Consider the following 72,089-nt stretch of genomic DNA (forward strand, 5'->3'; position numbering starts at 1 on the left):
GTTGGGGTCATGCATCACGTAACACACAATAGCACATAATAACACATAAATCACATAGGGAAGGGGGAGACATATAATTAAGCTTACATGTGATCATTCACACACTAAGAATAGTTCCTAAGGGCTCATATAACTTCCACCTAGGTCCACAGGTTACCAGTTCAACTAGCATGCAATCCCTAAGACTCGTTTAACCTACGAATGGTGCCCGAAATTCCAAACTAGACTGAGGCACGACAAACGGGGTCCGTTGGGACACCATGGGTGACGGGGCACATCAAACGGGGAAACCGGGGACCCGGGGTGGGGTATGGACCAGCGGGTAGCCGGTGGGCGCTGTGGGGCCACGTTCCTAACCAGGAGGCCAAAATGCGGGATGTCTAGGGGTGAAAGAATGGATTAACACACCGGGCTTCGGGGACGAAGCCCCTCGTAAGGGGGGGAGAGTGTAACACCCCGTGTTATGATCCCTAACGCCAATTAATCATTTAACCAATTATCCAAAGAAAGAATTAAATTACAATAATTAATTTGGAAAAGGCCCACCATAGTCCGTGGGCCCTCTTCTCTAAACCCAACCCCTAGTCCTAAAATGAATAGAGTTAACAAGCCTACAATATTTGGACCCTAATTAGGACTCTTAGATATATAAATAGGGAACATAAGGAGGCACCTAGAATTCCCACCACAATAATCCCTCACCACACAAGAAGTTCCAAGAATTCCCCTAGGAGAAATCAAGAAAGAAGAAAGCTTCAAGAAAGACCCTTCATAGCCAAGGAATTAATTAAGGCTAAAAGGTAACCCATGTCTCAACAAAACCTATTTTCATAGCTATGATTCCCCTCTTAGGATTTCCCCATATTCTTGTGTATTGATGATTCGTTATATTGTTCTTGACGATTGGTATTATGATTCCATGGGCGATCTTGATAATCTTGTTGATGAAAAGGGATTCTTGATGATTGTGTGATTCTTGATGGAACCTAGTTTCTTGATGATTATGTTTCATTCTTGATTGTTCTTGATGTTTAAAAAGGAATCATGTTCTTGTTAAATTGGATGTGTCTAGAGCCCTAGGCCGTATCGTGGAATTCGTATGGTGTTATTCTTGATGTATTGGGTGGGAATTCGCATGTTCGGGTGTTAATTATTGTTAGGAATAAATTGTAATAGATTTTGATAAGCCATATTGTAATTCGTAGATCCCCAATTTTATTTTATTAGACTAGACGAGTCTTAGACCAAGAAAGGGAAAAATAAATTGATTAGTTGACGAAATGGATGAAGAAGATATGAAGCCAAAAATCAAGAATTTGTCAAGAGAAAATGGCAAACAGAAGAGGAAGATGTATGCGTATGAAATTTGAGAAAATCCCTCAAGAAATCCCGAAGAAGAAAGAACGTGACTAGAAGTTTGCATGAAGCTATCTTGAAGATCAAGCATCTATGGAAAGAAAGGAGTACACCAAGTGGAACAAGAAGATAACCAATAGGCTGTACGGACGAGATGGTAGAAGCTTGAAATATTATGTGCAAGGTCACAAGTTCAAATCTCACATCCCACATATTTTAAAGAAGCCAAGTTAAAATTCCATCTGATCAAGTAAGAGGCGATGGTTTGGCCGAAGGGATACAATTTGCAAGTCAATGGGATGAGATTTCCAATTTGACTATGGGATGAGATTTCAAGGGATGCAATTTGCAAAGTCAAAGGGAATGAGATTTCCAAATTGACTAAGGGATGAAGTTTACAAGTGAAGGGATGCAGTTTCTCAAATTAGTATTCCAAATTGACTAAGGGATGAAGTTTACAAGTGAAGGGATGCAGTTTCTCAAATTAGTATCCCAAACAAATTGGAACCCCGAAATTGAAATAGGGATGCAATTTGAAGTTTCTCAAATTCGTATCCCAAACAAATTGGAACCCCGAAATTGAAATAGGGATGCAATTTGAAGTTTACAAGTGAAGGGATGCAGTTTCTAAAATTGGTATCCCAAACAAATTGGAACCCCGAAATTGAAATAGGGATGCAATTTCATCAGAAGAATTGAAGTTCAAATTGGTACAGGGAAATCAATTTGAAGGGATGAGATTTACAAGGCCTCAATTCAATTGGAGATATAGATTGCAAGGGATTTCAATTGGAGATATAGATTGCAAGGGATGAGATTGCAATTCCAAATCAAGTAAGGGATGAGAATTCAATTGACAAATCTAGCAAGGGATAGAGATTTCATTTCCCAAAATAGAAAGGGATGAAGTTTCACAAGGGAAGAGATTTCCAAGTCAATTGAAGAGATGAAGTCTAGAAGCAGTATACAGACCCAGATACACGAAAAACAGAGGAAGATATTAGAAGAAGTTGCAGGAGCAAAAATACTAGTCTAACTAGTAAGGGATTATATTGGAGAATATATTTTGAAGATAAAAATCCCAAGAGGCGTGATCTACACCAGATGGAGATTCATGGGACGCCATTTTTGCTGAAACCTCAAGCTCAATTTGAAATATCTGACAAGATCTGCAACGTTATCTTATCTTCTGACAAAAGGCTATACAGCTAAAGCAAAATTCGAAAATGAGACCGTTTCTTTCCAACGGACGGATTCTCATTACCAGCTATAAATAGATGAAGATTGAAGCTAAGGAAGGAAGAAGCAAGAAAAGCAAAATACAAAGAGCAAGAATACAGAGCTAAACAGAGCATACAAAATTCAAAGAAAGCTTTCCATCTCAAGAGCTTAAATTGATATATTCTTTGTGAGATAAACACTCAGAGTGATACAGAGCTTAGAAAAGAAATATCCAAGAGTGTTGAAATCTTCATCAACATCAAGAGACTCAGCGCACCATTGAAGATCATCTACAGAGTCTCAAAGTTGGAATCAAGGCAAAACTTGTTTTGGAGCAAAACAAGGGAAAGGAGGAAAGTAACACGGAGTTGTGAAATCCTGGATTGTCACACGGAGCTGTGAGATCCGAAGCAGCAGTGTCGGGAAGACATTGGGCGTGCTTGGTGTGGGCTTGGTGATCAAAGCACCAGATCACGGAAGATACGTTTCTACCGGATCGTAGAAGACGGGGGGAAAGTAGCACGAAGTTGTGAAATCCTGGGAAAGTAACGCGGCGACGTGAAACCCGAAGCAGCAGTGTCGGAGGCACTGGGCGTGATTAGTGTGGGCTTGGTGATCAAAGCACTAGATCACGGAATTCATTGTATCTTGGAACCAAGAAGTGGTAGATATAGTGAATTGGCTCTTTGAGAAGAGCAAGTGGAGTAGGAGGATTACATCACCTCGCGAACCACTATAAATTGCCTTGTGTTCTTTACTGCTTTCTTTACTTACCGCTCTTGCTTGCTTCTCACGTCAATAACCTTGACACGATCTACACACACACCGTATCGTTTATTTAATTCCGCTGTGCACCGGACTCTAACAATCTAGTTAAGAGTCTTGGTTTATCTCTGGCTTACCTTTTGTTATATTGTGCGAAAAAGTTTGAAAGTCTATTCACCCCCCCCCCTCTAGACTTTCACCTTACCTCTTTTGGGACCAACAATTGGTATCAGAGCAGGCTGTCTATTTAGGCCAATTTGCTTTCTAAAGCTAGCTGCCTAATTGGGTCAACCTTGTTTCTGACTGCTAGACAGATCCATCTTACCCAGTGTGTGTAAATTGGATTATTTGTCTCTCGTATCCACCGAGAAGATGAATAAAGATTTAGCTCAAAATCTGTTATTTTCACTTGATAAATTTGATGATTGGAAAGTTCGTATGCAGGTTCATCTATCTGCTTTACATGATGAAATGTGGGAAGTTATCTCCAATGGACCGATCGAAATATTGAAAGTGAATACGGCTTTTCTTCTATCACCGGATGCTCAACAATTCGTACCAAAGCCAAAACCGGAATGGACGCCGGATGATAGAAAGAGGAACAATCTTGACAACATTGCCAAAGATATTCTGTTCAAAGCCATTGATGATACAACATTCCCAAAAGTGCGAAAATGTACAAGTGCAAAAGAAATTTGGGATACTCTCATCAAGATCGGAGAAGGAGATGAACAAGAAAAAGATAACAAGCTCACTATTGCTATGAAGAAGTTTGAGGACTTCAAAATGCTCTCAAACGAATCCATTGTTGATATGGAAGCTCGAATGATCAAAATCCTTGGAGAAATTAATGACCTTGGCATAAATATTAGCCAAAAGGAAATTAATCTCAAAGTTCTACGAGGCTTACCATCTACTTGGGATATGAAGGTTACGGCTATGCGAGATCACCGAGATCTAAGAATATTGTCAACCGACAAATTATTTAGTGATCTTAAAGCATATGAGTTTGAAATGAAGGCCAAAGATGATGAAGTTCATGAAATTCGAAATCCAGCTCTAATGGCCGAACAACCGTCAACCTCCAGGTCAGTAGATAATATTGATTTTATAACTGACGAACAATTTGCTCTTCTTGTTAGAAAATTCAAAAGGTTCATGCGAAAAGGTGACAACAAAAATTCTGCTCGTGGAAAATATGTCTCTCGCATGACACAAGAAGAGAAAGCTGAAGAAAACAACAATTTATGCTACAATTGCCGCAAACCCGGACATTTCAAAATAAATTGTCCGTATCTGATCGTTAGCAAGTATCAAGGCATAAATGTTGAATCTACACCGAATAAATCCGAAAGCAAAGATCGAAGGTTCAAGCGCGACAAAAGAAAAAGCTCTCGTTAGCAATGAACCAAATGAAAATGATGAGTCGAATGGATTGTCATCAAGTGATGAAAGCTCAAGTTCGGAAGATGACACGGCTCTAATATGCAAATCAATTGAGTTGAGTTCAAGTGAAGAGTGCTTTATGGCTCTTGGAGCTGAGGAAGAAGAGGTAACATCTAATTCTTTCAATTCTGTTAATTCCTCTTTTTTCTCGTGAATCTATTGGCAGTCTAATGCGAGATTGTCAAGAGATTATGCTCACTCATCCTCAACTCAAGGAGCGCAATAATATTCTAATTCTTGAAAAAGAAGAGATGAATAAAAAATTGCAAGATGCTTTACTTGAAGTGAGTAACTTGAAGAGTGAAAATATACAACTTCAAGAAGAGTGTAAATAATGAGAGGTTAGAGAACATAACCTTCGGGCTACCATTGCTACGTTTACTAATTCGTCCAAAATTATGGATAAAATGGTAAATATGCAAAAGCCATCAGGAGATAGAACCGGAATCGGTTATGACTCCACATGTTCTCAAACCCCTCCGAAACTGACTAATCTTACTACTCCTTTAACCAATAAAGTGCAAGTGGTAAAATTTGTTAAAAGTCAGTATAGCACAATGAGACAAGGACTTGGCTATCATGAGAAAGCAAAGTTGAATGTTGATAGGCCGAAACAGTTCAATACTATGGCAAAGCAACAAAAATTCTTCAAGCAAAGATATGCCAAAGAGTCAAGTGCAAAAAGAATTTTTAGAAAAGAGGGAAGCTTTTCTAGAAATAGAGATGGAAGATTTTATTCCACTCAAAAGGATTGGTTGTGTAAATCTTGTTTAAATGCTTCTTATAGACCAAAGCAACAATCCTCTTCCCAGGTGCCTAGATATAAAAATGTTTTTCAAAACCCGGCGCCAAAAATGTTTTCAAAAGTTAATTATGATTATCGTGTTTCAAATGGTTACAAACCGCCTTATCTTAATTCAATAGGATCAAGGTGGGTTTGGTTACCAAAAATTACTAACAGCAAAGGACCCAAGAAAGTATGGGTACCTAAAACCAACTAATCTTTTTTGTAGGATGTTTGGTACATTGACAGTGGTTGCTCACGCCACATGACTAGAAATAAATCTTGTCTAGTGAATTTCAAGAAAATCGATGGACCAAAAGTTATATTTGGAGGAAATCAAAATTATGGAACTACAAAAGGAGTTGGTACAATTGAAAGAAATGGTTTGAAAATCGAAGATGTTTCATTTGTTGAAGGCCTAAAATTCAATTTGTTGAGCACTAGTCAATTTTGTGATAAAGGCTATCTTGTGGAATTTTCCAAAGATAATTGCCTAATAAAAAATGAGCTCTCAAATGAAGTTGTGCTCACTGGAAAAAGGCGAAAGAATATGTATATTGTTGATTGGAGCACAAGCAAAGATTCAGTATGCTTAATGGCCAGAAATTCGAATGAAGCAAATTGGGAATGGCACAAAAAGCTCAACCATTTAAACTTCAAGACTATCAATCAGCTTGCAAAGAAAAATCTAGTTGAAGGATTGCCAAGTATTATCTTCAAGAAGGACCAAGTGTGTGATGCATGCCAACGCGGAAAGCAAATCAAATCATCATTCAAGTCTAAGACGCACGAATCAACATCAAGACCGCTAAGCTTGCTACACATGGACTTATTTGGACCGGTTGATCCAATAAGTGTAAGTGGTAAGAAATATACTCTTGTTGTTGTTGATGATTTTTCCAGGTACACTTGGACCGTGTTTCTCAAGAAGAAAAATGAAGTTGAACAAGTGTTGCCAAAACTGTTGAAGCAACTACAAAATGAGAAAGAATTGCAAATATCAAAAATCCGAATCGATCGTGGAACCGAGTTCGTGAATGGAGTTATACAAGCTTTTTGCAATTCACATGGAATTTCTCATCAATTATCTGCCGCTAGAACACCACAACAAAACGGTGTTGCCGAAAGAAGAAACCGGACGCTTAAAGAAGCCGCACGAGTGATGATTAGTGCAGCCGGTCTCCCGAAAAGATATTGGGCGGAAGCTATCAACACTGCTTGCTACACGCAAAATCGAAGCATGATCCATAAGCAGTATAAGAAGACGCCATATGCGCTTTATAAAGTGAGAAAACCAAATATTGGTTATTTTCATATTTTTGGATACAAGTGCTTTATTCATATTAATGATAAATTGCATCTAAAAGCTTTTGATGAGCGTGCAGATGAAGCAATTTTTCTAGGATACTCGACTACCAGCAAAGCATTCAGAGTTTTGAACAAAAGAACAATGGTGGTTGAAGAATCCATACACGTGGTATTTGATGAAAAATCACACGTCAATATTGATGCTCTGGACGAAAATGGCGAAAATATTGAGCAAAATGGTAACAAGTGTCATATTGATTTTTGTGATACTGATGATACGTGTGAAGAAAATATTTTGCAGGGAATGGATGAGTTGGAAATTAATTCTCTAGAAAATCCCATCTCTCATCCAGTAAGAAATGAAATGCGGGATGCAATTGGTATTGAAATTGCAAATCAACCCAGGGATGCAGTTGAAGTAGAAATTGCAAATCAGCCCTTGGATGCAATTACTGGAGAAGTTGGAAATCTAGAAAATGAAGCAGAAATTCGAAACAGTGCTACCTCTTCTCAACCAGTAAATCCACCCAGCACCATGCACCCTTTCGAACCAGACTTAAGATGGCTCAAAAATCACCCACCAGAATTAGTGATCGGAAAGGTTCGCGATGGCGTGAAAACAAGATCATCTACCATGGAAGCATTGTTCACATGTTATCTATCTCAGATTGAACCAAAAGAAGTGGATGAAGCTCTAAATGATCCAAGTTGGATTGACGCCATGCAAGAGGAACTCGACCAATTCAAAAGAAATGATGTTTGGGAACTTGTTCCAAGACCAATGAACCACAATGTTGTAGGAACTAAATGGGTCTTCCGGAACAAAGCAAACGAAGAAGGCGTGATTGTTAGGAATAAAGCAAGGCTCGTTGCAAAAGGATACTCTCAAGAAGAAGGAATAGATTTTGATGAAACCTTTGCACCGGTAGCCAGACTCGAAGCAATAAGGATTTTCCTAGCCTACGCCGCACACAAAGATTTCACTGTTTATCAAATGGACGTGAAAAGCGCATTCTTGAATGGACTACTCGAAGAAGAAGTTTATGTCGAACAACCCCCAGGTTTTGAGGTAAAAGGCGAAGGTGATAAAGTCTACAAACTTAAAAAGGCATTGTATGGGTTGAAACAAGTACCTAGAGCTTGGTATGATACCTTGTCAATGTTCTTGATAAGCTGTGGATTCACCAAAGGCCTTGTTGACAAAACGCTCTTTAGAATTCAAGATGGTGATCATATTTTATTAGTGCAAATATATGTTGATGACATTATTTTTGGAAGCACTAACAATTCTTTGTGTGAGAAATTTTCGAAGCTTATGCAGAATAAATTCGAAATAAGCATGATGGGTGAATTGAATTATTTCTTGGGCTTACAAGTCAAACAATTAAAGGAAAGAATATTCATCAATCAAGCAAAGTACACCCGCGACTTGATAAAGAAGTTTGGCCTTGATGGAAAATCATCGATCAAAATTCCTATGAGTATATCAATAAGGCTAGACAAAGACGAAGATTGAAAAGATGTCGAACAAACGAAGTATAGAGGAATGATTGGTTCACTACTATACCTCACTGCAAGCAGGCTGGACATTTCTTATGCTGTGGGAGTGTGTGCAAGATTCCAAGCAAATCCAAAAGAAAGTCACCTCACCGCAACAAAGAAAATCATAAGATACTTGAAGGGCACAATCAATGTTGGATTGTGGTATCCTCAAGGTACAGATTTTACGCTAACTGGTTTTTCGGATGTGGATTTTGCAGGTTGTAAAATAGACAGAAAAAGCACCTCCGGAACGTGTCAATTCTTGGGAGGAAGGCTTGTTTCTTGGTTTAGCAAAAAGCAAAATTCCATCGCAACTAGTACCGCCGAGGCCGAATACATTGCTGCAGGAAGTTGTTGTGCTCAAATTTTGTGGATGAAGCAACAATTGAAGGATTATGGAGTGAATTGCGACGATGTTAGCATATTTTGTGACAATACAAGTGCAATCGCTATCACCCACAATCCAGTGCTTCACTCAAGAACCAAACATATCGACATACGACATCATTTCATAAGGGATCATGTTGAAAAGAAAGATCTAAAAATCGAGTATATCCCTATGGAGAACCAAGTTGCAGATATTCTCACGAAGCCTTTATGCGAAACGAGATTTTCTACTTTAAGGCATGAGTTGGGAATGCTTGAAATGAGCTAAGTATCACTGGACTTAATCTCATGATTTAAATTGATACTTGTGCTCATATAATTTTTATTTAATATATACGTTTATATATTTGTTCGAAAATTGCATGAATAATTTAGTTCAATGTGTTTAGTATCTACTTATAAAATTGCATGTAAAATTTAACGTGAAAATATGTGCCATGCAATTCATTTTCGAAAATTTGTGTTTATTTGTTTTAATCGCATATCTATGTGTTTTTAATTGTAGTCATGGCATAATACGTGTTTTATGACTTATTTGTTTATGTTAAAAATGCCGTGCCTATTTGTGTTGTTATGATTTAATTACTAAATGTTTTTAATTAGTTTATGTTAATTGGTATCTAAAATAATTTGTTAGTTTCTAAATATTTTTGACTAAAAATGTGTTTTAGAATCTACCGTATATATGTATGTTTAATTTTGGTGTTTAATTGAAATTTGTCTAATTTCCTAAATCTATGTCTATTGTGATTAGGAGTTTACCGTATGTATGCATGTTTATATATGGATGTGATTTAATTTCTTTTAATATTCATATATGTTTCAAAATTTTGTGTGAGTTACCCGAAATATTTGTGTATGATTATATGTAATTTGTGTGTGATTATATTTTTATAAATGATACATCTAACGTTTATATATTTTTGAGATGATAAAGGAAGAGATCAGATTGGATTGTAACCTCCATCCTTTAAACCTCTACCCCATAAAACCCAATCCCATTAAAACTCTTCACCTTTTAAACCTATACCTCTTAAACTTCCACCCATAAATTAAATCCCACAAAAATCTCACCCTCTCTCACAAAATCAGATCCTCTCTCTCGTAAATCTCCTCCCAAATCCAACCTCTCTCTCAAATCTTCAAAAATAATCAGAGGTGTCCATTCATAATCATCTTAGTCTATACACCTTACGTATATAGAGTACCTAAGAGACTGTGAGGCATTTAATGCCCTTGTCTGCTAATGATAACCTTTTTATCTCTCCTAGTAACACCTTAACCAAAAGATACCTCCACCCTTAAAAGTGCCTTGTCACCACACCTATTCTAAAGGTCTCAATTGAGATTTCTCTCTGAGAATTAGACCCCCTCGTAAATCTTCTTAAACCATACGAAACCCTTCGTATTCTTCTCAGACAAGAATTCCAGTTCTACCAAGATCAGAAATCTCTCTCTCTCAAGCTCTCAATCTCACCGGCGAACACCATGTCTGGAACCAAAGCCATGCAACCCAAAAATCTTCTTACTCTACAACAACAATTGATCGATGGGATGACACTCAATCCGGAGTTTTTCATGTTTGGAGTCGCCGACAAAGAATTAGCAAAGAAGATTCTCAATGCTTTGAAGGATTGTGGACTATACGATTTCTTCACCTACAAATATGTTGGAGTTTTTGAAACAGATGTGACCGAGTTCTATTTGCATGCCACTGTGAAGAACAACGTGATTCACTCTAAAGTTGGAAGAACAGATGTTCAAATTTGTGAAAAAGACATCAAGGAGTGCTTCAAATTTCCTGATTCGGAGCTAATGCCAGAAGCTCACCATTATGATGCTCAATCCTTCTGGAACGAAATTCGTGGTCCAAAAGCACCTGTGATTCACGACTCAACCAAGCCAAAGAACGTGCTGAAACCAGAATATGATATGCTCATAGAGATGATGTACAAGATTCTGGACAATAAGCTTGGAAGTGTGGATGATTTATCTGGAACATCCGTGAGTCTGATGAATGGAATCATGCAAGGAATAAAATTCAACTGGGCAAAATACATCTTCAATCGCCTATTATTCTTTGTAAACAATGCAAAACCTCATGGCAGACCACTTGAAGGAAATCATTTTTTGCATAAAGTTGGGTATGGACTTATTGTTGGAGAAATTCTGAGAAAGAAGAATGTGCCTCTCAGAAGACACAAAAATGTTGGAATCTACAAAACTCTTTTCAAAAAATTTGGACCTGACTATGGCAAGAAAACAAATCGAAGGAAAGGATCAGAAGGAGGTGGTTCTACAAGCACACCTCAAAGCTCTCGAAAAAGAAACAGTAAAACTCCATCTGCAGGAAGTGCACACATGGGTTCGAGCAACCCAAGCAACAGAGATCAAGAAGCCGTAAACTCGGCTATAGCACTTATTCCATTTCAGGAAGTGGTAGAGTCTGAAGCTCATGAAGTGGACATACCCGTGATGCCAACTAAAGAAGATACCACCCAAATGGAGTTTGCAGGAGTTGAAGTGCAAGTTTCCAATGACTTGCAAAGGAGAATCTCGAATCAATTTGCAGTTGATGCTGGTGTTGAACCCATTGTGTTCGACAAAACACAAACTCGAGATGATCCGGAACTGATGAAGGAATTAAACCGAGTTCAATCATGGAAGGAATGGAGACTTGAAAGATATCACTCTTTTATCTCCAAAGTTGATTTAGAGTTGATATAAAGTGAAGAATTAGCCTTTGAATGGCTAGGAACCAACTCAATGCTTGAAGCACTAAACATGGATGCAAATCAAGTTTATAGGCTGAAGCTTCAAGAAAAGAACAATAAGGGAAAACGGGTGGCCGCAGCAACTCAAGAAGATGCCAATCAAGTCTCTCCAAATGATATTGAAAAAGAGAATGAAATGAGGCTACAGATTGCTCTACACAGATCGTTGACTGACACTCATGGACATCCAGGTGATACTTCAATTAATATAGCCAATGATTTTCTTGAAAATTTTGGAGAAAGGGCGAATGAAGGAAGTACACTTGTTGAGGTACCAATTTCAGCTTCTGAAACACATGAGTCTATTCCTGTCAGAGTTCACTGTGCTGAACTTTTGATATCAAATGTGACCCCCACCAACATTGATATAAATGCTATGGACCCTACAAGGGATGAATTTAGAGACCAAATTGATGGTGAAATCAGACCATCAATTGGGGGGGAATACTTATATGAAGCGCCAGTGCACAATAACACCTCTATGATGTCACCTCAAAATAACTCTCTGGAAGAAGCCAATTTAAATACAGAGACTATTTCAAGAACAGAGGTTATTGAAGAAGAAATTCAAAATCATCTTCAAGAAGCCGAATCACCAGAAGAAAATTTGCAGCTTGTTGAAAATCCAGTTCTTGGTGATCCACGAAGAAATTTGTTCAAAAGTCTATACTCTCTGAACATGAGTAGAAGCCGAACCCGAGAAGAAGATGAAGATGATTTGTTAACATCACGTTTTGCAAAAGTTACAGAAACAAGTGATGTTGTGTGTCAAAAGATTGGAACTACTCTTACCGAGCAAGGACATCTCTCTTTGTAACATTTTGAGAACACACGAACAAATTTGAAGGAGTTGTTGGAGTATCAAAACACTTTGCAGACAAAAATTGAAAGAGCCGAACGACATTTGAAAGGAGATCTCACTGAAGGTTTATTGGAGATCATCCAGCTGTTGAAGAAGGAACGAGAAGCCACAGAGAAAATCAACAGTGAAAGACACCTGAGACAAATCAAAGCCATACAAGATCAAGAAACAAGGATAAATCACCTTGAGGTGGAATTATCCTCCATGGCTAATAAATTGTCTGTTTTGCAGGATGTTTCTCTCAAAACACATGATGGAGTTAAGATTGTTAAAGCCAATCAAGAACAAGATTCCAAATCCCTTGGCTTTTTGATTGATAATGCCATAAGGGGGGATGAAATTCTCAATCATCTGGCTTTACAACAACATGAATTCATCATTGGAAATCAGTCACAACAACCAGTTTTGACCGCCGCACCTACGAAAGGCCGAGGACGAGGACGTGGTCAACAATCCCAAGTTGGTTTCGCTCAATTTGCAAATCCGAGTCTTGGATCAAGTTCATCAAAAGTGGCCGAAACTCGAGATTGGTTCGAATGCTCAAAAGGAACCTTAACACCGCAGAAAATTTGGACATCCGAGAATGTGCCGAGTATGGTGAAAAGATGGCCAAAAGCTGATCAAGATCAATGGATTTCGGACAAGAATAAAGAATAAGAAGCAAAAAGGAAGCAAACCGAAATGTGGTATGAGCTCAGAGACTATACCAAGAATAATGGTGAAAGTCTGGGATTCCAAAGAAGCTTTGAAGAATGCATAATTTGGTGGGAAGCCGGAGCTCTTCCGGGCACCAACATTAAAGAGGCCTTTGGACACTACATGGCTGGGAATGTGACTAAGAAATTTGAATGTGAGAAGTTCAAGAATGATATCTGCAAGATGAGAGAACATATCAAGGATATATTGAAAGCTGACATGGGAGTCAAGAAACCCAGAAGTTGGTGAATCAAAAGACAAGAGTTGTTAAACGCATGCAAAATTTTGATAAAGATAAAATTGATTAAAAAAATTAATCAAGGATGCGTATAGGACTTGTCTAAATTAATTCACAAAGTTTTATTTTCCCTAGAATTATTTTTGTCAAACTCATCTTGGCTTTGTCGAAATAAAATTGAGTAAAAATAAAAATATTTTTCAAAGACTTAAAGCCAATGTTTGAGTATAGGTTATGGCATTATCAAAAGCGGGGAAATTGTTAGGAATAAATTGTAATAGATTTTGATAAGCCATATTGTAATTCGTAGATCCCCAATTTTATTTTATTAGACTAGTCGAGTCTTAGACCAAGAAAGGGAAAAATAAATTCATTAGTTGAGGAAATGGATGAAGAAGATATCAAGCCAAAAATCAAGAATTTGTCAAGAGAAAATGTCAAACAGAAGAGGAAGATATATGCGTATGAAATTTGAGAAAATCCCTCAAGAAATCCCGAAGAAGAAAGAACGTGACTAGAAGTTTGCATGAAGCTATCTTGAAGATCAAGCATCTATGGAAAGAAAGGAGTACACCAAGTGGAACAAGAAGATAACCAATAGGCTGTACGGACGAGATGGTAGAAGCTTGAAATATTATGTGCAAGGTCACAAGTTCAAATCTCACATCCCACATATTTTAAAGAAGCCAAGTTAAAATTCCATCTGATCAAGTAAGAGGCGATGGTTTGGCCGAAGGGATACAATTTGCAAGTCAATGGGATGAGATTTCCAATTTGACTATGGGATGAGATTTCAAGGGATGCAATTTGCAAAGTCAAAGGGAATGAGATTTCCAAATTGACTAAGGGATGAAGTTTACAAGTGAAGGGATGCAGTTTCTCAAATTAGTATTCCAAATTGACTAAGGGATGAAGTTTACAAGTGAAGGGATGCAGTTTCTCAAATTAGTATCCCAAACAAATTGGAACCCCGAAATTGAAATAGGGATGCAATTTGAAGTTTCTCAAATTCGTATCCCAAACAAATTGGAACCCCGAAATTGAAATAGGGATGCAATTTCATCAGAAGAATTGAAGTTCAAATTGGTACAAGTGATTGGAACCCCGAAATTGAAATAGGGATGCATGATTGGAACCCCGAAATTGAAATAGGGATGCAATTTCATCAGAAGAATTGAAGTTCAAATTGGTACAGGGAAATCAATTTGAAGGGATGAGATTTACAAGGCTTCAAGGCTTCAATCCAAATCAAGTAAGGGATGAGAATTCAATTGACAAATCTGGGATAGAGATTTCATTTCCCAAAATAGAAAGGGATGAAGTTTCAAGGGAAGAGATTTCATTTCCCAAAATAGAAAGGGATGAAGTTTCAAGGGAAGAGATTTCCAAGTCAATTGAAGAGATGAAGTCTGGAAGCAGTATACAGACCCAGATACACGAAAAACAGAGGAAGATATTAGAAGAAGTTGCAGGAGCAAGAAGTTTCACAAGGGAAGAGATTTCCAAGTCAATTGAAGAGATGAAGTCTGGAAGCAGTATACAGACCCAGTTTCACAAGGGAAGAGATTTCCAAGTCAATTGAAGAGATGAGGTCTGGAAGCAGTATACAGACCTAGATACACGAAAAACAGAGGAAGATATTAGAAGAAGTTGCAGGAGCAAGAAGTTTCACAAGGGAAGAGATTTCCAAGTCAATTGAAGAGATGAAGTCTGGAAGCAGTATATAGACCCAGATGAAGTTTCAGGAGCAAGAAGTTTCACAAGGGAAGAGATTTCCAAGTCAATTGAAGAGATGAAGTCTGGAAGCAGTATACAGACCCAGATACACGAAAAACAGAGGAAGATATTAGAAGAAGTTGCAGGAGCAAGAAGTTTCACAAGGGAAGAGATTTCCAAGTCAATTGAAGAGATGAAGTCTGGAAGCAGTATATAGACCCAGATGAAGTTTCAGGAGCAAGAAGTTTCACAAGGGAAGAGATTTCCAAGTCAATTGAAGAGATGAAGTCTGGAAGCAGTATACAGACCCAGATACACGAAAAACAGAGGAAGATATTAGAAGAAGTTGCAGGAGCAAAAATACTAGTCTAACTAGTAAGGGATTATATTGGAGAATATATTTTGAAGATAAAAATCCCAAGAGGCGTGATCTACACCAGATGGAGATTCATGGGACGCCATTTTTGCTGAAACCTCAAGCTCAATTTGAAATATCTGACAAGATCTGCAACGTTATCTTATCTTCTGACAAAAAGCTATACAGCTAAAGCAAAATTCGAAAATGAGACCGTTTCTTTCCAACGGACGGATTCTCATTACCAGCTATAAATAGATGAAGATTGAAGCTGAGGAAGGCAGAAGCAAGAAAAGCAAAATACAAAGAGCAAGAATACAGAGCTAAACAGAGCATACAAAATTCAAAGAAAGCTTTTCATCTCAAGAGCTTAAATTGATATATTCTTTGTGAGATAAACACTCAGAGTGATACAGAGCTTAGAAAAGAAATATCCAAGAGTGTGGAAATCTTCATCAACTTCAAGAGACTCAACGCACCATTGAAGATCATCTACAGAGTCTCAAAGTTAGAATAAAGGCAAAACTTGTTTTGGAGCAAAACAAGGGAAAGGAGGAAAGTAACACGGAGTTGTGAAATCCTGGATTGTCACACGGAGCTGTGAGATCCGAAGCAGCAGTGTCGGGAAGACATTGGGCGTGATTGGTGTGGGCTTTGTGATCAAAGCACCAGATCACGAAAGATACGTTTCTACCGGATCGTAGAAGACGGGGAGAAAGTAGCACGGAGTTGTGAAATCCTGGGAAAGTAACGCGGCGACGTGAAACCCGAAGCAGCAGTGTCGGAGGCACTGGGCGTGATTAGTGTGGGCTTGGTGATCAAAGCACTAGATCACGGAATTCATTGTATCTTGGAACCAAGAAGTGGTGGATATAGTGAATTGGCTCTTTGAGAAGAGCAAGTGGAGTAGGAGGATTACATCACCTCGCGAACCACTATAAATTGCCTTGTGTTCTTTACTGCTTTCTTTACTTACCGCTCTTGCTTCCTTCTCACGTCAATAATCTTGACACGATCTACACACACACCGTATCGTTTATTTAATTCCGCGGTGTACCGGACTCTAACAATCTAGTTAAGAGTCTTGGTTTATCTCTGGCTTACCTTTTGTTATATTGTGCGAAAAAGTTTGAAAGTCTATTCACCCCCCCCCCCTCTAGACTTTCACTTTACCTCTTTTGGGACCAACAATGATGTTTAGAAAAGCATGATAGGATTTGTGATGTATGTTTCTTGCTTTTGATCCGTTAATTGCTTACGTGTTGTTATCAATTGCGTCTGAAAGTGTCTAAGCATGATTCCGGGTTCCACTAAAGTTCCCGGGGCGTTTTTGTGATGAAAGAGTCAGTGGGGGGTAGGGGACCCGCCACCTACCAGCGGCCAGCTTGGAAGTTGCCGGCAGCGGGCAGCCGGCGGGCAGGAGACTGCCCGCCGGGCACCCGCTGCCCGGAACCACGACGCCGGCGGGCAGCCGGCGGGTGACCCCTCACCCACCGGCTACCCGCTGGATTTTACCCCACCTTCGGATTTTGGCTTCCCCGTTTGATGTTCCCCCGATCCCCGTGGTGTCTCAACGGACTCCGTCTATCGTGCCTATGTCTAGTTTGATGTTCGGGTACCATTCGTAGGTGGAATAAGTCTTATATATTGCTTGCTAGTTGAATTGGTATCCCGTTGGCCTAGGTGTAAGAAGTATGAACCCCTTAGGAATATTTTTAGTATGTGAATGATCACGCATAGGTTTCGTTATACGATTTCTTCCCCTCTCCAATGTGCCTATGTGGGTTGCATGTGTTTGCTATGTGTTATGTGTGCATGTGTAACACCCCGTGTTACGGCCTTCAATCCCGGATTAATTATTAAATTAATCCCGTTAATAATAATTAAATATGATTTAATTCGGTTAGGTTTCCTTTAATTAATTAATAAAGGTCCACCATGAACCGTGGACCCTTGCCTAAATTAGAGTCCTAAGCCTATTAGGAATAAAGAAAGTAAACCCTTTACTATTCAGATTCTAATTAGGAATCCTAGACCTAGTTATCTATTAGGAATAAAGGAAGTAGGCCTTTTACTATTCAGACTACGATTAGGATTCCCTTTAATTAATTATTATGGTCCACTATGGACCATGGACCCTTATCCCTAAACCCAATCCTTAGTTCCAAAAGGAATAGAATTAGCAAGCCTATAATATTAGTTCCTAACCAGGACTCCTAAATATATAAATAGGGGACTTAAGAGGCACCTAGAACCCCCCACCACAATAAACGTTCCACCACCCCAAAGTGCTCCAAGAATCCCCTTAGAAGAAATCAAGAAAGCAAGAAAGCTTAAAGAAAGACCCTTCATAGCCAAGGAATTAATTAAGGCTAAGAGGTAACCCATGTCTCAACAAAACCTATTTTCATAGTTATGATTCCCCTTAGGGTTTCCCCATATTATTGTGTATTAATGATTGGTGATGATTATTATTAATGATCGATATAATGATTCCATGAGAAATCTTGATAATCTTGATATTGAGAGATTCTTGATAATTATGGTGTTCTTGGTAATTATATGGAGTTCTTGATGATTATGTGTTGTTCTTGATAATTATGTGATGCTCTTGATGTGTATGTGTTATTCTTACCGAATCTTGCAATTAGAAGACGGATTGTATTCTTGTTGATATAAAAGTGATTAGAACCCTAGGTTGTATCGTATGATAATATTCTTGGATTATCGGGTGGGGAAATCGCATGTTTGGGTGTTGATTATGATTAGAAAAGCATGATAGGTTATGTGCCGTTCGTTTATCGTATTTGATCCGTTAATTGTCTATGTGTATCGTTAATTACGTTGAAAAGTGTCTAAGCATGGTTTCGGGTTCCACATCGGTTCCCGGGGCAAAAAGTGATGAAAAGAGTCAGTGGGGGGTAGGTGGGGGTAGGGGACCCGCCACCTACCCGCGGCATTCACGGGCAGCTCCGGCAGCGGGCAGCCGGCGGGCGGGCAGCTGCCCGCCGGCGACCCGCTGCCCGGAACAGTATTGTCCGGCGGGTGACCCCCACCCACCGGCTACCCGCTGGAATTTTTCCCCCCTCGGGACCCCGGCTTCCCCGTTTGATGTTTCCCCGATCCCCGTGGTGTCCCAACAGACCTCGTTTGTCGTGCCTATGTCTAGTTTGATATTTCGGGTACCGTTCGTAGGTTTATGAGTCTATTATATTGCATGCTAGTTGAATTGGTATCCCGTTGACCTAGGTGGAAGAAGTATGAACCCCTTAGGACTATTCTTAGTACGTGATGGATCACGCATAAGGTTGTTATACGCTTTATCCCCTTCCCAATGTGTAATGTGGGTTGCATGTGCTTGCTATGTGTTATGTGTGCGTGTTACCCCAATTCGGTTGCGATCGGATTGGTTATCCTGAGCTGCGGTTCAGAAGCCGGCTATGGTCAGATGGGAATTCCTGGCTGTAGTCGGATGACGGTATCCTGGGCTGCGGTCCAGAAGCTGGTTGTAGTCAGACGGGAATTCCTGGCTGCAATCAGGTGACATCTTTCCTGAGCTACGGTTCAGAGGCTGGCTGTAGTCAGATGGGAATTCCTGGCTACAGTCAGATGACACACTCTCTTGGGCTGCGGTCCACTGTTTGGTTGCGATCAAACATTTTGATGAGCTGCGGTTCATCGGTCGGTTGCGATCGACCCCTCCGTGTTGCGATACGGGGCAGGGTGCTGCGGGGCCGTGTCAGAGCTATATGAGCTGACCCTCATGTATGGGCATGCGATTGGTCCTGTGGCGCCAACAAAGTGTGTTATGTGTTGTGACATGGACGAGTTGTGATTACGAGTGTCTTGGGGGATGTGAGTATGGGATTTATATTGGGGATTGTTCATGCTGGGTTATGATCATTGTTTATGCTTTGCCTTATCTTCCTTATCTGTTGTGAACTGCATATGCTCGTTATAACTGTGCTTGTGTCTGGCCTTATCTGTCGAGTCATTCCCGGTTTTAAAGCTAGAGTTCGTAGGGTATATCTTCATGCTCAAAATGGTTTTCGTATATCTATATATATCTCTATATGTATTGTATTTCAACGCGTTGGAGTGGGTTACCAGCATCTCTCGCTGAACAGATATATTTGGCTTTCAGGCACAGAAGATTAAGTCACTGGAGTGCGCTAGAACTTAGAAGTAGATAGTTTCCCTTTTTGGCCTGCGTGCCACATTTACGTTTTTACGCTTTGAGGATATTAGTTAGTTAGCCTGTGCACTTGGGTTCTCTAGCCCAGGTGTGGCATAGCACCCCGAACACTTGTATTTATTTCTTGGGATTTAATAAGATTCTACCTTTATTATAAGTTTTAAATGTCTTGAAAATCTGGGGTGTTACAGCATGATACCCCAATTCGGTTGCTATTGAATTGGTTATTCCTGAGCTGCGATTCAGAAGCTGGCTGCGGTCAGATTTACACTCTCGGGCTGCGGTCCACCGTTTGGTTGCGATCAAACGTTTTACATGAGCTGCGGTTCATATTCCTGGCTGCGGTCAGATGACTACTCTTGGCCTGCGGTCCACTGTTTGGTTGCGATCAAACTATGATGAGCTGCGGTTCATCGGTCGGTTGCGATCAACCCCTCCGTGTTGCGATACGGGGCAGGGTGCTGCGGGGCCGTGTCAGAGCTATATGCGCTGACCCTCATGTATGGGCATGCGATTGGTCCTGTGGCGCCAACAAAGTGTGCTATGTGATGGGATATGGATGATTGGATTGTTATGGAAGCGTGACCTTAGGATACATGCTAGTAACTGTATATGCTTGTTTATGACTATTGGCTGTGCTTATCTCTATCTGTCGAATCTGTTCCCTACGCCTGTGAATTGTGCATGCTTGATTATGACTGTTGGTTGTGCTTATCCCTATCTGTCGAGTCTAATCCCCGTTTGAAAGCTAGAATCTCTTAGGATATATCTTCATGCTTCGAAATGGTTTTTCATATATCTAAGTATATATCTATATGTATTTGCTTGGGGACAAGCAAACGTTTTAGTGTGGGGGCTGTCGTAGGCTCCCAAATTAAAACCTTACAAACGTAGTAGCGGGAGTAAGGATCGATCCCACGAGGAGTAACTAGTTTAATGTATGTGCTCAAATTAAAGGAAGGGGGGTTTGGAATATATCGAGAATAAAGATAAAATAAAAGAGAACTTAAATAAACAAGCAATTTAACTGAACGAATAAAGCAATGAAAGTAATATATTGAAACACTTATAGTAGAAAACCTTGGTTAGTAAAGATCCACCACCGAAATTTAACACTGATCATTGATTAATAAAGTAATTAATATGCAATTGAATATTTGTCGTGAAATTATTTCATTTCCGTTTTCCCTTAGTTGTAGGTAACTAAAGCACACGCGGTTTAATTACCCTAACTACAAAATAACCTAAGACAAGCGCTATAGATTTAATTTAATAGCAGCAATAGGAACTAGGAAAACCGACAAACTAAATAACGCAAGCACAAGCGGTTGCATTTAATTTAGGAAAATATTCGACCCGAGACCAATTATCACTAAGCCGTCAATAATTAACCTCAGTTGCTACTGAATATTAGAATAATTTGTAGCACAACATTATCGAATATAGCAAATAATTATATCAAATAAATAACTAGTAGGCCTCCCTAGCAATTAAATGACACAATTATTCAAATAACTTAGAAGAATATTTAATACTCAAATGTATAAAAATATATATAATAAAAATAAATAAATAACCTTACAGCGTAATGAACTCCGGGGCTTCAATTCACTAAACCAAACTAGAAATTAGCCACGAATGGACATTGATAACAACTTCAATGAATACTATAGAGGGGGGAAGAATGAACATTTTACAATAGAAAACCTTAACTATTTATATATTTTCCCAATCATTTTCTACCACTCATTTTTCATATTATTTTGCCTTATGCCTGAGTCTTCCACAATTCCAGCCATGTTATTATGATGCATGCCTGTAAAAAAAAGAAAAAATCAATTGTAAAGTTTAGATTTATAATATATATATATATATATATATATATATATATATATATATATATATATATATATATATATATATATAAGTAATTATAATGTAGTACGCATTATATGTATACTATAATGCATTCTATATTATATATATTATATTATATATTATATTGTATATTATATATATATAGTATTAAGTACGTAGTATGTACTCTTATAAATTATATATTATATATATTATATATAGTATAAGAAGAGATTATACTATGTTTATAAAAAGAACTAATTATTAGATAATATTAAATAATTAATATAAAAATATTATAAAGATGTACCTAAAATATGAGCGTAAAATATGTCCATCAAATTCCCCCACACAAAAACGTTTGCTTGTCCCCAAGCAAAAATATTATTTGCGAAGTAAATAGAAATGAAATTCCCAAAACTCATAACATATCATGAACAACAATCTGAAGCACCCTGCAATTAATAAGTTAGCACCCTGTTTGAAAATGGAGAAAACTAAATAAGTAAGCCCTCACAGGAATATCACTCATCACTCAAGTGTTTGATGGGTATAAATTTCACTCAAGTTCATTCCTATAAAATTGATCTACCATAGGCTTGCATATCTTCTCAATCACCACTACAAGAGTCATGCATGACACAAATCATAAGGACTTGTCACAGGTTGTAATGGGCTAGGGTTAAGGTAGGGAATTTTTAGGAAATTAGCTTAAACAAAAGCTTCAAACTAGAGGAACAAATAAATACAAGTAATCCAACACCCTCAATTTCCAATCAAAAAACACATCCCATTGAGGTACATAATGCTTCCTCAGTATTACCAGAATTTCCCCTTACTTCATTTATTTAGAAGTAACTTCAACTCAAAATCATTGCTGATTCTTTTTCATTTTCTCATAAATTTTCAGTAATATTCTTCTTTTTCAAACGTATATTCTTCATTTTTCCATTTCATTTTTTTCAATTTTTCATGCTTTTTTTTTTTTTTGAATCGTGAACTGCTTCCTCTTTTCTTTTTTCATAGAAGACCAACGACATATTGGCAACGAAGATACAACTCACCTCACTCTCAATCATATTAATAAGAGTAAGTGATCTCCCCCACACTTATCCTTCCCAACCTCACTTAGATTACAAAAATAATCAAAAATTTGCTCCACTAGTTATTCAGCTGGGTGAAGGCATTATTTTAGATATAAAAGGCTTGTAATGTGGTCCAAAATAAAGAAAGGAATGACCATAAAGCTCAAAGTGGTTAACAAAGGGAAATAAATCATAGGACAAACCGGTTATTTGGCTAGTGAGGCTCAAAGTCAAATAATGGCCTTAATCACATTTGAATCATGCATGGTCTAATTAGCTTTAAAAGAGAATCAAGGCAAGTTCTAGAGAAACAAAATTATGGAAGAAATCACACAATAGAAAGAAAATAAGACCGAAGTGTCGATCAATGGCTCAAAACACTCACAGGTTTATTGCTTACTTAATATAGCCACTATATATCAAACAAGAAATGCTAACAAACTAATCACAATTTGCCAAACTAATTATTCAATCACATTATGAATTTCAAGAAAGGAAAAAAAATATAATAATTTTTTTCAAAATAATACTTATTTTGCATAAAATAGTAGTAAAATATTTTTGAAAATTCTAAAATAAGAAAACAAATAATAAAACTTTTTTTTATTTAAACATAAGCAAACAAATAATAAAACTAAATTCCCTCCCCCACACTTATTATCAACATTGTCCCCAATGTTGAATAAAAATGCACAGAAGAAAGGTTATTGAATGAGAATATGGAATAAAAGAAAAAAAATGGAACAAACACACCTTAGGTTGCCTCCCAAGCAGCGCCTTTGTTTATCATCTTTGGCTCGACTTATGATATTTCTTTAAATTTCCATCGTCTTTTTGAGTACCTTCGATGATTATGAGTATTCAAAGAAACAATCCCTTCATGCAGACTAGTACTCAAAGATGATTTATTATTATTTTCTTCTTTGCTTTCATTAGACGCAATTTCATCAAAGTTAACAAGTTTCAAAGAATCAACAAAAATTGCAAAATTATCAGCACTAGGAGATTTCATGGTATCATAAATATTAAAAGTCACAAGTTTACCATTAGACTCCATAGTAAGCATACCACTATGAATATCAATTTTTGTTTTTGCAGTTTTTAAAAATGATCTTCCTAACAAAATATGATTATTATTTTCCATATCAAGCACATAAAAATCAGCTGGAAAAACCAAGTTATTAACATCAACCCATCAAATCCTCAATCATACCCCTAGGAAATGTTGTAGATCCATCAGCCAATTGAATTACCACATTAGTTTTATTCAGGGGTCCAAGATTTAAAGAATTATAAACAGAATATGGCATGACATTAATAGAAGCTCCTAAGTCTAGCATAGCATTTCCAAATTTCACATCACTTATAATGCACGGAATAGTAAACATACCTGGATCTTTGCACTTTTCAGGAAGATTGCTTTGACTAACCACAGGGACATTCTCTTGCACTTTCACTTCCTCAATTCTTTCATTATTTCGTTTCATTTTCATAGTGCGTACTTCGTTTAGAAAATTTGCATAGCGAGGTACTTTTTTCATGGAATCTAAAAATGGTTTATTAGCCTCACATTCACGAAAGGTCGCATACAGATCGTTATTTGAGTGTCCTCTTATTGGTTCTAAAAGAGCTTGAGGAAATGGGGGTACTGGTTCATAATCAGAAAAAGAAGAAAGCTTACCTTAGGCCGTCTCTTTATTATTGACAATATTACCTGCACTTGTTTCCTTGTCTAAATCAGCATTCTTTTCCACCGACATACTTCTCACAGTAATTGCACTTACATTTTCTTTAGGATTAACAATCGTTTGAGAGGGTAATTTTCCAGAACTCTGTGCTTCCAATCGACTTACCGTAGTTACTAGTTGACCCATCTGTCTTTCCAAGTTCTGAATACTAGCCTTTGTTTCTTGTTGAAATTGTAAAGTGTTAGTAGCAAGGGATTTAACAATTTCTTCTAAATTCATACCTGAGCTAGAGTTTTGGGTTGGTTGTTGTCTTGAAGGAAATGGTTGTCTGTACTGCTGAAAATTGGAACGATTCTGAACAAACTGGTTCCCTTGCGAGTTACCATAGCTAAGGTTTGGGTGATCCCTCCATCCAGGATTATATGTGTTGGAAAACGGATCATACTTACCTTGAGGTTGTCCAGGAAAACCTCCAGCCATGTTAACTTGTTCAATAGGTTCTTCTTGAAGAGTTGGGCAGGCATCAGTTTGATGCCCAACTACCGAGCAAATTCCACATGCTTTTACAGTTTGCATATTGCCTACTGCTAATTGACGGACAAGAGTAGTTAAACCAGAAATTTGTTTACCTCATTCACTTGCTTAGACGGTTGGACTATTCTATTGCCAAACTGTTGAGAATTTGCAGCCATGTTTGCAATTAGAGTTCTTGCAGCGTCTGGTGTCTTGTCAACTAAAGCACCACCGCTTGCAGCATTAATCATGCTTCTATCCATTGGAAAAAGTCCTTCATAAAAGTACTGAATGAGTAATTGATCACTAATTTGATGGTGTGGGCAGCTTGCACATAATTTCTTGAAACGCTCCCAATATTCATACAATGGCTCTCCATTGTTTTGCCTTATACCACAGATTTCCTTCCTAATGTTGGCCGCCCTCGAAGCGGGGAAATATTTTTCAAGGAACATGGTCTTCAAGTTATTCCATGTGGTGATGCTCCCAGAAGGTAGATAGTATAGCCAATCCTTCGCTGAATCTTTCAACGAAAAGGGAAAGGCTCTCAACTTGATTTGTTCCTCAGTAACCCCAGTGGGTTTCATACTTGAACACACCACATGGAATTCCTTTAAGTGTTTGTGAGGATCTTCACCTGCAAGTCCATGAAAAGAAGGCAAAAGATGAATTAACCCAGATTTCAATTCAAATTGGACATTAGCATCCAGAGCAGGGAAAGTGATGCACAAAGGTTGCTGATCTAAATTTGGAGCTGTAAGCTCTTTTAAGGTCTGATTTTGAGTCATGGGTTCCTCTTCTAAATCAGAATTGGTAGAAGGTTGGGGGTCGGTAGCCAGATCACTAAACTCCAATTTCCTCAAAGCTTGTTTCTTCCACCTGCGTACAGTTCTTTCAATTTCTGGATCGTACGACAATATTTCTTTGTTAGAAGATCGAGTTATAGGCATAAACAAAAAGAAAATATATTGCAGCAATTATGTAAAAGTAACGAACGAAAAGATTTTTTTTTTAATTTTTTTTTGGGACAAATGAAAAACAAATAAACAAATAAACAAATAAACAAATAAACAAATAAAGAAATAAACACAAAATAAGCTAGAAAATCTCCCCGGCAACGGCGCCAAAATTTGGTGAGCTGTCGTAGGCTCCCAAATTAAAACCTTACAAACGTAGTAGCGGGAGTAAGGATCGATCCCACGAGGAGTAACTAGTTTAATGTATGTGCTCAAATTAAAGGAAGGGGGGTTTGGAATATATCGAGAATAAAGATAAAATAAAAGAGAACTTAAATAAACAAGCAATTTAACTGAACGAATAAAGCAATGAAAGTAATATATTGAAACACTTATAGTAGAAAACCTTGGTTAGTAAAGATCCACCACCGGAATTTAACACTGATCATTGATTAATAAAGTAATTAATATGCAATTGAATATTTGTCGTGAAATTATTTCATTTCCGTTTTCCCTTAGTTGTAGGTAACTAAAGCACACGCGGTTTAATTACCCCTAACTACTAAATAACCTAAGACAAGCGCTATAGATTTAATTTAATAGCAGCAATATGAACTAGGAAAACCGACAAACTAAATAACGCAAGCACAAGCGGTTGCATTTAATTTAGGAAAATATTCGACCCGAGACCAATTATCACTAAGCCGTCAATAATTAACCTCAGTTGCTACTGAATATTAGAATAATTTGTAGCACAACATTATCTAATATAGCAAATAATTATATCAAATCAATAACTAGTAGGCCTCCCTAGCAATTAAATGACACAATTATTCAAATAACTTAGAAGAATATTTAATACTCAAATGTATAAAAATATATATAATAAAAATAAATAAATAATCTTACAGCGTAATGAACTCCGAGGCTTCAATTCACTAAACCAAACTAGAAATTAGCCACGAATGGACATTGATAACAACTTCAATGAATACTATAGAGGGGGGAAGAATGAACATTTTACAATAGAAAACCTTAACTATTTATATATTTTCCCAATCATTTTCTACCACTCATTTTTCCTATTATTTTGCCTTATGCCTGAGTCTTCCACAATTCCAGCCATGTTATTATGATGCATGCCTGTACAAAAAAGAAAAAATCAATTGTAAAGTTTAGATTTATAATATATATATATATATATATATATATATATATATATATATATATATATATATATATATATATAAAAGTAATTATAATGTAGTACGCATTATATGTATACTATAATGCATTCTATATTATATATATTATATTATATATTATATTGTATATTATATATATATAGTATTAAGTACGTAGTATGTACTCTTATAAATTATATATTATATATATTATATATCGTATAAGAATAGATTATACTATGTATATAAAAAGAACTAATTATTAGATAATACTAAATAATTAATATAAAAATATTATAAAGATGTACCTAAAATATGAGCGTAAAATATGCCCATCAGTATTGTATTTCAACGCGTTGGAGTGGGTTACCAGCATCTCTCGCTGAACAAATATATTTGGCTTTCAGGCATAGACGAGTAGATCACCGGAGCGCGCTAGAGGCTTGGGGCGTAGATTAGATCGTTTTCCCTTTCGGCCTGCGTGCCATGATTTTGTATTGATACTGTTTGAGGGTTTTAGAATTTAGCCTGTGCACCTGAGTTCTCTAGCTCAGGTGTGGCATAACACCCCGTATTCTTATAAACATTTTGGGATTTATGATCATTTACCTTTGTTATACAGTCTTTAAAAGTTTTTAAAAATTTCGGGGTGTTACACAAATACTGTTGGCTTGCTAACTCTATTCCTTTTAGGACTAGGGGTTGGGTTTAGAGAAGAGGGCCCACGGACTATGGTGGGCCTTTTCCCATTTAATCATTGTAATTTAATTCTTTCTTTGGATAATTGGTTAAATTATTAATTGGTTTTAGGGGTCGTAACATGGGGTGTTACACTCTCCCCCCCTTAACGGGAAGCTTCGTCCCTGAAGCTTGGTTCTTGCCGAGCGACTCCTTCTTGGTTACCTGGTGTGAAGAGTTCGGGGTAGCGTTCCTTCATCGTGTCCTTGAGTTCCCATGTTGCTTCTTCGGTCCCATGGTTGGTCCAGAGGACTTTTACCATTTCTATGGCCCGACGACGGGTGGTTCTTGTCTTGGTGTCCAGGATTCTTACGGATCTTTCTTCGTATGCTAGAGACTCGTCGAGGTCGACGACCTTGGGTTGTAGCACGTGGCTTGGGTCGTGCACGTATTTCTTTAGCTGGGATATGTGGAATACGTTGTGTACTCGTTCTAGTTCGATGGGTAGAGCGAGGCGGTAGGCTAGATTCCCGACCCTTTCTATGATTTCATAAGGGCCGATAAATCGAGGGCTGAGTTTTCCTTTTCTTCCGAATCTCATTACCCCTCGTGTGGGTGAGATTCTCAACCAGACCTTGTCCCCGGGGTTGAATTCAGCTTGTTTTCTCTTTAGGTCGGCGTAGGATTTCTGGCGGTCCTGAGCAGCCTTCATCCTATCTTGGATGTGTTTGACCTTGGTTATGGTGTCTTGTAGGTATTGGGGCCCTAGTGTCACCGGGTCGACCATGTCCTCCCAACATAAGGGAGTTTTACATTTTTGTCCGTATAGGGCTTCGTAGGGTGCCATACGGATGCTTGTGTGGTAGCTGTTGTTGTACGAGAATTCAATGAGGTCTAGGTGTTCTTCCCATGTCCCTTGGAAGTCTAACACACAGGCCCTCAGCATGTCTTCAAGAGTCTGAATGGTTCTCTCGGTTTGGCCGTCAGTGGTGGGGTGGAACGCCGTGCTTAGTTTTAGTTGTGTCCCCAAGGCCGATTGCAGTGATTTCCAGAATTGTGAGAGGAACCTGGAGTCTCTATCGGACACAATGTTTCGAGGAATTCCATGGTATTTCACCACTCGGGTTAGGTAGGCTTGGGCTAGTTGTGTCATCGTCCATGTCTCCTTCATGGCAATGAATCGCGCCGTTTTGGTTAGTCGGTCCACTATGGCCCAAATTTTATCCTTGCCGGTTTTTGTTGGGGGTAACCCTCCGACGAAGTCCATGGATATGGAATCCCACTTTCCTTGTGGTATCTCAAGGGGTTGCACGAGTCCCTTGGGTTTGAATCGTTCGGCCTTCACCCTTTGGCAGTTCAGGCATTTGGCCACGAAATCTGCGACTTCCTTTTTCATGTTGGGCCACCAAAATGACCTCTTCACCTCTTGGTATAGTTTGTCACCCCCGTGGTGCACCGAATATGGGGCGTTGTGTCCTTCCTCCAAGATTTGTTGTTTTAAGTGGGGATGCGTCGTGGGCACGCACCACCTACCTTGGTAGCGGAGACTGCCATCTTCGTGTATTTTGAAGGGTCCTTCTTTCCCTTGGGTTAGGTCGAGGCGTATTTTATCTAGTTCCGGATCCTGCTGCTGTCCTATTTTGATTTCTTCGAAGAGTGTGGGTATCATTTGTGTGTTGAATAGGTGGATCTCGCGGTGGGTTTGATTTTGCTCTATTATTTCCAAGTTCGGCTTCTGGAAGTCTTTGCACAGCTGGTCGGGTAGGACCCAGGTGGAGTTGAGGGAGTGGTTAGCCTTCCTGCTTAGGGCGTCTGCCACAATGTTAGCTTTTCCCTCGTGGTACTGAATGTCTAGGTCGTAGTCTTTTATGAGTTCTAGCCACCTTCGTTGTCTCATGTTTAGGTCTTTCTGGGTGAAGATGTACTTTAGGCTTTTATGGTCTGTGTAGATCTTGCATTGCACTCCGTATAGGTAGTGCCTCCAAATTTTCAATGCGAATACGATAGCGGCTAGATCGAGGTCATGGGTGGGGTAATTTTCTTCGTGGGTTTTGAGTTGCCTGGATGCGTATGCTATTACCTTGCCTTTTTGCATTAGCACGCACCCCAACCCCTTTTTGGATGCTTCACTGAAGACCTCGAATCCTTCCACCCCGGAGGGGATGGCTAGTACGGGTGTCGTGGTTAGTTTATCTTTCAATTCCAGAAAGGCCGTGATGCAGTTGTCTTCCCATCGGAAGGGGGTCTCCTTTTTCATGAGTTTGATGAGAGGTTGAGCTATCTTAGGAAAGTCGGGTACAAACCTCCTGTAGTAACCAGCCAGGCCTAGGAAGTTGCGGACCTCTGACAGCGAACTTGGTGTTGTCCATTCCTTAACGGCTTGGACCTTGGCGGGGTCTACCTTAATTCCCTCTTTGGTTATCACGTGGCCTAGGAAGGCCACGCTATCTTTCCAGAATTCTCATTTTGAGAACTTAGCGTATAGTTGGTGTTCTCTTAGAGTTTGCAGGGTTATGCGGAGGTGCCTTTCATGTTCTTCCTTGTTTCAGGAGTAGACTAGGATGTCATCAATGAATACAATGACGAAGTCATCTAGGTGGGGTCGGAATACCCGGTTCATGAGGTCCATGAATATGGCGGGTGCATTGGTGAGTCCGAAGGGCATTACTGTAAATCCATAGTGGCTGTAACGTGTCTGGAAGGCCGTTTTCTGAATGTCTGGTTTGGCCACTTGTATTTGGTGATATCCGGATCTTAGGTCAATTTTCGAGAACACCCCTGCCCCCTTAAGTTGGTCGAACAAGTCATCTATCCGGGGAAGGGGGTACTTGTTCTTTATTGTGACTTGGTTAAGTTCCCAGTAGTCGATGCATAGGTGTATGCTCCCATCTTTCTTTTTAACGAATAGTACCAGTGCTCCCCATGGGGAGGTGCTGGGGCAGATGTAACCTTTATCTAGCAATTCTTGGAGTTGTGTTTTTAGTTCCTTCATTTCTTTTGGTGCTAGCCTGTAGGGTGGTTTAGAGATCGGGGCAGCGCCAGGTATGAGGTCTATGGTGAACTCGACTTCCCTGGTTGGGGGTGCCCCGGGGATTTCGTCTGGAAAGACGTCGGTGAATTCGTTTACCACTGGAATGGTTTGTGGTTCGGGTGGTTTGGTGTTGCGGTTCTCGACCGAGCATAGGGAGGCCTCGCTTCCTTGGTTTAGGTACTTCTTCATTTTCATCATGTTCACAAGTTTGATCCCCGGATCCTGGCGGGTCCCGTGGTATGACACCCTTTTACCGTTCGGTCCCCGTAGGACCACTTTTTGTTCTCTGCACAGGATTTGTGCTTGGAATTTCCCTAGCCAGTCCATGCCCAAGATCACTTGTACCCCAGCCAGTCCGAATTGTATTAAGTTGCTGGGAAATTCCACTCCCTGGATGGTGATCATTACGTTTTCGTACATGCGGTCGCATTTTATGATTTTGCCAGAGGCCACCTTAACCTGGTGTCGGACCTTGGTGCTGTCGTTAAGGCTGAGTTGAGTGGCAAACTCGGTTGCTATAAATGAGTTGGTAGCCCCTGAATCAAATAGTATAGTGGCGGGGGTGGCGTGTATTAGAAAGGTTCCGGAGACTATGTTGCTGTCTCCGATCCTGGCCTTGCTTAGGGTAAGGATTCTTCCTTGAGTAGTCGGTGTTGTGACCTTGGGAGGTGAGACGGTCCTGGAGTTTTTAGGCCCTCGGGTGGGATTTGTGTGATTCCCCTCAGGTTTCCTTTTGTACCCCAGGTGTGTCTCCCGGGGTTGGTTTGTTACTTGTTGTAGTTGGAATGCCTTGGCATAGGCTTCCCCGAGGGTCCTCGGTTCTTGTGTGGCCAGGGCTTTCTGGTGTTCGGGATCAAGGCCTGTTATGAACTTCTTGACCTTGATCATCTCGGTGGGTACTAGCTCGGGGGTGAGGCGAGCCAGTCTGCGGAATTGCTGGTAGTATTCCGTGATCGGGGCTGCCCCTTGTTTTAGGTGGAGGAACTCTTCGTATATGGTGGCTTTTAGATGATCGGGATAGAATTATTCTCGCAGCCGTGTTTTTAGGGTCTCCCAGTTGAATTCGGGGCTTTGGTCGTATGTGGGTCTCTCGTGAGCCCACCAGGTGTCGGCCTCGTGTCTGAGGTAGAAGGAGGCTATTCTGACTTGGTGGTTTTCTGGGCATTCGGTTGCCCTGAATATCTTGTCAAAAGTTCCGATCCACTCCTCGAGGATCGTGGGGTCTTCGTTCCCTGAGAAGGTGGGTGGTTGGTGTGCTGAGACTTGGTGGTGGATTTCCAAGTTCTCGTTTGTTGGTAAAGGATGGGGAATGGTAGTACTCAGTGCCTGGGCAATTTGGGCCAGGCGTTGTAGATTCTGAGTCAAGAATTCCTGAGTGGGGAGTTTCGGTGTTCCTACTTGTCTCCTTTTTGGTGCCATCCTGGTGTTCATAGGTCGATGTTATTTTGCATTCTTACTTTGATGCGAAAAGCGGAGGGGGATTTTTCTTTAAGTAAGTGAGGGAGGGTTATGTGTAGGTTTCACAATCTCACCGTGCGTCCTAAGCTTCCTGAGTCCTATTTCCCTAAGTACCTAGAGTTCAAGCCTAATGTCTTAAAGTTTAGTCTTAAAAGTCTTATCCTAGGGTCAAACTTAGGCTCTGATACCAACTGTAACACCCCGAAATTTTAAAAACTTTTAAAGACTACATAACAAAGGTAAATGATCATAAATCCCAAAACATTTATAAGAATACGGGGTGTTATGCCACACCCGAGCTAGAGAACTCAGGTGCACAGGCTAAATTCTAAAAGCCTCAATCAGTATCAATAGAAAATAATGGCACGCAGGCCGAAAGGGAAGACTATCTAATCTACGCCCCAAACCTCTAGCGCGCTCCAGTGATCTACTCGTCTGTGCCCGAAAGCCAAATATATCTGTTCAGCGAGAGATGCTGGTAACCCACTCCAACGCGTTGAAATACAATATATATAGATATATACATAGATATACGAAAAACCATTTCGAAGCATGAAGATATATCCTAAGAGACTCTAGCTTTCAAAACAGGGAATAGACTCGACAGATAGGGATAAGCACAACCAACAGTCATAACCAAGCATGCAGAATTCACAAGTGTAGGGAACAGACATGACAGATAGAGATAAGCACAGTCAATAGTCATAAACAAGCATATACAGTTACTAGCATGTATCCTATGGTCACGCTCTCATAACAATCCAATCATCCATATCTCATCACATAGCACACTTTGTTGGCGCCACAGGACCAATCGCATGCCCATACATGAGGGTCAGCGCATATAGCTCTGACACGGCCCCGCAGCACCCTGCCCCATATCGCAACACGGAGGGGTCGATCGCAACCGACCGATGAACCGCAGCTCATCATAATGTTTGATCCCAACCAAACAGTGGACCGCAACCCAAGAGTAGTCATCTTACCGCAGCCAGGAATATGAACCGCAGCTCATGTAAAACGTTTGATCGCAACCAAATGGTGGACAGCAGCCCGAGAGAGACCGCAACCAGCTTCTGAACCGCAGCTCAGGAATAACCAATTCGATCGCAACTGAATTGGGGTATCATGCACACATAACACATAACAAGTACATGCAACCCACATTGACACATTGGGAAGGGGCAGAAATCGTATAACGAAACCTATGCGTGATCATCAACATACTAAGAATATTCCTAAGGGGTTCATACTTCTTACACCTAGGCCAACGGGATACCAATTCAACTAGCATGCAACATATAAGACTTATTCCACCTACGAATGGTACCCGAACATCAAACTAGACTTAGGCACGATAGACGGAGTCCGTTGGGACACCACGGGGGTCGGGGGAACATCAAACGGGGAAGCCAGAATCCCAAAGTGGGGTAAAATCCAGCGGGTAGCTGGTGGGTGAGGGGTCACCCGCCGGCTGCCCGCCGGCGTCGTGGTTCTGGGCAGCGGGTGCCCGGCGGGCAGTCGTCTGCCCGCCGGCTGCCCGCTGCCGGCGACTTCAAGGTTGGCCGCGGGTAGGTGGTGGGATCCCTACCCCCACCTACTCTCCCACTGACTCTTTCATCACAAAAACGCCCCGGGAACCTTAGTGGAACCCGGAACCATGCTTAGACACTTTCAAACGCAATTGATAACAACACGTAGACAATTAACGGATCAAAAGCAGGGAACATATTGCACATATCCTATCATGCTTTTCTAAACATAATTAATACCCGAACATGCGAATTCCCACCCAATACATCAAGAATAACACCATACGAATTTCACGATACAGCCTAGGGCTCTAGACACATCCAATTTAACAAGAACACGATTCCTTTTTAAACATCAAGAACAATCAAGAATGGCACATAATCATCAAGAAACTAGGTTCCATCAAGAATCACACAATCATCAAGAATCCCTTTTCATCAACAAGATTATCAAGATCGCCCATGGAATCATAACTCCAATCGTCAAGAAAAATATAATGAATTATCAATACACAAGAATATGGGGAAATCCTAAGAGGGGAATCATAGCTATGAAAATAGGTTTTGTTGAGACATGGGTTACCTATTAGCCTTAATTAATTCCTTGGCTATGAAGGGTCTTTCTTTAAGCTTTCTTCTTTCTTGATTTTTCCTAAGGGAATTCTTGGAACTTCTTGTGTGGTGAGAGATTATTGTGGTGGGGGTTCTAGGTGCCTCCTATGTCCCCTATTTATATATCTAAGAGTCCTAATTAGGGCCCAAATACTATAGGCTTGCTAACTCTATTCGTTTTAGAACTAGGGGCTGGGTTTAGAGAAGAGGGCCCACGGACTATGGTGGGCCTTTTCCAATTTAATCATTGTAATTTAATTCTTTCTTTGGATAATTGGTTAAATGATTAATTGGTTTTAGGGGTCGTAACATGGGGTGTTACAACCATGGATTACGGTGGGTGATCACATAACAAGTATTGGTACTTATATGCAGATTGTTTGTAATTAATAATATTGCATATATGTATAGTGGGATGTCATATAACATACATTTTTTGTCTAACATGCTTTGTATATATACATAAATGTGGGTAAGTGTGTATTTTAACGTAAACATGTGAGCTATGTGATCTGACATGTAATGCACATGAAAAATATAAATTCCGACCTATACTTTGGACCATGCAATTTGCATACAAATATTTTAGTAATTACGAGTAAGATAGCCTAGCTTCACAAGTACTAGAGGTTCTACCTTAAGAATTTAATCACACAAGCACTTAGGAAAATTTGTTTTATCTTGGTGGTAATTAGATTTTAGGTAGGTATAAATCTTACCTCTAGAAGCCCGGGATACCTAAACAACTTTAGAGTTGAAGACCCTTGGTTGCTAATTCCTAAATAAATTGACGACCTGATGATGAAGTTAAAGTTTTTAATTATTTAGGGAATGTAGGAGTGGTAACAGGGAGGTCATGCGAGGGGGGAAAGTAGAATTAGGGCTATCCTAGGATATGTGTATATATATGTATATATATAATAGTGATGTAATTTGTACGGGATGATATTTCAGGGTTAGGATATGCTAAGGGCAAACTTATAGGCGTGCGTAACATTATTGTAGCTAGGGTACATGTGTATGGTTTGGGGGCTAGGGATTTATTGTATATGATGTAACAATTTATATGAATAGGGGAGGATGTTCTATAGGCTCACAAGTTTATACACACACAAATATATAGATTTAAGCGCATAGGGACGTACCGTACATGACACAACCATTTTTAAGTTTAGGCAAGGTGATTTAGGATTATGGTGTAATAAAAATGAAAATAATAATAATAATAATAATAATAATAATAATAATAATAATAATAATAATAATAATAATAATAATAACAATTTGGTGTAAGTGTAGCATATGAATGTAATTGGGATTTACTACATATTTTAGATATATATATATATATATATATATATATATATATATATATATATATATATATATATATATATATATATATATATATATGATAGGAGTTTTAGGGGAGTATATCTAGAATAGTAGTGATGTACCTATTTATGTATAAATGTTTGTTTAGGGGGGGTCCTTATTTAGTGGTAAAGGGTCCTAAACAAGGTATGGGGAGCTTGGGTTCTATTATGCAACATGGACCAAGGTCTAGAGGGATAGTTTTAAGATAGTTTGGGGACGCAACATATTTTTCCAAGGATAACTTCTAGATGACCACTTGTTTTAGGTTTCTACTAGTCTCACTCGGATTGAATTTCGGGTAAAAACTTAATACGCAATGTATCTGAGGGTTTAGATTTCTAGAAATAGAATTAGTCCCTAGAATTTCTATGTAATATATAAATAAGTCAATTAGGAAGATAATTCGATTTTCATGTTCAAGCAATAGATTGTTATTTATATGTTAAACACATAGGAAGTATCAAGGGAGACACACAAAGGCACAATGGATCAATAAAAATGAGAAGTCAAGAAAACATACCGGACCAGTGGGCGCGAGGTGGGCGGTCGACCGCCTGTCAAGTCCCCACTGGAATGTGGCAGTGGGCACGTGGTGGGTGGCCGACCTCCTGCCAAGGCCCCACTAGAACGTGACTGTGAAGGAGGAATCACTTCGGGAAAAGCCCCGAGAATGCACAATTTTAAGTTCAAGGAATTTCATACTTATGTGAACAACGAAAGGGGTTTGAATACATGGAAAAACTCAAGGGATCACGTTATTTATAAGGAATATAGGAGACTTCAACTAAATATCATAGGATCCCACACCCCATTCTTCCCCTTCTTAATTAAAGCTATGTTCCCCAAAATTTTCCTTCATGTAACTCATGTAAGTATTTATCAGGCTATTTAGTGAGTTAACTATATTAGTCAATTTATGATTTAGGATAAGTGAGCCCTCATAAGCTGAATAAAATTACTAATTACAAGTTCCAAAGTACTTTATCAAGTAACAGATATCCAAATAATGCATGTTTGATCAAATAGTTAATTAATAATACGGTCTAAAGTCAATTAGGAACATATGTTTAAGCAAATAAACAAGTATGATAATCAAAGAGTGATAAGCAACAAAGTAGGTAAAAGCATGCAAGGACATCTCAAATTTCTAGGGCCAGTATGTGGAATGAAGAGTTAGTGTGTTGTACCCTTACCTTGATGCGATAAGAAGGGGGAAGTTCTTTAAATTAATGTGGGGTAAAGTGAGGGGAGGTTATGTGATGATAGGTAGGTTCACAATCTCACTGCGCGTCCTAAGATTCTTGAATCATATGTCCCTAAATACCTAGAGTTCAAGCCTAATGTCCTAAAGTCTGGTCTTAAGGGTTATATCCTAGGGTCAAACTTAGGCTCTGATACCAACTGTAACACCCCGAAATTTTTCAACTTTTAAGACTTAGATAATAAAGGTAGATTCTCATTAAATCCCAAAACATAATATACAAGAGTACGGGGTGCTATGCCACACCTGAGTTAGAGAACTCAGGTGCACAGGCTAACTAACTAATATCCTCAAGAATGTAAATACATAAGCATGACACGCAGGCCGAAAGGGAAACTATCTACTCTATGCTCCAAGTCTCTAGCGCGCTCCAGTGTCTACTCCTCTGTGCCTGAAAGCCAAATATATCTGTTCAGCGAGAGATGCTGGTAACCCACTCCAACGCGTTCAAATATAGTATAGATAGATATATATATAGATATACAAAAATCATTTCGAAGCAGGAAGATATATACTTAAGAGACACTAATTTTAAAACCAGGAATAGACTCTGCAGTTAGGGGCAAGCACATCAGACAACAATAAGCAGTAAAGTAGAAATAACACTACAAGGAATACGCATTTATGGTCACAAGCCACTACTCAAATCCAATCCACATTATCATCCAATCATCATTCATATCACATAACCATCGATGGCGCCACGGGACCAATCGCATGCCACGAACATGAGGGTTAATGCCTATAGCATTAACACGGCCCCGCAGCACCCTACCTCAGTACCGCAATACGAGGGGAGTTGATCGCAACCAACCCATTGAGAACCGCTGACGAATTCAACGTCGGACCATGATCCGACACACCGCTGACGCGCCCAGTCGGTGGACCGCGATCCCCTTTATAAGGGGGGACTTATGACCCTACACACCGTTGATGCACACAATCGGCGGGCCGTAGCGGATCAAGCCCGACACACCGCTGAGCTAAACTCAGTCGGTGGGCAAAGATCCTCGGAGACTACGGTCCTGCATACCGATGTCCCACCACTCGGTGGGTCGCAGCCAGTCGTAGCCCTACACACCGCCTGATTACTCAGGTCGGTGGACTACAACCTTCCTCGGCTTGTTGGCCCCATACCGCCTGGCGCATCCCGGTCGGTGGGTCATATCACCGAGGCCCATGTGGACCTTCAGTCCTATACATAATCTTTATATACCTGACCGGTCGCTACCAGCCTGGTTAACAGTTGGGATGGTTCTCAACCCATTCAACTGCCCGTATAGTGGACCTCAGTCCTATATCATATCAATATCCCTGACCGATCTTAACCGGCCTGGATAACAGTTGGGATGGTTCTCAGCCCCTTCAACTGCCCGTATAGCCCAATTGGTCTTAACCAAGTTGGGGTCATGTATCACGTAACACACAATAGCACATAATAACACATAAATCACATAGGGAAGGGGGAGACATATAATTAAGCTTACATGTGATCATTCACACAATAAGAATAGTTCCTAAGGGCTCATATAACTTCCACCTAGGTCCACGGGTTACCAGTTCAACTAGCATGCAATCCCTAAGACTCGTTTAACCTACGAATGGTACCCGAAATTCCAAACCAGACTCAGGCACGACAAACGGGGTCCGTTGGGACACCATGGGGGACGGGGAACATCAAACGGGGAAGCCGGGGACCCGGGGTGGGGTATGGACCAGCGGGTAGCCGGTGGGTGGGGGTCACCCGCCGGTGGGCGCTCTTCCGGGCAGCGAGTAGCCGGCTGCCCGGTGGCTGCCCACTGCTGGCAGCGCCCTTTTGGGCAGTAGGTAGGTGGTTGGTTACCCCACCCCCACCTACCCCCCACTGACTCTTTTCTCAAATATTCGTCCCGGGGACCTTTGTGGGACCCGAAACCATGCTTAGACACTTTTAAACGCAAATAACGACACCACGTAAGCAATTAACGGATAAAAAACAAGAATCATGTAGGACTTATCCCATTACGACTTCTAAATGTAAACAACACCTGAACATTCAAATTCCCACACGAATACAAATCAAGAGCATCACAATACAAATTCCCAATCCAACCTAGGGCTCTAATCCCACCCAAATCATCAAGAACATATTTAATCTTTAACATCAAGAAAGTATCAAGATTCGTCAAGAATCATCACATCATAATCAAGAACTTCTTTTTAACATTAAAATCATCAAGATTATCAAGAAAGCATATAAATCATCTTATCAACCATCAAGAACATAACATAAATATCATAGAAGAATTCAACCAAGACACAAGAATATAGAGGGAGGCCAAGGAAGGAGATTATAGCGAAGAAAATAGGTTTTGTTGAGACATGGGTTACCTCTTAGCCTTAATTAATCATCCCTTGGCTATTAAGGTTCTTCCCTAAGATTTCTATCCGTTTTGATCTCCCTAGGCTTGGTGGTGGGGAGTCCTTTGGGAGTTCTTGTGTGGTGATATTTATTGTGGTGTGACTTCTAGGTGCCTCCTATGTCCTTATATATATATTTAGGAGTCCTAATTAGGGTCTGAATGGTATGGGTTTACTAATTCTATTCCTTATAGGATTAAGGACTTGTTTTGGGATAAGGGTCCATGGTCCATGGTGGACCATATCAATTAATTAAAGAGAATCCTAACCATAATCTGAATAGTAAAGGTATACTTACTTTATTCTTAATGGGTTTATTTCACTAGTTTAGGCAAGGGTCCATGACCCGTGGTGGACCACGTTAATTAATTAAAGGGATTTCTAATCAAATTAAATCCTTTTTAATGGAATTAATTAAATAATTAATTCGGGATTAAGGGTCGTAACACGGGGTGTTATAGTTTGGTTTAGTGATGTCTATGATGGACCCTTCCTAATTAATTAAGGGAATTTAATTCTCTTTTTAAGGGTAGGTAATTAAATAATTAATTTGGGTTAGAGGTCGTAACACGAGGTGTTACACCCTCCCCCCTTAACGGAAAGCTTCGTCCCCGAAGCTTAGGTTTGCTGGATCGATCTACTCTCTTTTCTTACGGTTTCACCATGGTTACCTTGTGTGAAAAGTTAGGGGTAGCTGTAACACCCCAGATTTTCAAGACATTTTAAGCTTATATAATAAAGGTAATATCTCATTACATCCCAAAGTATATCATAAGTGTACGGGGTGCTATGCCACACCTGGGCTAGAGAACCCAGGTGCACAGGCTGTCTAACTAATATCCATTGAAACACAATGCATAATATGGCACGCAGGCCGAAAGGGAAACTACTCTACTTCTACGCTCCAGTTCTAGCGCGCTCCAGTGCTCTAGTCCTCTGTGCCTGAAAGCCAAATATATCTGTTCAGCGAGAGATGCTGGTAACCCACTCCAACGCGTTGAAATACAATACATATAGAGATATATATAGATATACAAAAACCATTTTGAGCATGAAGATATATCCTACGAACACTAGCTTTAAAACCGGGAATGACTCGACAGATAAGGCTAGACACAAGCACAGTTATAACGAGCACATGCAGTTCACAAGAGATAAGGTAGATAAGGCAAAGCATAAACAATGATCATAACCCAACATGAACGATCCCCAATATAAATCCCATAGTCACATCCCCCAAGACACTCGTAATCACAACTCGTCCAGGTCACAACACATAACACACTTTGTTGGCGCCACAGGACCAATCGCATGCCCATACATGAGGGTCAGCGCATATAGCTCTGACACGACCCCGCAGCACCCTGCCCCGTATCGCAACACGGAAGGTTCGATCGCAACCGACCGATGAACCGCAGCTCATCATAGTGTTTGATCGCAACCAAACAGTGGACCGCAGCCCAAGAGAATGTCATCTGACCGCAGCCAGGAAAAAGGACGAACCGCAGCTCGTATAGAAACGTTTGATCGCAACCAAACGGTGGACCGCAGCCCAACAGTATCAATCTGACCGCAGCCAGCTTCTGAACCGCAGCTCAGGATAACCAATCCGATCGCAACCGAATTGGGGTAACACACACATAACACATAGCAAGCACATGCAACCCACATTACACATTAGGAAGGGGGAGAAAACGTATAACAAAACCTATGCGTGATCCATCACTTACTAAGAATAGTCCTAAGGGGTTCATATACTTCTTCCACCTAGGTCAACGGGATACCAATTCAACTAGCATGCAATATAATATACTCATAAACCTACGAACGGTACCCGAAACATCAAACTAGACATAGGCACGATAAACGGAGTCCGTTGGGACACCACGGGGAACGGGGAACATCAAACGGGGAAGCCGGGATCCCGGGTGGGATGAATTTCCAGCGGGTAGCCGGTGGGTGGGGGCCACCCGCCGGCTGCCTGCCGGATAATACTGTTCCGGGCAGCGGGTCGCCGGCGGGCAGCTGCCCGCCCGCCGGCCACCCGCTGTCGGGCGGTGTTTCACGGCCGTGGGTAGGTGGCGGGTCCCCTACCCCCTACCTACCCCCCACTGATTCTTTTCACACACTTTACGCCCCGGGAACCGTTGTGGAACGCGAAACCATGCTTAGACACCTTACAACGCAATTAACGACAACACGTAGACAATTAACAGATCAAATACGAGAAACGAACGGCACATAACCTATCATGCTTTTCTAGACATAATCAACACCCAAACATGCGATTTCCCCACCCCACAATCCAAGAATCATAACATACGATACAACCTAGGCTTCTAATCACTTTTATATCAACAAGGATACGATTCGTCTTCTAATTGCAAGATTCGGTAAGAATAACACATAACCATCAAGAGCATCACACAATTATCAAGAACAACACATAATCATCAAGAACTCCATATAATCATCAAGAACTCCACAATTATCAAGAATCTCCCAATATCAAGATTATCAAGATCCCTCATGGGATCATCACATCAAACATCAATAATCATCATCATATCTCGCCAATCACAATAATATGGGGGAAACCCTAAGGGGGAATAATAGCTATGAAAATAGGTTTTGTTGAGACATGGGTTACCTCTTAGCCTTAATTAATTCCTTGGCTATGAAGGATCTTTCTTTAAGCTTTCTTGCTTTCTTAATTTCTCCTAAGGGGATTCTTGGAGCTCTTTTGGGGTGGTGGGGCGTTATTTTTTTGTGTGGGGTTCTAGGTGCCTCTTAAGTCCCCTATTTATATATTTAGGAGTCCTAATTAGGAACTAATATTATAGGCTTGCTAATTCTATTCCTTTTGGGACTAAGGATTGGGTTCCATGGTCCATAGTGGACCATATTAATTAATTAAAGAGAATCCTAATCATAATCTGAATAGTAAAAGACCTACTTCCTTTATTCCTAATAGATAGCTAGGTCTAGGATCCCTAATCAGAATCTGAATAGTAAAAGGTTTACTTTCTTTATTCCTAATAGGCTTAAGGCTCTAATTTAGGCAAGGGCCCACGGTTCATGGTGGGCCTTATTAATTAATTAAAGGGAAACCTAATCGAATTAAATCATATTTAATTATTATTAACGGGATTAATTAAATAATTAATCCGGGATTGAAGGCCGTAACACGGGGTGTTACACTCTCCCCCCCTTACGAGAAGCTTCGTCCCCGAAGCTTGGAAATCATTGCAGGGTTAACGAGTCAAGAGAAGAACCGTGGTCCTATAGAGAAGGTATTCCATGGGGAAATTGTATACTTGCACGCCTATGTGTGTTGGGTTTTTGGGAACGATTAGGTTCACAGGGCTAAGAGAGTGGGTTTCAAACTTGAGGACACAGTGAAATCAGGAATTAGGACCGAGTTTTCGAGGTTGCAACTTAGGTCGTGAGGTTGCCACTTGTATGGAATCGTTAAAACATGGGATTGAGAATGGGGTCTGAAGGGTAGAAAGGGTTTTGAAATAAGGAAGGGGCCGATTTTCCGATTATATAGAGTTCTTGATGATTATGGAATTCTTGATGATTATATAGAGTTCTTGATGATTATGTGTTGTTCTTGATAATTGTGTGATGCTCTTGATGTTTATGTGTTATTCTTACCGAATCTTGCAATTAGAAGACGAACCGTATACTTGTTGATATAAAAGTGATTAGAACCCTAGGTTGTATCGTATGATCCTATTCTTGGATTATCGGGTGGGGAAATCGCATGTTTGGGTGTTGATTATATTAGAAAAGCATGATAGTTTATGTGCCGTTCGTTTCTCGTATTTGATCCGTTAATTGTCTACGTGTTAATTATTAGATGCGTTGGAAAGTGTCTAAGCATGGTTTCGGGTTCCACAAAGGTTCCCGGGACGTTATTGTGTGAAAAGAGTCAGTGGGGGGTAGGTGGGGGGGGATAGGGGACCCGCCACCTACCCACGGCCGTGAAACACCCCCCGGCAGCGGGTGGCCGGCGGGCGGGCAGCTGCCCGGAACAGTACACTCCGGCGGGTGGCCCCCCAACCACCGGCTAACCGCTGGAAATTAATCCCACCCGGGATCCCGGCTTCCCCGTTTGATGTTCCCCCGTTCCCCGTGGTGTCCCAACGGACTCCGTTTATCATGCCTATGTCTAGTTTGATATTTCGGGTACCGTTCGTAGGTTTACGAGTCTACTATATTGCATGCTAGTTTAATTGGTATCCCGTTGACCTAGGTGGAAGGAGTATGAACCCCTTAGGACTATTCTTAGTATGTGAAGGATCACGCATAGGTTTTGTTATACGCTTTCTCCCCCTTCCCAATATGTAATATGGGTTGCATGTGCTTGCTATGTGATATGTGTGTGTGTTACCCCAATTCGGTTGCGATCGGATTGGTTATCCTGAGCTGCGGTTCAGAAGCTGGCTGCGGTCAGATTGATACTCTTGGGCTGCGGTCCACCGTTTGGTTGCGATCAAACGTTTCTATACGAGCTGCGGTTCGTCCTTTTTCCTGGCTGCGGTCAGATGACATTCTCTTGGGCTGCGGTCCACTGTTTGGTTGCGATCAAACACTATGATGAGCTGCGGTTCATCGGTCCGTTGCGATCGACCCCTTCGTATTGCGATACGGGGCAGGGTGCTGCGGGGCCGTGTCAGAGCTATATGCGCTGACCCTCATGTATGGGCATGCGATTGGTCCTGTGGCGCCAACAAAGTGTGTTTGTGTTGTGACCTGGACGAGTTGTGATTACGAGTGTCTCGGGGGATGTGACTATGGGATTTATATTGGGGATTGTTCATGTTGGGTTATGATCATTGTTTATGCTTTGCCTTATCTGCCTTATCTGTTGTGAACTGCATATGTTGTTATAACTGTTGCTCGTGTCTGGCCTTATCTGTCGAGTCATTCCCGGTTTTAAAAGCTAGAGTTCTTAGGATATATCTTCATGCTCAAAATGGTTTTCGTATATCTATATATATCTCTATATGTATTGTATTTCAACGCGTTGGAGTGGGTTACCAGCATCTCTCGCTGAACAGATATATTTGGCTTTCAGGCACAGAAGAATAAGTCACTGGAGCGCGCTAGAACTTGGAACGTAGAAGTAGATAGTTTCCCTTTTCGGCCTGCGTGCCATGCTTATGCCTTTACATTATTGAGGATATTAGTTAGTTAGCCTGTGCACCTGAGTTCTCTAGCTCAGGTGTGGCATAGCACCCCATACTCTTGTATTATGTTTTGGGATTTAATGTGATTTCACCTTTATTTTATAAGTTTTAAATATCTTGAAAATCTGGGGTGTTACAGTTGGTATCAGAGCTTAAGTTTGACCCTAGGATAAGACTCTTAAGACCGGACTTTAGGACACTAGGCTTGAACTCTAGGTACTTAGGAACATAGGATCCAGGAATCTTAGGACGCGCAGTAAGATTGTGAAACCTACACATAACCTCCCCTCACTTCATCCCTCTCTAACTTAAAGGAACCTCCCCCTACGCTTACCACACCAGGTAAGAGTGCGAATAGATAAGTTTACTTCAACAACTGGGTAACGTACACTTACCCGATAAATCGCCTCGTCCTAACTCCCGTCAAAAGACTTGACAAGGACCCTGACCAAAGAAAAGGAAGATTTGGATGACTACTAAGAAAAGGCGTTACAGTCAGGACTGCTAAAAGGTACGGACTGCAATACGCACCAACCCAGGGTAACCACGATAACCCCCGAGTCAGACAAATGACATGCACCTTCCGACAAGTTGACCTTATCTCGGCAAACCCGGGTTGCGGCTACAACAAACAGGAAGGAGAACTAGGACACCTATTAAGGTAGCAAAAGAACGACACCATTAGTCGAATCCTTGGGTGCAAGGTAAGTATATCGCGACACATTGCGACCCCACCACCCCAATTTAAAATATCATCCGCCCTGAAACCCCAGCATCTTGATACCCCTATTTGTTGAAAACTCCCACCCCAAATCCTTGATTACCTTAAGAGCAAATTCGCAACCGTCATGACCTTGCTCACCCTTTGTTGCGTTTGGAAACCCTGTTAAAAACCGTAGAGCATCATAAGGCCCTTACCCTGCCCAGGGGCGTGAAGAACCGACATTCATTGATTCAATATTAAAATAACTTGTTAGATAGGAATCGGCGAAGTAGGTGGAGGTTACGAATACGTATCACCCCACCCTTGCACGACAACCGTGAAGGTTTCACGAGAAACCATAGCCTGTACGTACGCCACCGAAGAACGCCATGCGTTGACAAGAGCGGGCAAACAGATACGTTCAATGTGTCAGGGGCCCTCGCTACAGAAAACATCGTCAAATAGGTGCAACAGGCTGAACCTCAAGGAGGACATAAAGCCTTGCTAAGAATTTCATCCACCAAGTAAGGGATGAAACCCAATAGAACAAGAAAGACTAACCCGAAACCCCCCTTACCCTTAAGAACCCTCGGCAAGGATTAGGAGTCAAGACCTAGGGGTTTGACCCACTAAACCGACTGGGTCCAGACTTCTGGACATCCAAGGGGAACGTGCACGGAAACCATCGCGAGAATTCCCCTGGAAGCCATAGAGACGAAGGGGACTTCGACACGGGAAGAGAAGATCAAACGAAAATCTTAGAATCAAACAAAGCCAAGGAAAAGGGATCACCAGTTCGACTGCACGCCACAACCAAGCCCCAAACAGGCATAATCACTCGAAGCCAAGAGTCCTTAGCCCTTTCCCTCCCCTTGCCAATCAAGTACCATTTCGTTAAAGAATCCGTCCTATCACTCCAAACCTCGCTCTTGATCCCTCATTACAGACAAACCCGTACAAGGTGGCAACCTTCCTTCCTGTATTACGACCTTGAGACATCGACCCTATCTGCCCCTCGACTTTGAAACCTAGCCCTTGCACTTCTTACACCCCTTTAAACCCAGACCAAGAAATCATAGATATATATATGTATGTATATCTACCTCTAGAACTCGTGCTTAAGGATCAATGAACATTGTACGATGGGTCATCCTATGTATCCAAGTCCCTTTTATTGTGCACAAGGGCATGGGACTTGTCAGGACATGAATCTGTGCATTTTTGGGGTCTTTCCCGAAGGAATTGACTATTCCTAGTCACTTTCCCGCGGGTCCCCAACGGGTCCTTGACGGGTCCTTGGCAGGAGCTTGGCAGGCGGACGACCGCCCACCTCGTGCCCACTGGTACAATGTGCTGATTTCTTAACCCCACATTTTATTGATTTGTGGCGCACTTGTGTTCCTCGGTTGAGGAATGTGAGTCTTGGGTAAGGAACCATGGACCACCCAAACATAGTGTCCTACGTAAAAGACCTTGACACACGAGACACCATCGGGAAATCACAATCAATTACATTGCACGAGTAATTGAAATCGGATCCTACGATACAACCGACTAGGGATGTTTGGCGTAAAGGATTGCGCTAACCAAGGAGGCGAGTTGGGAACTCGTACTAAGAACCCACGAAAACCTTAAAAGTTAAAATGCTAAGGAGGGACCGGGACTCCTCCAAACCATGGACATCGTTCGAGCAAATTAGAGGACTCCTTACAAGTTGTATGGAATCAAGAACTACGTAGCCCATGGTGCTAAGCAAAAGGGTGAAGAACACATTCGTGCCAAGACTTCAAGGGTCATTAAGGACCCACAAGGAAATGAGGTGACTCGTAAAGTCGCCGAGTCATCCCACAACGAAATTTGGTAACCGACTGCGCTTTAAAAGAAAAAGGGCACGCAAGGAAACCTTCATCATTAAAAATAACACAAACAGGGCACAACAATGCCGAACCTCGGGTAAGACATGAAGTCTTACTAAGAATTTCATCCACTAAAGAGGAGATGAAATTCAATAAGAAGAGAAATTCAACCCAAAGTCCATCAACTCCCAAGAGACTTTGGGAAGAATTTGGGAAGTGCGCCCTAAGAGATTGGGTTCGTTGACCCAACTCGGTCAAGACCTTGGGCGCATTAAAGATGTAAGTGTTGAATCACCACGGGAAATTCCCTCAAGAAAGAAGAGAAGGATGAAACCTTAGCCTGAGAAGCAAGGTCTAACAAGGACCTTAAAGTCAAGCAAGCACCAACACCAAGGAAGGAGGATCATCAGCTCGTCGGCGCATCGTGATCAAAGCATCTAACCAGATTATTCACTTGGGATCGAGAAACCTTAACCCATCCTAGCCGAATTCCTTTCCCTCCCTCGGAAAATCGGCCCCTTCCTTATTTCAAAACCCATTCTACCCTTCAGACCCCATTCTCAATCCCATGTTTTAACGATTCCATACAAGTGGCAACCACACAACCTAAGTTGCAACCTCGAAAACTCGATCCTAATTCCTGAATTCACCGTGTCCTCAAGTTTGAAACCCACTCTCTTAGCCCTGTACACCTAATCGTTCCCAAAAACCCAACACACATAGGCGTGCAAGTATACAATTTCCCCGTCGAATACCTTCTCTATAGGACCACGGTTCTTCTCTTGACTCGTTAACCCTGCAATGATTTCCAAGCTTCGGGGACGAAGCTTCTCGTAAGGGGGAGAGAGTGTAACACCCCGTGTTACGGCCTTCAATCCCGGATTAATTATTTAATTAATCCCGTTAATAATAATTAAATATGATTTAATTCGGTTAGGTTTCCCTTTAATTAATTAATAAGGCCCGCCATGAACCGTGGGCCCTTGCCTAAATTAGAGCCTTAAGCCTATTAGGAATAAAGAAAGTAAACCTTTTACTATTCAGATTCTGATTAGGAATCCTAGACCTAGTTATCTATTAGGAATAAAGGAAGTAGGTCTTTTACTATTCAGATTATGATTAGGATTCTCTTTAATTAATTAATATGGTCCACTATGGACCATGGAACCCAATCCTTAGTTCCAAAAGGAATAGAATTAGCGAGCCTATAATATTAGTTCCTAATTAGGACTCCTAAATATATAAATAGGGGACTTAGGAAGCACCTAGAACTTCCCACAAAAATAACGCCCCACCACCCCAAAAGAGCTCCAAGAATCCCCCTAGGAGAAATCAAGAAAGCAAGGAAGCTTAAAGAAAGATCCTTCATAGCCAAGGAATTAATTAAGGCTAAGATGTAACCCATGTCTCAACAAAACCTATTTTCATAGTTATGATTCCCCCTTAGGGTTTCCCCCATATTATTGTGTATTGGCGAGATATGATGATTACTATTGATGTTTGATGTGATGATCCCATGAGGGACCTTGATGATCTTGATATTGGGAGATTCTTGATGATTATGGAATTCTTGATGATTATATAGAGTTCTTGATGATTATGTGTTGTTCTTGATAATTTTGTGATGCTCTTGATGTTTATGTGTTATTCTTACCGAATCTTGCAATTAGAAGACGAACCGTATACTTGTTGATATAAAAGTGATTAGAACCCTAGGTTGTATCGTATGATCCTATTCTTGGATTATCGTGTGGGGAAATCGCATGTTTCGGTGTTGATTATATTAGAAAAGCATGATAGGTTATGTGCCGTTCGTTTCTCGTATTTGATCCGTTAATTGTCTACGTGTTAATTATTAGTTGCGTTGTAAAGTGTCTAAGCATGGTTTCGGGTTCCACAAAGGTTCCCGGGACGTTATTGTGTGAAAAGAGTCAGTGGGGGGTAGGTGGGGGGGGGTAGGGGACCCGCCACCTACCCACGGCCGTGAAACACCGCCCGGCAGCGGGTGGCCGGCGGGCGGGCAGCTGCCCGCCGGCGACCCGCTGCCCGGAACAGTACACTCCGGCGGGCTGCCGGCGGGTGGCCCCCCACCCACCGGCTACCCGCTGGAAATTCATCCCACCCGGGAACCCAGCTTCCCCGTTTGATGTTCCCCCGTTCCCCGTGGTGTCCCAACGGATTCCGTTTATCGTGCCTATGTCTAGTTTGATATTTCGGGTACCGTTCGTAGGTTCACGAGTCTACTATATTGCATGCTAGTTGAATTGGTATCCCGTTGACCTAGGTGGAAGGAGTATGAACCCCTTAGGACTATTCTTAGTACGTGAAGGATCACGCATAGGTTTTGTTATACGCTTTCTCCCCCTTCCCAATATGTAATATGGGTTGCATGTGCTTGCTATGTGATATGTGTGTGTGTTACCCCAATTCGGTTGCGATCGGATTGGTTATCCTGAGCTGCGGTTCAGAAGCTGGCTGCGGTCAGATTGATACTCTTGGGCTGCGGTCCACCGTTTGGTTGCGATCAAACGTTTCTATACGAGCTGCGGTTCGTCCTTTTTCCTGGCTACGGTCAGATGACATTCTCTTGGGCTGCGGTCCACTGTTTGGCTGCGATCAAACACTATGATGAGCTGCGGTTCATCGGTCGGTTGCGATCGACCCCTCCGTGTTGCGATACGGGGCAGTGTAACACCCCGTGTTACGGCCTTCAATCCCGGATTAATTATTTAATTAATCCCGTTAATAATAATTTAATATGATTTAATTCGATTAGGTTTCCCTTTAATTAATTAATAAGGCCCACCATGAACCGTGGGCCCTTGCCTAAATTAGAGCCTTAAGCCTATTAGGAATAAAGAAAGTAAACCTTTTACTATTCAGATTCTGATTAGGGATCCTAGACCTAGCTATCTATTAGGAATAAAGGAAGTAGGTCTTTTACTATTCAGATTATGATTAGGATTCTCTTTAATTAATTAATATGGTCCACTATGGACCATGGAACCCAATCCTTAGTCCCAAAAGGAATAGAATTAGCAAGCCTATAATATTAGTTCGTAATTAGGACTCCTAAATATATAAATAGGGGACTTAAGAGGCACCTAGAACCCCACACAAAAAAATAACGCCCCACCACCCCAAAAGAGCTCCAAGAATCCCCTTAGGAGAAATCAAGAAAGCAAGAAAGCTTAAAGAAAGATCCTTCATAGCCAAGGAATTAATTAAGGCTAAGAGGTAACCCATGTCTCAACAAAACCTATTTGCATAGCTATTATTCCCCCTTAGGGTTTCCCCCATATTATTGTGATTGGCGAGATATGATGATGATTATTGATGTTTGATGTGATGATTCCATGAGGGATCTTGATAATCTTGATATTGGGAGATTCTTGATAATTATGGAGTTCTTGATGATTATATGGAGTTCTTGATGATTATGTGTTGTTCTTGATAATTGTGTGATGCTCTTGATGGTTATGTGTTATTCTTATCGAATCTTGCAATTAGAAGACGAATCGTATCCTTGTTGATATAAAATTGATTAGAACCCTAGGTTGTATCGTATGTTATGATTCTTGGATTGTGGGGTGGGGAAATCGCATGTTTGGGTGTTGATTATGTCTAGAAAAGCATGATAGGTTATGTGCCATTCGTTTCTCGTATTTGATCCGTTAATTGTCTACGTGTTGTCGTTAATTGCGTTGTAAGGTGTCTAAGCATGGTTTCGCGTTCCACAACGGTTCCCGGGGCGTAAAATGTGTGAAAAGAATCAGTGGGGGGTAGGGGACCCGCCACCTACCCACGGCCATGAAACACCGCCCGGCAACGGGTGGCCGGCGGGCGGGCAGCTGCCCGCCGGCGACCCGCTGCCCGGAACAGTATTATCCGGCGGGCAGCCGACGGGTGGCCCCCACCCACCGGCTACCCGCTGGAAATTCATCCCACCCGGGATCCCGGCTTCCCCGTTTGATGTTCCCCGTTCCCCGTGGTGTCCCAACGGACTCCGTTTATCGTGCCTACGTCTAGTTTGATGTTTCGGGTACCGTTCGTAGGTTTATGAGTCTATTATATTGCATGCTAGTTGAATTGGTATCTCGTTGACCTAGGTGGAAGAAGTATAATTATCTCGGCAAACCCGGGTTGCGGCTACAACAAACAGGAAGGAGAACTGGGACACATATTAAAGTAGCGAAGGAACGACACCATTAGTCGAATCCTTGGGTGCAAGGTAAGTATATCGCGACACCTTGCGACCCCACCACCCCAATTTAAAATATCATCCGCCCTGAAACCCCAGCATCTTGATACCCCTATTTGTTGAAAACTCCCACCCCGAATTCTTAATTACCTTAAGAGCAAATTCGCAACCGTCATGGCCTTGCTCACCCTTTGTTGCGCTTAACCCAAACCCTCGGAAACCCTAAATTGTTATTGCCCTTACTCTAAGTTCATATCCCCACTCCGTTTGGAAACCCTGTTAAAAACCGTAGAGCAGCATAAGGCCCTTACCCTGCCCAGGGCCATGCGTTGACAAGAGCGGGCAAACAAATATGTTCAATGTGTCAGGGGTCCTCGCTACAGAAGACATCGTCAAATAGGTGCAACAGGCCGAACCTCAAGGAGGACATAAAGCCTTGCTAAGAATTTCATCCACCAAGGAAGGGATCAAACCCAATAGAACAAGAAAGACTAACCCGAAACTCCCCTTACCCTTAAGAACCCTCGGCAAGGATTGGGAGTCAAGACCTAGGGGTTGACCCACTAAACCGACTAGGTCCAGACTTCTGGACATCCGAGGGGAACGTGCACGGAAACCATCACGAGAATTCCCCTGGAAGCCATAGAGACGAAGGGGACTTCGACACGGGAAGAAAAGATCAAACGAAAATCTTAGAATCAAACAAAGCAAGGAAAAGGGATCACCAGTTCGACTGCACGCCACAACCAAGCCCCAAACAGGCATAATTACTCGAAGCCAAGAGTCCTTAGCCCCTTTCCCTCCCCTTGCCAATCAAGTACCATTTCGTTAAAGAACCCGTCCTATCACTCCAAACCTCGCTCTTGATCCCTCATTACAGACAAACCCGTACAAGGTGGCAACCTTCCTTCCTGTATTACGACCTTGAGACATCGACCCTATCCGCCCCTCGACTTTGAAACCTAGCCCTTACACTTCTTACACCCCTTTAAACCCAGACCAAGAAAACATAGATATATATATATATATATGTATATCTACCTCTAGAACTCGTGCTTAAGGATCAATGAACATTGTACGATGGGTCATCCTATGTATCCAAGTCCCTTTTATTGTGCACAAGGGCATGGGACCTGTCAGGACATGAATCTGTGCATTTTGCGGTCTTTTCTCGAAGGAATTGACTATTCCTAGTCACTTTCCCGCGGGTCCCCAACGGGTCCTTGACGGGACCTTGGCGGGTCCTTGGCAGGAGCTTGGCAGGCGGACGACCGCCCACCTCGCGCCCACTAGTACAATGTGCTGATTTCTTAACCCCTCATTTTATTGATTTGTGTCGCACTTGTGTGCCTTGATTGAGGAATGTGAGTCTTGGGTAAGGAACCGTGGACCACCCAAATATAGTGTCCTACGTAAAAGACCTTGACGCACGAGACACCATCGGGAAATTACAATCAATTACATTGCACGAGTAATTGAAATCGGATCCTACGATACAACCGACTAGGGATGTTTGGCGTAAAGGATTGCGCAAACAAAGGAGGCAAGTTGGGAACTCGTACTAAGAACCCACGAAAACCTTAAAGGTCAAAATGCTAAGGAGGGACCGGGACTCCTCCAAACCATGGACATCGTTCGAGCAAATCAGAGGACTCCTTACAAGTTATATGGAATCAAGAACTATGTAGCCCATGGTGCTAAGCAAAAGGGTGAAGAACACATTCGCGCCAAGACTTCAAGGGTCATTAAGGACCCACAAGGAAATGAGGTGACTCGTAAAGTCGTCGAGTCATCCCACAACGAGATTTGGTAACCGACTGCGCTTTAAAAGAAAAAGGGCACGCAAGGACACCTTCATCATTAAAAATAACACAAACAGGGCACAACAATGCCGAACCTCGGGTAAGACATGAAGTCTTACTAAGAATTTCATCCACTAAAAAGGAGATGAAATTCAATAAGAAGAGAAATTCAACCCAAAGTCCATCGACTCCCAAGAGACTTTGGGAAGAATTGGGAAGTGCGCCCTAAGAGATTGGCTTGGTTGACCCAACTCGGTCAAGACCTTGGGTGCATTAAAGAAGTAAGTGTTGAATCACCATGGGAAATTCCCTCAAGAAAGAAGAGAAGGATGAAACCTTAGCCTGGGAAGCAAGGTCTAACAAGGGTCTTAAAGTCAAGCAAGCACCAACACCAAGGAAGGAGGATCATCAGCTCGTAGGCGCATCGTGATCAAAGCATCTAAACCAGATTATTCACTTGGGATCGAGAAACCTTAACCCATCCTAGCCGAATTCCTTTCCCTCCCTCAGAAAATCGGCCCCTTCCTTATTTCAAAACCCTTTCTACCCTTCAGACCCCATTCTCAATCCCATGTTTTAACGATTCCATACAAGTGGCAACCTCACGACCTAAGTTGCAACGTCGAAAACTCGATCCTAATTCTTGAATTCACTGTGCCCTCAAGTTTGAAACCCACTCTCTTAGCCCTGTGAACCTAATCGTTCCCAAAAACCCAACACACATAGGCGTGCAAGTATACAATTTCCCCGTGGAATACCTTCTCTATAGGACCACGGTTCTTCTCTTGACTCATTAACCCTGCAATGATTTCCAAGCTTCGGGGACGAAGCTTCTCGTAAGGGGGGGAGAGTGTAACACCCCGTGTTACGGCCTTCAATCCCGGATTAATTATTTAATTAATCCCGTTAATAATAATTAAATATGATTTAATTCGATTAGGCTTCCCTTTAATTAATTAATAAGGCCCACCATGAACCGTGGGCCCTTGCCTAAATTAGAGCCTTAAGCCTATTAGGAATAAAGAAAGTAAACCTTTTACTATTCAGATTCTGATTAGGGATCCTAGACCTAGCTATCTATTAGGAATAAAGGAAGTAGGTCTTTTACTATTCAGATTATGATTAGGATTCTCTTTAATTAATTTATATGGTCCACTATGGACCATGGAACCCAATCCTTAGTTCCAAAAGGAATAGAATTAGCGAGCCTATAATATTAGTTCCTAATTAGGACTCCTAAATATATAAATAGGGGACTTAGGAGGCACCTAGAACTTCCCACAAAAATAACGCCCCACCACCCCAAAAGAGCTCCAAGAATCCCCCTAGGAGAAATCAAGAAAGCAAGGAAGCTTAAAGAAAGATCCTTCATAGCCAAGGAATTAATTAAGGCTAAGAGGTAACCCATGTCTCAACAAAACCTATTTTCATAGTTATGATTCCCCCTTAGGGTTTCCCCCATATTATTGTGTATTGGTGAGATATGATGATTATTATTGATGTTTGATGTGATGATCCCATGAGGGATCTTAATGATCTTGATATTGGGAGATTCTTGATGATTATGGAATTCTTGATGATTATATAGAGTTCTTGATGATTATGTGTTGTTCTTGATAATTGTGTGATGCTCTTGATGTTTATGTGTTATTCTTACCGAATCTTGCAATTAGAAGACGAACCGTATACTTGTTGATATAAAAGTGATTAGAACCCTAGGTTGTATCGTATGATCCTATTCTTGGATTATCGGGTGGGGAAATCGCATGTTTGGGTGTTGATTATATTAGAAAAGCATGATAGGTTATGTGCCGTTCGTTTCTCGTATTTGATCCGTTAATTGTCTACGTGTTAATTATTAGTTGCGTTGTAAAGTGTCTAAGCATGGTTTCGGGTTCCACAAAGGTTCCCGGGACGTTATTGTGTGAAAAGAGTCAGTGGGGGGTAGGGGTCCCGCCACCTACCCACGGCCGTGAAACACCGCCCGGCAGCGGGTGGCCGGCGGGCGGGCAGCTGCCCGCCGGCGACCCGCTGCCCGGAACAGTACACTCCGGCGGGCAGCCGGCGGGTGGCCCCCCACCCACCGGCTACCCGCTGGAAATTAATCCCACCCGGGATCCCGGCTTCCCCGTTTGATGTTCCCCCGTTCCCCGTGGTGTCCCAACGGACTCCGTTTATCGTGCCTATGTCTAGTTTGATATTTCGGGTACCGTTCGTAGGTTTACGAGTCTACTATATTGCATGCTAGTTGAATTGGTATCCCGTTGACCTAGGTGGAAGGAGTATGAACCCCTTAGGACTATTCTTAGTTTGTGAAGGATCACGCATAGGTTTTGTTATACGCTTTCTCCCCCTTCCCAATATGTAATATGGGTTGCATGTGCTTGCTATGTGATATGCGTGTGTGTTACCCCAATTCGGTTGCGATCGGATTGGTTATCCTGAGCTGCGGTTCAGAAGCTGGCTGCGGTCAGATTGATACTCTTGGGCTGCGGTCCACCGTTTGGTTGCGATCAAACGTTTCTATATGAGCTGCGGATCGTCCTTTTTCCTGGCTGCGGTCAGATGACATTCTATTGGGCTGCGGTCCACTGTTTGGTTGCGATCAAACACTATGATGAGCTGCGGTTCATCGGTCGGTTGCGATCGACCCCTACGTGTTGCGATACGGGGCAGGGTGCTGTGGGGCCGTGTCAGAGCTATATGCGCTGACCCTCATGTATGGGCATGCGATTGGTCCTGTGGCGCCAACAAAGTGTGTTATGTGTTGTGACCTGGACGAGTTGTGATTACGAGTGTCTTGGGGGATGTGACTATGGGATTTATATTGGGGATCGTTCATGTTGGGTTATGATCATTGTTTATGCTTTGCCTTATCTACCTTATCTGTTGTGAACTGCATGTGCTCGTTATAACTGTGCTTGTGTCTAGCCTTATCTGTCGAGTCATTCCCGGTTTTAAAGCTAGTGTTCGTAGGATATATCTTCATGCTCAAAATGGTTTTCGTATATCTATATATATCTCTATATGTATTGTATTTCAACGCGTTGGAGTGGGTTACCAGCATCTCTCGCTGAACAGATATATTTGGCTTTCAGGCACAGAGGACTAGAGCACTGGAGCGCGCTAGAACTGGAGCGTAGGAGTAGTTTCCCTTTCGGCCTGCGTGCCATATTATGCATTGTGTTTCAATGGGTATTATTTAGACAGCCTGTGCACCTGGGTTCTCTAGCCCAGGTGTGGCATAGCACCCCGTACACTTATGATATACTTTGGGATGTAATGAGATATTACCTTTATTATATAAGCTTAAAATGTGTTGAAAATCTGGGGTGTTACAGGCAGGGTGCTGCGGGGCCGTGTCAGAGCTATATGCGCTGACCCTCACGTATGGGCATGCGATTGGTCCTGTGGCGCCAACAAAGTGTGTTATGTGTTGTGACCTGGACGAGTTGTGATTACGAGTGTCTCGGGGATTTGACTATGGGATTTATATTGGGGATTGTTCATGTTGGGTTGTGATCATTGTTTATGCATTGCCTTATCTGCCTTATCTGTTGTGAACTACATATGTTGTTATAACTGTTGCTCGTGTCTGGCCTTATCTGTCGAGTCATTCGCTGAACAGATATATTTGGCTTTCAGGCACAGAAGAATAAGTCACTGGAGCGCGCTAGAACTTGGAACGTAGAAGTAGATAATTTCCCTTTTCGGCCTGCGTGCCATGCTTATGCCTTTACATTATTGAGGATATTAGTTAGTTAGCCTGTGCACCTGAGTTCTCTAGCTCAGGTGTGGCATAGCACCCCATACTCTTGTATTATGTTTTGGGATTTAATGGGATTTCACCTTTATTTTATAAGTTTTAAATGTCTTGAAAATCTGGGGTGTTACAATACCCGTTGCCGTTTGGTCCCCTCAAAACCACTTTTTGTTCGCCGCATAGGATCTGTGCTCGGAATTTCCCTAGGCAGTCCATACCCAAGATTACTTGTATTCCGTCCAGTTTGAATTGTTTTAGATTGCTAGGGAACTCTACTTCCTTCGATGGTGATCATTATATTTTTGTACATGCGATCACATTTTATTACTTCGCCTGATGCTACCTTGACTTGCAGTTGTACTCTTGTGTAGGTGTTTAAGCCAAGTTGGGTGGCGAATTCGGCTGCTATGAATGAATTCGTGGCTCCTGAATCAAATTGTACGGTGGCAGGGGCGGCGTGTATGAGGAACGTCCCGAAGACTATGTTGCTATCCTCGATTCGGGCTTTGCTTATGGTAAGAATCCTTCCTTGGGTGCTTCCCGTTTCCTTTGTGGGAACCTGTAACACCCCAGATTTTCAAGACATTTAACACTTATATAACAAGGATAACATCTCATTAAATCCCAAAGTATAACATAAGCGTACGGGGTGCTATGCCACACCTGGGCCAGAGAACCCAGGTGCACAGGCTATCTAACTAATATCCTCCGAAATATAAATGCATAACATGGCACGCAGCCCGAAAGGGAAACTACTCTACTTCTACGTTCCAGTCTAGCGCGCTCCAGTGCTCTAATCCTCTGTGCCTGAAAGCCAAATATATCTGTTCAGCGAGAAATGCTGGTAACCCACTCCAACGCGTTGAAATACAATACATATAGATATATATAGATATACGAAAACCATTTTGAGCATGAAGATATATCCTACGAACTCTAGCTTTTAAACCCGGGAATGACTCGACAGATAAGGCTAGACACAAGTAACAGTTATAACAAGCGTATACAATCCACAACCAGCAAGACAGATAAGGATGAGCACAATTAATAATCATAACCAAACATAAACAATCCCCGGCATAAATCCCATAGTCACATCCCCCAAGATACTCATAATCACAACTCATCCATATCTCATCACATAGCACACTTTGTTGGCGCCACAGGACCAATCGCATGCCCATACATGAGGGTCAGCGCATATAGCTCTGACACGGCCCCGCAGCACCCTGCCCCGTATCGCAACACAGAGGGGTCGATCGCAACCGACCGATGAACCGCAGCTCATCATAATGTTTGATCGCAACCAAACAGTGGACTGCAGCCCAAGAGAATGTCATCTGACCGCAGCCAGGAAATATGAACCGCAGCTCATGTAGAAACGTTTGATCGCAACCAAACGGTGGACCGCAGCCCAAGTGTGTAAATCTGACCGCAGCCAGCTTCTGAACCGCAGCTCAGGAATAACCAATCCGATCGCAACCGAATTGGGGTATCATGCACACATAACATATAGCAAGCACATGCAACCCACATTAACACATTGGGAAGGGGGAGAAAGCGTATAACGAAACCTTATGCGTGATCCTTCACATACTAAGAATGGTCCTAAGGGGTTCATACTTCTTCCACCTAGGTCAACGGGATACCAATTCAACTAGCATGCAATATATAAGACTCATTGACCTACGAACGGTACCCGAAACATCAAACTAGACACGGCACGATGAACGGAGTCCGTTGGGACACCACGGGGATCGGGGAAACATCAAACGGGGAAGCCGGGGTCCCGAATGGGGGAGATTTCCAGCGGGTAGCCGGTGGGTGGGGGCCACCCGCCGGCTGCCCACCAGTAAACACTGTTCCGGGCAGCGGGTCGCCGGCGGGCAGCTGCCCGCTGCCAGAGACGCCCCCTTCTGGCCCTGGGTAGGTGGCGGGTCCCCTACCCCCCCACTGACTCATTATACACAAAACACCCCGGGAACCATTATGGAACCCGAAACCATGCTTAGACACTTTACAACGCAATTAACGATCAACACGTAGACAATTAACGGATGAAATACGAGAAACGTACGGCACATAACCTATCATGCTTTTCTAAACATAATCGACACCCAAACATGCGATTTCCCCACCCGATACACCAAGAATAATATCATACGATACAACCTAGGGTTCTAATCACTTTTATACCAACAAGAATACGATTCGTCTTCTAATTACAAGATTCGGTACAAATAACACATAAGCATCCAGTAATGCCATACAATTATCAAGAACGACATATAAACATCAAGAACTCCACATAATCATCAAGAACACCATAATTATCAAGAATCTCCCAATATCAAGATCACCCATGGAATTATCCCATCAATCATCAATAATAATATCACAAATCATCAATACATAATAATATGGGGAAATCCTATGGGGGAAATCATAGCTATGAAATTAGGTTTTGTTGAGACATGGGTTACCTCTTAGCCTTAATTAATTCCTTGGCTATGAAGGGTCTTTCTTTAAGCTTTCTTGATTTCTTCTAAGGGAATTCTTGGAGCTCTTTGGGGTGGTCAGTCGTTTATTGTGGTGGGGGGGTTCTAGGTGCCTCTTAAGTCCCCTATTTATATATTTAGGAGTCCTAATTAGGAACTAATATTATAGGCTTGCTAATTCTATTCCTTTTGGAACTAAGGATTGGGTTTAGGGATGAGTGTCCATGGTCCAAAGTGGACCATATTAATTAATTAAAGAGAATCCTAATCATAATCTGAATAGTAAAAGGCCTACTTCCTTTATTCCTAATAGGCCTAAGACTCTCATTCAGGCAAGGGTCCATGGTTCATGGTGGACCTCATTAATTAATTAAAGGGAAACCTAACCGAATTAAATCGTATTTAATTATTATTAACGGGATTAATTAAATAATTAATCCGGGATTGAAAGCCGTAACACGGGGTGTTACAGAACCGTTGCTATGGCTTTTCGGGGCGAGATGGCCCTAGCAGTCTTTGATTTCCGCGGGGGGTTGTGTGACTTTCCCCGAGTTTCCTTTTGTGCCCCTGGTGTGTCTCCGGTGGTCCGTACAGTATTTGTTGAAGTTGGGCTGCCTTGGCATAGGCTCTCTCGAGAGTCCTTTATTTGTGTAGGGTTAGGGCCTTCCGGCTTTCCAAGTTGAGGCCTGTCACAAATTTCTTGATCTTGGTTGATTCTGTAGGTACCAGCTCGGGTGTGAGGCGAGCTAGCTTGAGGAACTGTTGGTAATATTCTATGATTGGGGTTGTTCCTTGCTCCAGGTGGAGGAATTCTTCGTATATGGCTGTCCTTATGTGACTGGGTAGAACCGTTTTCATAGTCGTGCTTTCAGGGACTCCCAGTTGAACTCTGGTTCTTGTTTATAATTAGATCCCTTGTGGACCCACTAGAGGTCGGCTTCGTGTTTGAAATAAAAGGAGGCTACTTCTATCTGGTGGTCCTCCGGGCATTTTACTGCTTTGAAGATTTTGTCAAAGGTTCGGATCCATTCTTCGAGAATTGTGGGGTCTTCTCCTCCCGAGAAGTTGGGCGGCCGATGTTTTGGGATCTGGTGGTTGACTTCTGAGTTTTCACTTAGTAGCGGTGGTGGTGGCTAGCTACTGTTTTGGAGGGTAGTGTTGCTTAGTGTTTGAGCAGCTTGAGCCAGTAGCTGCAGGTTTTGAATCAAGGATTCGTGCGTGGAGGGTTTCGGTGTCTTTGACTGTGTCCTTGTTGGTGCCATCCTGACGGTTTACAGGGCCGATGTTATTTTTAAGTTACATCCTTACCTTGATGCTATAAGTGTAGGGAGAGTTCTTTAAATTAAGTGCAGAATAGAGTGAGGGGAAGGTTATGTAACGATATGTGGGCTCACAATCTCACCGCACGTCCTAAGTTTCCTAAATCCTATGTTCCTAAATACCTAAAATTCCAGCTTAATGTCCTAAAGTCTTATCTTAAGAGTCTTATCTTGGGGTCAAACTTAGGCTCTGATACCAACTGTAACACCCCAGATTTTCGAAACTTTTAAAACTTATATAATAAAGGTAATACTAATATTAATTCCGAAACAGAGCATTACTAAACATAAGAGTTTGGGGTGCTATGCCACATCTGAGCTGGAGAACTCAGATGTACAGGCCATACTAACAAAATATCCTCAAAGCAATGTAATACATCATCATGGCACGCAGGCCGAAAGGAAAACTAACTATCTAAGCTTCGGACCTCTAGTGAGCTCCGGAGCTACTTATCTGTTCCTGAAAGCCAAATATATTTGTTCAGCGACTATGTTGGTAACCCACTCCAATGCGTTAAAATACAATATAGGTATATATATACATAGATATAGGAAAACCATTTTGAAGCCGGAAGATATATACTTAGGAGACTCTAGTTTTAAAAATCGAGAATAGACTCAACAAGTAGGGGCAAACACATTCAACAATTATAATCATGCATATAAAGATACTAGAATATATCCTAAGGTCACAAGATTATTTCACATCATTCATATCATCATTCCGTCATTATCTCAAGCACATAAGCACACTTTGGTGGTGCCGCAGAACCCTTCACGCGCCCATACACGAAGCGCCAGCACATATAGCTCTGGCATGGCACCGAAGCACCCTACCTGTACCGCAGCACAAGGGGTCGATCGCAACCGACCGATGAACCGCAGCTCATCATAATGTTTGATCGCAACCAAACAGTGGACCGCAGCCCAAAAGTGTATTTCTGATTGCAACCAGATTATGAACCGCAGCTCATGTAAAACGTTTGATCGCAACCAAACGGTGGATCGCAGCCCTGTATAATATATATATATATATACAAGACCGATCGCAACCGGCCTGGTTATCAGTTGGTATGGTTCTCAACCCATCCAACTGCCCGTATAGCCAATTTGATCGCAACCAAATTGGGTATCATGCACACATAACACATAACAAGCACTTGCAACCCACATTAGCACATTGGGAAGGGGGAGAAAACGTATAAATAAACTTAGGCGTGGTCATCCACATACTAGGAATATTCCTAACGGGTTCATACATCTGTCACCTAGGCCAACGGTATACCAATTCAACTAGCATGCAATACACACGACTCTTTTATCCTATGAATGGTACCCAAAACATCAAACTAGACTCAGGCACGATAAACGAGGTCCGTTGGGACACCACGGGGGACGGGGAAACATCAAACGGGGAAATCCACCATCCCACACTGGGAGAAACCAGCGGGTGGCCGGCGGGCGGCGAGATTACTCGGCGGGCAGTCGCCTGCCCGCTGCCGGCGACGCCCTTAGGGGCAGCGGGTTCCCCTACCCCTACCTACTCCCCACTGACTCTTTTTCAATACTTGGGTCCCGGGATCTTTTGTGGAACCTGAAACCATGTTGAGACACTTTCCAACGCAAACGACGACACCACGTAGTCAAATAACGGATCAAAACCAAGAATCACATTGAACACATCCTAACATGACTTCTAAACATAATCAACACCCGAACATGCGAATTCCCACCCAAATATACCAAGAATATCACAATACGAAATCCACGATTCAACCTAGACCTCTAATCATATTTAAATCACAAAATCATACTTTATATTTAAAATCAAGAACATCAAGATTTATCAAGAATCAACACACCACTATCAGGAACCTCTTATAATCATCATGATTATCAAGATCAACACATAAGATCATCTCAACAACATCAAGATCATATCGTAATCATCATAAGAGATTTATCAAGACACAAGCATAGAATAAGGAGCCAAGGAAGAAGATTATAGCAAGGAAAATAGGTTTTGTTGAGGCATGGGTTACCTCTTAGCCTTAATCAGAACCCTTGGCTATAAGGGGTTTTTTCTAAGATCTCCTCTTCTTGATTTCTCCTTTGGGAATTCTTGTGTGGTGAAAGCTATCGTGATGTGGATTCTAGGTGCCTCCTATGTCCTTATATATATCTAAGAGTCCTAATTAGGGTCTGAATGGTATGGGTTTACTAATTCTATTTCTTATAGGACTAAGGGTTTGGTTTAGGGATAAGGGTTCATAGTCTATGTTGGACCATTTTTTAATTAATTAAAGGAATTTAATTCTCTTTTTAAGGGTAAGTAATTAAATACTTAATTTGGGTTAGAGGCCGTAACACGGGGTGTTGCATCCAGGCCACCCTTATACCACCACCCCTTATGCCTCCAGGCAACTACATGCCCCCACCGACAAACCACCTATCAACCACCAAATTATAAAGATGGTGCTGCAGTGCCATTCAATGATTCGCACCTCTAGCGCCACTATCAAGGGGTTAGCGCATATAGCTCTAACATGACACCGCAGCACTTATAACCTGACCCATGCTCAACGGAAAGCTAGTCGAAGGTGGGTGTGTGCCTTTAGCACAGTCACCGCTATGACCTGTACATTTAGTACAATGACCGGGCACAAGTGGTGCCAACTGCCAACAATTAATTTCCACCAATCACAATCACATTATCATCATCATTCACACCGGCCATTGCGCAATGACCACGATACTCATCACCATTCAATCAATCAACACCTAATCACATAACAATCAAGACACAGCAACAACGACAGGTATTACATATAAATTTCTAGAACGATGCCTAAAACACCAAACGAGCCTCATACACGACAAACGGGGTACAACGGGACACAACGGAACACGGGGAAACATCAACGGGGGAAAACATTTCGACACACATCAACATTCCAGCGGGTAGGTGGCGGGTCGAGGACCACCCGCCAGCGGCCACCTTTTATTCCAGCGAGTGGCCTGCAGGCAGACCACTGCCCGCCAGCTGCCCGCTGGAACAGTAGTCCCGGGCAGCTGCTGGCCACCCCCCTACCTACCCACCGCTGGTACACAGGAAACTTTTCGGTCTCGGGATCACTTGTGGAACCCGAAACCATGTCCAGACCCATTCAAACACATAACAACAACACAACTGACTCAAATAACAGAATTAAACCAAGAATTACACCAAATACGTTATAACACGACTCCTAAACATGCCAAGACTCCACATAAATCATATAATGATTCATGAACATCCAGAACCACAAGAAAATCAATAAATCTATATACAAGGTCTTAAACACAAGTCCTAGGCTAGACTCAACACCCGATCATGCATAATCCCACCCAAATATACCCAGATCATCATAATACAAAATTCACGATATAAACCCTAGGCCTCTAGACATAATCAAAATACAAGATCATTCATATAATCAATCATAATATCAAGAACATCAAGATTATCACATAAATACTATATAAACCCTTAGCAAGGCTCTATCAAGACTCAATCGCAGAATTACACATACGATTATCAAAGTAGCCAATAACTAAGATATAGCATGGAAAATAGGTTTTGTCGAGACATGGGTTACCTCTTAGCCTTAATTAATCCTCCCTTGGCTATTAAGGTTCTTTTCTAAGACTTCCATCCGATTGATCTCCCTAGGCTTGGCGGTGGGGAATTCCTGGGAATATCTTGTGTGGTAGAATCAATTGTGGTGGGATCTCTAAATGCTTCCTAAGTCCTTATATATTTATTTTAGGAGTCCTAACTAGGGTCTGAATATCAAGGATTCACTTATCCTATTCCTTAGAAGACTAAGGATTTGGCCTTCTGGTTAGGAAATGTGGCTCCACATGTCGTTTTTGCTGGGGTAGATTGGATCTTTGGTGAGGCAGTGTTTGGAAAGTTTGGGACCACCTTGGTTTCTTACTCCCGAGCTGGACGCCCCGCGTGTGCCCAACATGGCCTCGATTGTTGCCACCCCTTGATCTAACGCGCGTGTCGCGTGGATTAGGGATGAGAACCCTTCGTCCATGATTTGGTTTTGCCGAGTAAGTTGCGCGAGGATGCGCTCATTGATGGATTCTTCATTTCGGCCTTCTGGGTTTCCTCTTTCCTGTGCCAGCGCAGGTGGGCTAGGTTCGCTATCTTCTTCTTGTTCCTCGTGTTCGTCCACTCCTCCACATTCTTGCATTGCCCGCCTTAGCTTTTTGTTGGAGATATAAATTTGATCAACCAACTCTCTTCGTTCTTCCGAGGGGTTCAAGCAAACCTCCTCGAGGGTGATGTATTGTCCCTCTCCGACAGAGTAGATGTCATTGCGGCGGAGGTTTTGGGTATTGAAAACCATCCCGCTTACGGGTTTGATCTCCGTGTGGCTTAGGTCCACTCCCTTTTTCTCCATGATCCAACTCAGGATCATCCCGTAAGGTAGACTGAGCTGGTTGCTAGTCTTGCAAAACTCCATGTGTTTCAGCATAAGGTCCGGCAGATTGAATTTGACTTTGTGTTTTAGAAAGTAGGCAAAGGTGCACTCTAGGCTTCCCAAATCTTTGCTCTTGTTGGTTGTAGGCAACAAGCTATCAGTTACAATCATGACTAGTATCTTTTGCTCCGCGATTAACCGTTTCCTGTTTGGTCAGGTGGCCGAGGTGAAGCCTTCCTCCTTCCCTAATAGGTAGCCGAGGTAATCCTTATACCTCGTGCCTTGGGTACAGGTCCACCCCTTCCGGTCGTAGTCCGACACACTCGTGGTGGTCAGTTTTAAGAGTTTGGCCAAGCGGCCTTCGGAAAGTACTATTTCCTTGCCTCGGACATTGGCGGTGATTTCTATCTTGTCACCCCGTTTGACGGCTACCAGGTGGTGATAGAATTATTTTACCAATTTGGGGTACGTATCCCCTTTAATGGTGAGATACGTTGTAACACCCCAAAATTTTTAAAAACTTTTAAAGACTGTATAACAAAGGTAAATGATCATAAATCCCGAAACATTTATAAGAATACGGGATGTTATGCTACACCTGAGCTAGAGAACTCAGGTGCACAGGCTAAATTCTAAAAACCTCAAAAAGTATCAATACAAAATCATGGCACGCAGGCCGAAAGGGAAAACTATCTAATCTACGCCCCAAGCCTCTAGCGCGCTCCGGTGATCTACTCGTCTGTGCCTGAAAGCCAAATATATCTGTTCAGCGAGAGATGCTGGTAACCCACTCCAACGCGTTGAAATACAATACATATAGATATATACTTAGATATATGAAAAACCATTTTGAAGCATGAAGATATATCCTAAGAGACTCTAGCTTTCAAACGGGGATTAGACTCGACAGATAGGGATAAGCACAACCAACAGTCATAATCAAGCATGCACAATTCACAGGCGTAGGGAACAGATTCGACAGATAGAGATAAGCACAGCCAATAGTCACAAACAAGCATATACAGTTACTAGCATATAGGTGGCGGGTCCCCTACCCCCACCTACCCCCACTGACTCTTGCATCACAAAAATGCCCCGGGAACTTTAGTGGAACCCGGAACCATGCTTAGACACTTTCAGACGCAATTGATAACAACACGTAGGCATTAACGGATCAAAAGCAAGAAACATACAGCACATATCCTATCATGTTTTTCTAAACATAATTAACACCCGAACATGCAAATTCCCACCTAATACATGAAGAATAACACCATACGAATTCCACGATACGGCCTAGGGCTCTAGACACATCCAATTTAACAGGAACATGATTCCTTTTTAAACATCAAGAACAATCAGGAATGGATCATAATCATCAAGAATCTAGGTTCCATAAAGAATCACACAATCATCAAGAATCCCTTTTCATCAACAAGATTATCATGATCGCCCATGGAATCATAATACCAATCGTCAAGAACAATATAAAGAATCATCAATACACAATAATATGGGGAAATCCTAAGAGGGGAATCATAGCTATGAAAATAGGTTTTGTTGAGACATGGGTTACCTTTTAGCCTTAATTAATTCCTTGGCTATGAAGGGTCTTTCTTGAAGCTTTCTTCTTTCTGGATTTCTCCTAGGGGAATTCTTGGAATTTCTTGCGTGGTGAGGGATTATTGTGGTGGGGGTTCTAGGTGCCTCCTATGTCCCCTATTTATATATCTAAGAGTCCTAATTAGGGTCCAAATATTGTAGGCTTGCTAACTCTATTCATTTTAGGACTAGGGGTTGGGTTTAGAGAAGAGGGCCCACAGACTTTGGTGGGCCTTTTCCAAATTAATTATTGTAATTTAATTCTTTCATTGGATAATTGGTTAAATGATTAATTTGTTTTAGGGGTCATAACACGGGGTGTTACATACGTATCCAAGAACCCTTGGAATTTAAGCATATCGACCAATTCCGGAGAGAATTGGTCAGGTTCGAGGGCTTTACCTCCAATTATTGTGTAATCGGCGTCGTTCCACTCCGGGATTCAGATACCAATGGGCTTCTTTGGCATTTTGAGATCTCTCTAGGTGGTGATGTTTTTCCCAAAGGCGTTTATGGCGAAGGGACTTTTCCGGCGGTGAAGGGGACGGTGTGGCTTGTCGACCCGGGGTTGATGGCGGGGGTGTTACGGCCTGGTCGGAGCTGCTCGCAGCGGGAGGAGGCCGGGTGGTGTCCGGGTTGCGCACGGTCGTGGTGGGTGGCGGGTGGCGGCCGGGCTTGTGGCGGTGGCATGGCGTCGGCTGCTGTGGTTGTGGCTCGTTGTCGGGGAACGGAGCGGCGAGTATGGTGGTGGCTGGTGGCGTGGCTGTCGGTTGTGGGGATGAGGAGGGTGGCGGTAGGAGGGTTGACCTGGTCTTCTTTGTTGATCCTTTGTCTCATGGGTTCTTGGAATTATCTAGTCCTTTATGTTAATGTAGTTTGATTTTGTTTCTTTATTTATAATAATTCCGAAGTAGCTAAACTAAACAAGAAATTTTACTATGACGGTGATTACAGGGGGTTCGCTAATCAACCTAAACAGAATTCATCTTCTTGGTTTCCTCCCGATTGGTTTGTGGGGTCCTCGTCTCATGGGGCCACATTTTCTTCGTTGAAGTTGCCTTCGTTTTCAAGTTCGGCCTGGGTGCGGCTCATGACTAACACTTTTTCAGCAGTACCGTAATTTCCTTGATTGTTCGATCCTCCGCGTTGGCTCATGACGGTGGGTCGTGAGTTCAGGAGTTGAGGGCTGTGGAAGGACCTGTGGCTTTCTCCTCCGTAGTTGAAACATCGCCAGGGGTTTCCCCTGCAATCCGTGCCCTTGTGATCGTTGTTACATTTTTGGCAAAGGGAGGGTCTCGTATCAGATTCGTTGTTCCTTAGAGGCGGCCTTTGGCCAGCCGGGTTGCCTGGCCTCATGTTAGTGTCGTTTCTTGTCCTTTTTACAGGTGGCGCTCCACCTCCTGTGTTCCTTTTACGAATCTGTTCCTGGACCCCACGTTGTAGTAGTTGGATTCGAAGGTTTGCTGTAAAACCCCGTGTTACGACCTCTAACCCAAACTAATTATTTTATTACTTATCCTAAAAAGAGAATTAAAATCCATTAATTAACTAAGAAGTGTCCACCATAGTCCATGGACACTTATCCCTACAACCAATCCCTTAGTCCTATAAGGAATAGAATTAGCAAACCCATACCATTTATACCCTAATTGGGACTCTTAGATATATAAATAGGGGCATAGGAGGCATCTAGAATTCACACCGCAATAACTTTAACCACACAAGAATTCCCAAGAATTTCCATAGGAGAAATCAAGAAAGAAGAGATCTAAAAGAAAGACCCTTCAAAGCCAAGGAATTTAATTAAGGCAAAGAGGTATCCCATGTCTCAACAAAACCTATTTTCTTTGCTATAATCTTCTCCTTTGGCCTCCCTCTATATGGTTGTGTCTTGATGAAATCTTCTATGATAATTTTGATATGATCTTGATGAATGATGAAATGATTTTATGTGTGATCTTGATGATTTTGATGATGATAAGAGGATCTTGATGATTGTGTGATATTCTTGAAAAATCTTGTTGTTTCTGGATATTAAAGAGGAACTATGATCTTGATGATTTAAATATGATTAGAGCCCTATGTTGAATCGTGAAATTCGTATTGGGATATTCTTGGTATATTTGGGTGGGAATTCACATGTTCCGGTGTTGATTATGTTTAGGAGTCATGATAGGATGTGTTCTATGTGATTCTTGCTTTTGATCCGTTAAATGTCTACGTGGTGTCATAAATTGCGTTTAAAAGTGTCTAAGCATGGTTTCGGGTTCCAAGGTGGATCCCGATACGTATATTTTGGAAAAGAGTTAGTGGGGGGTAGGTGGGGGTAGGGGGACCAACCGAAGTAAACGCCACCGGCAACGGGCAGCTGGCGGGCAGACGACTGCCCGCCGGGCACCCGCTGCCCGAAGGTCTATCGCCGGCGGGTGGCCGCCGGGTGTCCCTCCACCCGCCGGCCACCAGCTGGAATTTTGCCCACTTTGGAACTTCGGCGTCCCCGTTTGATGTTCCCCAACCCCCGTGGTGTCCCAACGGACTCCGTTTGTCGTGCATAAGTCTAGTTTGATGTTTCGGGTACCGTTCGTAGGATAAAAGAGTCTTTGCATGCTAGTTGAATCGGTAACCCGTTGGCCTAAGAGAAAGATGTATGAACCCCGTAGGATTATTCTTAGTATGTGGATAATCACAAATAAGTTTATTTATACGCTTTCCCCCTTCCCAATGTGTTAATATGTGTTTACTATGTGTTATGTGTGCATGATACCCAAATTTGGTTGCGATCAAATTGGTTATACACGAGTTGCGGTTCTGTAACACCCCGTGTTACGGCCTTCAATCCCGGATTAATTATTTAATTAATCCCGTTAATAATAATTAAATATGATTTAATTATGTTAGGTTTACCTTTAATTAATTAGTAAGGTCCACCATGAACCGTGGACCCTTGCCCAAATAAGAATCTTAAGCCTGTTAGGAATAAAGGAAGTAGGCCTTTTACTATTCAGATTATGATTAGGATCCTCTTTAATTAATATGGTCCACTATGGACCATGGACCCTTATCCCTAAAACAAGCCCTAGCCCTATAGGAATAGAATTAGTAAACCCATACCATTCAGGCCCTAACTAAGAGTCTTAAATATATAAATAGGGAACTTAGGAGGCACTTAGAATCCCCACAAGATTAACGCCCCACCACCCCAAAAGATCTCCAAGAATCCCCTTAGGAGAAATCAAGAAAGCAAGGAAGCTTAAAGAAAGATCCTTTATAGCCAAGGAATTAATTAAGGCTAAGAGGTAACCCATGTCTCAACAAAACCTATTTTCATAGTTATAATTCCCCCTTAGTGTTTCCCCATATTATTGTATATTGGCGAGTTATGATGATTATTATTGGTAATTGATGTGATGATCTCATGGGGGATCTTGATGATCTTGATATTGGGAGATTCTTGATAATTATGGTGTTCTTGATAATTATATGGAGTTCTTGATGATTATGTGTTGTTCTTGATAATTGTGTGATGCTCTTGATGTTTATGTGTTATTCTTACCGAATCTTGCAATTAGAAGACGAACCGTATTCTTGTTGATATAAAAGTGATTAGAACCCTAGGTTGTATCGTATGATCTTATTCTTGGATTATCGGGTGGGGAAATCGCATGTTTGGGTGTTGATTATATTTAGAAAAGCATGATAGGTTATGTGTCGTTCGTTTCTTGTATTCGATTCGTTAATTGTCTACGTGTTGTCGTTAATTGCGTTGTAAAGTGTCTAAGCATGGTTTCGGGTTCCACAACGATTCCCGGGGCGTAAAGTGTGTGAAAAGAGTCAGTGGCGCCGGCGACCCGCTGCCCGGAACAGTATTCTCTGGCGGGCAGCCGGCGGGTGGCCCCCACCCACCGGCTACCCGCTGGAAATTCATCCCACCCGGCATCCCGGCTTCCCCGTTTGATGTTCCCCGTTCCCCGTGGTGTCCCAACGGACTCCGTTTATCGTGCCTATGTCTAGTTTGATGTTTCGGGTACCGTTCGTAGGTTTATGAGTCTATTATATTGCAAGCTAGTTGAATTGGTATCCCGTTGACCTAGGTGGAAGAAGTATGAACCCCTTAGGACTATTCTTAGTAAGTGATGGATCACGCATAGGTTTTGTTATACGTTTTCTCCCCCTTCCTAATGTGTAATTTGGGTTGCATGTGCTTGCTATGTGTTATGTGTGTGTGTTACCCCAATTCGGTTGCGATCGGATTGGCTATCCTGAGCTGCGGTTCAGAAGCTGGCTGCGGTCAGATTGATACTCTTGGGCTGCGGTCCACCGTTTGGTTGCGATCAAACGTTTCTATACGAGCTACGGTTCGTCCTTTTTCCTGGCTGCGGTCAGATGACATTCTCTTGGGCTGCGGTCCACTGTTTGGTTTTGATCAAACACAATGATGAGCTGCGGTTCATCGGTCGGTTGCGATCGACCCCTCCGTGTTGCGATACGGGGCAGGGTGCTGCGGGGCCGTGTCAGAGCTATATGCGCTGACCCTCATGTATGGGCATGCGATTGGTCCTGTGGCGCCAACTAAGTGTGTTATGTGTTGTGACCTGGACGAGTTGTGATTACGAGTGTCTTGGGGGATGTGACTATGGGACTTATATTGGGGATTGTTCATGTTGGGTTATGATCATTGTTTATGCTTTGCCTTATCTGCCTTATCTGTTGTGAACTGCATATGCTCATTATAACTGTGCTTGTGTCTGGCCTTATCTGTCGAGTCATTCCCGGTTTTAAAGCTAGAGTTCGTAGGATATATCTTCATGCTCAAAATGGTTTTCGTATATCTATATATATATCTCTATATGTATTGTATTTCAACGCGTTGGAGTGGGTTACCAGCATCTCTCGCTGAACAGATATATTTGGCTTTCAGGCACAGAAGATTAAGTCACTGGAGTGCGCTAGAACTTAGAAGTAGATAGTTTCCCTCTTGGCCTGCGTGCCACGTTTACGTATTTACGCTTTGAGGATATTAGTTATTTAGCCTGTGCACTTGGGTTCTCTAGCCCAGGTGTTGCATAGCACCCCGAACGCTTGTATTTATATCTTGGGATTTAATAAGATTCTACCTTTATTATAAGTTTTAAATGTCTTGAAAATCTTGGGTGTTACAGTTGGTATCAGAGCTTAAAGTTTGACCCGAGGATAAGACTCTTAAGACCGGACTTTAGGACACTAGGCTTGAACTCTAGGTACTTAGGAACATAGGATCCAGGAATCTTAGGACGCGCAGTGAGATTGTGAAACCTACACATAACCTCCCCTCACTTCATCCCTCTCTAACTTAAAGGAACCTCCCCCTACGCTTACCACACTAGGTAAGGGTGCGAATAGATAAGTTAATTCCACA

The sequence above is a fragment of the Ipomoea nil genome, unplaced genomic scaffold, assembly GCF_001879475.1.
Source record: "Ipomoea nil cultivar Tokyo-kokei standard unplaced genomic scaffold, Asagao_1.1 scaffold0755, whole genome shotgun sequence".
NCBI lineage: Eukaryota > Viridiplantae > Streptophyta > Magnoliopsida > Solanales > Convolvulaceae > Ipomoea > Ipomoea nil.